This window comes from Podarcis melisellensis (assembly GCF_964234715.1).
Source record: "Podarcis melisellensis genome assembly, chromosome: 16".
Lineage (NCBI taxonomy): Eukaryota > Metazoa > Chordata > Lepidosauria > Squamata > Lacertidae > Podarcis > Podarcis melisellensis.
The window spans coordinates 23,443,872-23,511,370 of NC_138533.1; the positions used below are offsets into that span (position 1 = coordinate 23,443,872).

The window sequence follows — 67,499 nt, forward strand, 5'->3', positions numbered from 1 at the left end:
TTGGGGAATAGATCTCTAGTTCCTTTTTTTTGCCTGCTTGTGCTTCTTCTTTGATACATGCATCAAGCTGCACTGGGGGTGGCATGATGATAAACAGAGTGGAAGTCCTTGCAGGCTTCCCCTAGGCTGGCCACTGCGAGGAGAGGATGCTGAAATAGGTGTGTGGTCCAGGTGTAAAGGTAAAGGGACCCCTGACCTTTAGATCCAGCCGTGGCCGACTCTGGGGTTGCAGCGCTCATCTTGCTTTATTGGCTGAGAGAGCCGGCGTACAGCTTCTGGGTCATGTGGCCAGCATGACTAAGCCGCTTCTGGCGAACCAGAGCAGCGCACGGAAACGCCGTTTACCTTCCCACCAGAGCAGTACCTATTTATCTACTTGCACTTTGACATGCTTTCGAACTGCTAGGTTGGCAGAAGCAGAGACCGAACAACAGGAGCTCACCCCATCACGGGGATTCGAACCGCCGACCTTCTGATCGGCAAGCCCTAGGCTCTGTGGTTTAACCCATAGTGCCACCCGCATCCCTGTGGTCCAGGTGAGCAAACATCAAAGTCTCTCTCTCTCAGCTTTATACATACACACACACACACACACACACATATGTGCAGACCACCAGTTTTTGTTCTTCGTTCCAGGTGACATGCAAAATTCCTTTTGTGAAGATTGAAGGCACCATCAGAGGAACAGCAAAGCACAGTTAAATTATGGAACTCGTTTCTACAAGATGTTTGGACGGCCACCAATTTTGGCGGCTTTAAAAGAGGATTCAACAAAGTCATGGAGGAGAAGGAGGTTAATGGGAAGGATGATAGCAGTCAACAGATATTGAAAGGGTCTGTCATGTGGACAGGACCCACACATTGTTGGGAGGGCGCATTACAAACTTATAGCATGGGCCTCTTCCCACACCCATGCTGTAATCTTGTCTCAACTCATACAGCCTCATGAACTAAAAATTCTCTCTGACATTACATTTTCTATGTTGCATAGAATCTCAGTGGCAGAGCATCTACTCTGCATGCAGAAGCCCCCAGGCTCAACGCCCGGCATCTCCAGGTGGGCCTGGGAGATACCCCTGCCTGAAACCCCGGAGAGCCGCTGCCAGTCAATGTTGACAATGCTGAGCTAGATGGACCAGTGCTCTGACTCAGTACAAGATAGTCCTGTGTGTCTGTTTCATTCAGTCCCTTCTTTAGAACCATAAGGACTAGAATCTTAACATTTTAAAAAAAGGGATCATAGTCCAGATGCTGAGCATCTGCTTTGCATGTGGTAGGTGGACTAATGGTCTGACTCTGTACAAGACACATTGCTATGCTCACATTTCCTCAAGGGAAAAGCCATAAATCAGTGTATCAATCACCAGCATCTCCAGGTGGGTCTGCCAGCCAGTGTATACAATACTGGGCTCAGAATAAGCCTATGTACATTTCTGGAAATTATGCTGAAGAACGTAAGATAATTCCTGCAGTTGATGCATCTAGCATTGAACAGGGAATGCTGTCTGCTCCCTTTCCCAAACAACAGCAGAGGCAGTCGCTAGGCAGAGTTTTTAATGGCCTTGTAAAATCCAGCTCTGCAGTCTTCGCAAGCCGCTGCCTAGAACCACCAGAAAACTATTTTATGCTTGCAGAAGGGCTTATCTATATACTTGGTGATGGGGCACCCTCCTATTACCAGCACTCTTCCAAAGATCTCAGGAGACAAAAAAGAAAAGGTCTACTGCCTTTCCCCCTGGAAACCTGCCACACACTAAGGGGGGATTGCTGCATTTGCAAAAATTTGTTGCATAGCTCTTGGGATCTCGCCAGCAATTGTCTGCAGCTTCCTGTCTCAGCAGGCAGGAGAGCTTATTGCAGACAATTCAACAATGAGTTAGCCTACCTTACTTTTATGGGTGAATTGTGCATGGATATTGACACGGCAGTACGTTCGTAGGAAGCTTGGCCCATGGAGGAAGCCCCCCATATTCCAAGCAAGAAAATAAAATATGGGTTCAGCTACTTCAGGGGAGTTTGCAAACCATTAATGGGGGGGGGGAGATCTTTAGACTGAGCACACTGTTTTTCTGTAGAATTCGCTGAAATTTCAAGAGAGCCTAGGTGAGCTGAGGTAGCATAAGGTGGATCCACATTGTAAGAAGAGTTTGCTGGATCAGACCATCATCTAGTCCAGGGGTCAGCAAACCTTTTCGGCAGGGGGCCAGTTCACTGTCCCTCAGACCTTGTGGGGGGGGCGGACTATATTTTTTTGGGGGAAATGAACGGATTCCTATGCCCCATAAATAACCCAGAGATGCATTTTAAATAAAAGGACACATTCTACTCATGTAAAAACACGCTGATTCCCAGACCGTCCGCGGGCCAGATTTAGAAGGCAATTGGGCCGGATCTGGCCCCCAGGCCTTAGTTTGCCTACCCATGATCTAGTCCAGCATTCTGCTGTCACAGTGGCCAACCAGATGCCCCCATGGGGAAACCCTCAAGCAGAACTAGGGAGCAAGAGCCCTCTCCCCTCCTCTGGCTTCCAGCATCTGGTATTCAGAAGCATTGCTGCCTCCAACTGTGGGCAGCTCTCATGGCCAGTAACCATTGACAGCCCACCCCTCCATGAATTTGTTTCCTCCTCTTTTAAAGCCATCCAGGTTGGTGGCCATCACTGCTTCCTGTGGCAGAGAGTTCCATAGCCTAACCAACATTCAGCTTAATCAGATGTCCACAAGTTCTTCCAGTTCTTCCAGTTTACTATCCTGATTTTATCGTCCAGAGCTCTGATCTCTGAGTGACCAGGGGTTCCAGTTTTTTTCAGAGGACAGCCTACTTTATAAATGGATGTCTTGTCCAAGAACATCAGAAGAGCTTTTCTGGATCAGGCCAGAGGTCCACCTAGTCCAGCATCCTGTTCTTATAAGGTCCAATCCTTTCCCAATCCCAGCAGAAAAAGTGCAGTTAGAAGAAGTATCGAGGGAGTTTGGAGAACCGCTTCCTAAAGGGCAGACCCTGCCCTCCCGTTTCCTTTTTTCCTCCCACTCGCGTTTTTGTTCCGCCGAGGGATAGGCTTTTGCTGTCGCCTTTGGCGCCGCGCCTTCGTTGATTGACTGGGCGCTCTCGTTGCTGCGCTTTCATTCATTCGTTCCTTCGGCGCTTGCTGCTGGCTGCGCGTTCATTGATGCGCTTTTTCATTCATTTATTGAGCGGGCGGCCGCGTGGGCGGAGCAGCCCGGCTCCCCCAGTTACCAGCAGCAAAAGCGAGGCAGCCCCAGGGTAGGCAGCGGAGGTTTGTGTTGGCCGTCGGAAGTAAAGGTCTCCGATCAGTACAGTGTTTCCCATCGCCAATATTTTGGGGCCTCGTAGGAATTCCTCCTCTCCCGCTTAAAAGGTCCATATCGGTCTGGGGCCTGAGTGTTTTCTTTCCGGCTGGGGCCAGAGAGATTCAGGTAGGCAGGTTCTTAAATGAACGGTAGAGGCAGGTGGGGTGGAATTAAGAAGAACACAGTGGATGCTTTCAAAGTTCTGCCCATCATGGTTGTGAGGTTTGGGGGATGGGATAATAGAGTGATGCGGGTGGCGCTGTGGGTTAAACCACAGAGCCTAGGACTTGCAGATCAGAAGGTTGGTGGTTCGAATCCCCGCAACGGGGTGAGTTTCCGTTGCTCGGTCCCTGCTCCTGCCAACCTAGCAGTTTGAAAGCACGTCAAAGTGCAAGTAGATAAATAGGTACCGCTCTGGCGGGAAGGTAAACGGCGTTTCCATGCGCTGCTCTGGTTCGCCAGAAGCGGCTTAGTCATGCTGGCCACATGACCCAGAAGCTGTACGCCGGCTCCCTCGGCCAATAAAGCGAGATGAGCGCCACAACCCCAGAGTCGGCCACGACTGGACCTAATGGTCAGGGGTCCCTTTACCCTTTACCTTTTATAATAGAGTGGACAAGAGTTTCTCTTTTTAAAATATACTGTATATATATAATTTACAATGGTTTTAACATTTCGAAACTCAGCTTCCTTCCCCCTCTTTCTGCAGTTTCCTTAAATTTATTTTTGATATTTTCTACATATTACAAATTAACTTAAGCATTTATTCATCTACTTTAAATGTATACTTTTATAAAACTGCAGGTTATTACAATAATCCTGCCAAAGTTCTTATCTGTTTACAGTTTGTTTGCAGATATGCAATAAATCATTTCCATTCTTTTATTAAAAGTTTGTTATCTTGATTTCCGGGAAGTTTCGCCATTTCTGCAAAGTTTTTGTATCCATTCTTCTTTTGGTGGGACTTCTTCTTCTTTCTGTTTTTGAACAAATAACATTCTTGCCGCTGTAGTCGCATACATGAATAAATTTCTATACAGTTTGGGTAGTTCTGCCCCTATAATTCCCAAAAGGAAAGATTCTGGGTTGTTGTTTTTTACAAATGTTATTTTAAACATCCTTTTTAATTCCTAATACTGTATATCATTTCCCAGTAAACTTTAACCTTACTACAACACCACATATATGATAAAAAGAACCTTCTTTCTCAAGTTTCTCTTGAGGCCTGTCTGACTTTCCCCTCCAAAGCTGTGTGGCTGAAAGGTTGCTAAGGTGGGCAGGTATCCTTTGCACACTCTTAAGTTTTAGCTAGGAGCAGGAGCCTCCCCCTTGCTTCCCTTTGCTAAGGGAGTAGGCCCAAAAGAGCTGAGAAAATGCTCCAGTGTCATTTCAGATTAATACCTGCAACCTCCCTATTTCAGTGGGAGGAAGTTTAGCAGTTAGTGGTTTTAGTCAGCTCCAGATCTTTTAAGCATTCATCAATAAAGGTTTTATCTATTTGAAACCCAAACCAGTATCTTGTCGTCGTCTTCTTCTTCTTCTTCTTCTTCTTCTTCTTCTTCTTCTTCTTCTTCTTCTTCTTCTTCTTCTTCAATTTGTATACTACCCTTCATCCGAAGGTTGCAGAAAAGTTTACAATACTAAAAATACAAAAATACATACCACCCATGCTTTTTCTTCTAGGTACAGTGAACGCTCAGGTTGTGAACGTGATCCTTGCGGGAGGCACGTTCGCAACCCGCAGCGTTCACACCCTGCAACCCGGCGTCTGTGCAATTTGGCGCTTCTGCGCAAAACACAATTTAGCACTTCTGCGCATGCGCAATAGCCAAAACTTGGAAGTAACCCTTTCCGGTACTTCCAGGTTTTGGCGCATCCGTAACCTGAAAAAGCGCAACCTGAAGCTTCTTTAACTCGAAGGTATGACTGTATAGAAACAAATATACTCTTGTCACTAGAGGGAGCTAAATCTAAACATTGTTTCTGTATCATTCCAAAGGGCTCATTGTCCTGGCTCCGAAACAGTCTGAAGGGTTCAAAATGTGCACTTGGAAGGACACACATGGCTACGACACACAGGTCCATCTGTGAATAGCCACAGAAATTGCTCGCTTTGGCTCTTTATCTCATAATTGCTTCCATGGCGATGAAGCTGCCAATTGCATTATGTCCAGAATTGGCTTATGGAAAGCCTCCTGTGGTCCATTGCCAGCTTGCTAGCTGGGTGAGAGTTTTCACAGGTCCAAGATTCATTACAGTAGGGGCAAGACCTTTCACAAAAGATATATTCAGGGTATGTCCTAGAAGGGTGCACTGTGTGTGTTGCATTTGGGGGGTGGCTGTAAGCAGTGGTGGCTGGTGCCATTTAGGACTGGTGGACCAGAAATTGGGGGGACAGACGAGCAGTAGGTGGTAGCCAGAGCCAATGATGTGCATATAGTGAGGCGGTGCACATAATTAGACTGCGAACCTTGCTCCCACAGGCGGCCATGATCGCCACCAACTTGGATGGCTTTAAAAGAGAATTGGACAAATTCAGGAAGGAGCGGGCCATTGCTACTCTTGGGAAGACAGACGAACTAATGCCAGTGTACTGGAAGAAGCAAGGATCACCAGTGTTGAAGCGATGATTCTTCAACATCAACTTTGTTGGACTGGTCATGTTATTTGGATGCCTGATTATCGTCTTCCAAAGCAACTACTCTATTCCAAACTTAAAAATGGAAAGCGTAATGCTGGTGGTCAACAAAAGAGGTCTAAAGACTCTCTCAAGGCAAATCTTTAAAAATGTAGTATAAACACCGACAGCTGGGAAACACTGAAGTGCAAGCGCTCCAGTTGGAGAACAGCCTTTACCAAAGATGCCATGGGCTTTGAGGATGCTCAAATTCAGAATGAAAAGGGAGAAATGCGCTAAGAGGAAGGCACACTTGGCAAACCCTCACCGTGGTCAACTCCTGTCCAGAAACTTATGTCCCCACTGTGGAAGAACGTGTGGGTCCAGAATTGGCCTCAACAGTCACTTATGGACTCCCTGTTAAAACAGTAGCGATGCTGAGTTGCCCACCATCTTGAGTTTTCTATCCCAAATGGGAAATGGGAAACAGAGCAGAGCAAGAAACAGCTACACGAAGTGGACAGTCCTCTCCACTGCCAAGCCTCCTCTTCTTTAAGGGCTGGTTTATTCACAAGAATGAAGGAGCAGCTGCAGACACATTCATTCATTCATCGCATTTTTATGCTACTTAATCATTAGCAGATCTAAGCAGTTTGCATAAAGATAAACCACATAGAGAATAAAACTATAAAAATTAACCACAAAACCAGAAACCTGAACATTAACTTAAAATGCCTGATGGAATAAAGTTTGGGCACCCCTGTAAGGGAATTAAGAGGTTGTTTTTCTTATAACACTACTGCAGTGGTACCTCGGGTTAAGTACTTAATTCATTCTGGAGGTCCGTTCTTAACCTGAAACTGTTCTTAACCTGAAGCACCACTTTAGCTAATGGGGCCTCTCACTGCCGCTGCGCCACCGGAGCATGATTTCTGTTCTCATCCTGAAGCAAAGTTCTTAACCCGAGGTAATATTTCTGGGTTAGCGTATGTAACCTGAGGTACCACTGTAGTCCTCTGGAAGGACAGTGTGGGCTGGCAGCCAGGTGTAAAACCTTTATTTTTATTTTTATTATTATTATCTTAATAACCATTATTGCAGGCTCTTCGGGGCAGGGCCCTGCCCTTGCCCGTTATGCCTGCCGCCTTGTGCGGGGAAGGAAGGAAAGAGGGAGAGAAAGAACCTCTCGCTAACCAAAAGAACCCTCAGCAGGCCAAAATCCGAGAGCCCGGGCGAATGAAGCCGGCGCCTCTCTTTTTCTCTTCCCCCGCCCTCCTTCCGGTCCGTCCCTCCTCCCGCCCCGGCAGCGCTTCTGCGTGGCGTTTTCTTGGCCCCCCCCCCCCCCGCCATCCACGGCTGCTCCTCCTCCCGCCGTCACTTCCGCTGGGGCCAGAGCCAAGAGAGGGCGAAGCGGCTGCAGCCGGAGAGGAGCTCAGCGCCAGCGGCCCCGGAGGTAGGCAGGGAAGGGCCCGCCGGGGCTGCCTGCTCGACGAGCCCCGAGTGACCCCACTACCCCTGAAGGGTTAAATGCTTGCGTGCTCTAGGGGAGGGGGGGTCAGAGCCCCTTTGCCCCCACTGCTTGTGGGGAGGAGGGTCATGGGAGACCCTGACAGCTTGCTCACCTAGCTTATGGGGCAGGGAGGGCTATATGGAGCTCGCTTTGCCCGCCCTTTGGGGAGGGGAGTCTATGAAAGACCCCCCCCCCTTTGTTTGCCTGTACTTGGAGGGCAGATATCTCTACCCCACCTCGCCTGCTTATGGGGTCGTGTAGGAGACCCGGCCGGCTTGCTCAGCTATGGGGTGGGCAGGTTGTAAGAAGCTCTCTCTCTCTCTCTGCCCTCCCTTGGGGGCCCGTGACAGACTGCCTGCCTGGGGGGCAATAGGGGATATCCACTCCCCACCCATCGGCCTGTCCGCTTAGGGGGGGTGGGATGGGGCAGTAGGAGACCTGTCCGTCTGCCCTTGAGGAGGGGGGTCCGTCTGCCTGCCTCTCTTACCTATCCGTACATAATCTTCAGGCTAGAGGAGATTCCTCCCCCCCCCCCGTCTGCCTGCTTATGGGGAGAGGGGCTATTAGGAGACCTTCCTCCTTGCTTGCTGTCTACCCCTTGGAGGGGTCTGTAAGAAACACCTCCCTCCCCGCTGCCGCCGCCCTCTCAGTCTGTTCTTGGAGATTAAGGAATATAGGAGATTACTCCCCTGCTGCTGCCACCTGCCTGGTGGCCTGCCTGCTTATGGGGAGGGGGGCAATAGGAGACCCTGCCTGTCCATCTGCCCTTGAGGAGGGGACTGTAAGAGACACCCCCCCCCAAAAAAAATTGCTTGTCTCTATGCATTGGGGGCAACAGGGATAGATTTTTACTTGCCTGCCTGTATTATGTCTATGGGGAGGGGGCAGTGGGAAGCCTGGCCTGCCCCTCAATGGGGAAGGGGCTGTAAAAGAAGCTGTGCCCGTGTTTGTGCATGGAGGTGGGGAGCCGACCTCCTTATGGGAAAGGAGGAGAATAGGAGATTGGCTGCCCTGCCGAGGGGGGTCCCCACTTCCTAAGTGATGTCTGGAGAGCCCCATCACACAACTCTTTGCTCCGCCCCATGCCCTCACAGTTCGGGTCAGGTCTTAAACTCCCCCCCCCCGACACCCGTGAAAGCCTTTTAATAGTCATGGGTCGATTGTCCTACCTCTTGTTTGTGTGTATGTTTCTGTGAGCTTTACAATATTAAGATTTGGGGGGGCGGGGAGTGTACCGTATTTTTCGCTCTGTAGGACGCACCTGACCATAGGACGCACCTTGTTTTAGAGGGGGAGAACAAGAAAAAATAAATCTCCCCCTCTCTGCCCAGCGCCCCTTCAGCAAAGCGGGATGCTTCCGACTCGCTGTCATGGCTTCTTTAGCCCCACGCAACCTCTCCGGCAGGGAGAGGCTGTGCGCAGCTATAGCAATACCCCCACCTCCCGCAAAAGCCCACAGGAGCTGCGCACCCATTAAGGAATGTGCAGCTCCTGTGGGCTTTTATACGAGGAGGGAGAAGGGACTGACTGGCCGCTTCAGTCCCTTCTCCCTCCTGAGGAAAAGCCTGCAGGAGCCACGCGGAGCTTGTGTGCAGATTTTGGGGGCTTTTCCTGCCTGCCTCCCCTCTGCATTCGCTCCATAAGACACACACACATTTCCCCTTCATTTTTGGAGGGGAAAAAGTGCGTCCAGCCACTGCATCTGTTACCAATCACTGGCTTGTGCTTCTTTTTAAAAAAATACTACAAGCCAGTGATCCCTGAGCATGCACAAAGTGCATTTGATTAAGAGAAAATGGGTTTCATGATTTTGGAAGATATTACCAGTCTCCAGTCAAGGCTTGAGTCTTGTTTTCTTTTCCCTAGAAATATCTTAGTTGCTGGGAATGGTCTGGCTTGGTCAGTTGGGCAACAAATGACCAGCAAGCTAGTGTGTTTTTCTGGTCTTACAGCACAAAGGTCAATATGCTCCCTCCTCAACCTCTGACATGTTTTTGGGTGAGGGGCTCTGCTTCTTTTTAAAACATGGAAGGTTGTGTAATGTGCATTAGCGCTGTGGCAGCATTTTGTGGAGGAGGATCTAGGCCCTATAGATTTCACTGGATTACAGCTCCCATGGTCCCTGACCATTGGCCATTCTGGCCTAGTCTGATGGGAGTCCAATAGTACTTGGCAATTTACTATCCCTTTAAAGGGTTAACTGCACACATAGTGTATGTGTGTGTTTTAGGGGGGAAACACTATTGACTATTAAGTGCACACGCAGAATTGCAGGGTTGAGAAGGGACTCCAAAGGTCATCTAACCCCCTGCAATGCAGGGATCACAGCACGTAAGATACAATCCATGAACTGGAACATAAGGATGTCCTCTCTTTTTTTGGTACACTCAGCTGAGCTATGATTGGTGCCATGCAGTTGTCTATCAAGCACACCCTTGGTGATATAGGAAAACAGGAAGCTGCCTTATTGGTCAGACCTTTGGTCCAACTAGCTCAGTATTGCCAACACTGACTGGCAGTGGCTGTCCAGAGTTTTAGGTGGGGTCTTTCCCCCAGCCCTACCTGGAGATGCCAGGGGTTGAACCTGCCTGCAAAGCAGATGCTCTTCCCAGCCCTGGCCTGTTGTGATGTAACGTGTTCAGTGGTGTAAAGAATATAGAGGCAGGGAAGTTCCTGGTGCACATCTCACCTCTGTCATTTGCTAGAGATTGTAGCTCTGTGGGAGCTCTCATCAACCTGAACAAACTACAGTTCCCAGGATTCTTTCTGGGGGGAGGAAGCCAAGTAGCGTTGGAGTGCTTTAGGTCATTGTCACAGTACTTCCAAGTGGTCGCTAGATCTTCCTGCTGCTTCCATTAATTGGATGTGTGTGGATGGACACTCACTTGGTTCGGTTGCTGCAATAAGTAAGAATCACATTGAAATGAACAGGCAGTCAAGTTTTCCTGGATTTCCTCCCCGCCCAACCATTTCCCCTTAAGCCACAAGTAACTAACTTGAGAATATGTAGGTGAGCAGGCAAACAAGGTAAAGAGTTGTGGACTAAATTTACAGCGCTGTTTTCTCCCTGAGATCTGGTTTTTTCTCTCTCTCTTTTGTTTGAACCACTGTGCTTGATTTTCTGGTTATATTTCATCCCACTCCTTTTGTAGGTGTGAGGGTAATAATGCATGCCTGTTAGGCAAATTCTTAACACTCTAAATAGTCATTCCCCCAACCTGGAGCCCTCCAGATGTTTTTAGACTACAACTTCCATCATCCACAGACAGAATGTGCTTGTTGTAGATGATGGGTGTGGTAAAGGTAAAGGGACCCCTGGCCGTTAAGTCCAGAAGTGGATGACTCTTGCAGTGCTCGTCTGGCTTTATTGGCTGAGGGAGCGGGCATATAGCCTCCGGGTCATGTGGCCAGTATGACTAAGCTGCTTCTGTTGAACCAGAGCAGCACACGGAAATGCTGTTTGCCTTCCCGCTGGAGTGGTACCTATTTATCTACTTACACTTTGACGTGCTTTTGAACTGCTAGGTTGGCAGGAGCTGGGACTGAGCAACGGGAGCTCACCTTGTTGCAGGGATTCAAACTGCCGACCTTCTGATTGGCAAGCCCAAGGCTCAGTGATTTAGACCACAGTGCCACCCGCATCCCTGATGGGTGTTGTAGTCCCAAACAATTGAAGGGCCTCAGGTTGGGAGAAGATTGTTTTAAACATTGTCGAGGCACTTGCGTTGCAGTCCCTTCTGTGTCTGCTCAAAGTTACTCAAAGGGAATCATTGAGCTATATATTATGTGGCAGTTCATCTTAGTCCTGTGTTCGCAAAAAAGCAGTTCTGTGGAAGAAATCCCTCTGCTTCGTATCGCATGTTTAATGTCAATTCTTGCCTGTTTTGGGGATTGTTGGTCTCTAAGCCTGTAGTTCTAGCTAGTGGACTTTCAACTCCCTCACACAGGTAGGGGGGGTTGTTTAAGAATTTGCTGCAAAGGCAACTGACCTGTAGGGTGAACTCTGCTTATTTATGTTTTTAGGAATTGCAAGCCACTGATAACTCTCTGCCCCCCTTCATCTTTGTAACAGCCCAGTTGTGTGAGATCTGCTTAACAAATTATTTGGTTATCTCCCTCTGTTTCTGAACTTCCCTAGTCCGTGCCGTCGCTCACATAACCCAAATGGCACTTTCCTTGTTGAAGAGGGAAGTATTGGCAGGCTTGAATCCCAAGGTTTCAAAAAGCAAATTACTTTTTAAAAAAAGAAAACAGGGGATAGGAGAAGCCCCCTAAAGGGGGTAAATGCAGACTGTTATATAGACTCTCCCTTGTAAACAAACAAAAAAATCAGCCTGCAGGTGGAAAACTAGCCTGCTATGCTAGATTTCTACTTGCAAGGAATTCCTCCTCCACATAGCTGGAACTTCAAAAAAAATGTGATTCTCCACCTCCAGTTGGGGAAGTGGCATAGTCTGCGGTGGCATCTTGGGCCTCTACCACCTGATGTTTCCGCTTGCCTAGGACAGCTCTGAAGAACATCGAGGGAAAGCTTCTTTTTGGTTTCCCAACACCCTGAGTTGCTGCTTTGCAGCTGGGCTTGCGGATGACTCAAGGGAGATGCTTGCCTATTTTCAGGCTTCGAGGAAAGCTGCTTCCTCTGGAGGTTCTCCTTTCTCTGACTTCTCTGTTCCCTTCCTCATAATTACAAAACAACCTCCGCCTCGTGACTCGCTGCTCTTCCAGCACTAAACTTAGATAAAAGCGTTAAGCCAGTCCTCGCCAACATGACACCCTCCACGTGTTTTGGGGCTGAGATGGCCATCAAACCCAGCCAGCGTGGGGCCGATGAGAGTTGCAGCCCCAAACTTCTGGAGACTACAATTTTGTTAATTCTCATGTTGTTGTTTACTCGTTTAGTTGTGTCCGACTCTTCGTGACCTCATGGACCAGAGAACGCCAGGCACTCCTGTCTTCCACTGCCTCCCACAGTTTGGTCAGACTCATGTTTGTAGCTTCGAGAACACTGTCCAACCATCTCATCCTCTGTTGTCCCCTTCTCCTTGTGCCCTTCATCTTTCCCAACATCAGGGTCTTTTCCAGGGAGTCTTCTCTTCTCATGAGGTGGCCAAAGTATTGGAGCCTCAGCTTCACGATCTGTCCTTCCAGTGAGCACTCAGGGCTGATTTCCTTCAGAATGGATAGGTTTGATCTTCTTGCAGTCCATGGGACTCTCAAGAGTCTCCTCCAGCACCATAATTCAAAAGAATCAATTCTTTGGCGATCAGCCTTCTTTATGGTCCAGCTCTCACTTCCATACATCACTACTGGGAAAACCATAGCTTTAACTATATGGACCTTTGTTGGGAATGCCAACTTCCCTTTTTAGTGAAAACGGGTAGCAAAGAGAGTCTGGCATCCCCGACTTGGTGTCTTCGAGATGTTTTCGGCTGTAGCTGCCCTTTGAGCCAACCAATGTGTCATAGGCTGAAGAACTCTTAATCTCAAGGGCACCAGGTTGCAGAAGCTACCATGGACCATTTGCCCCTTGAGCCCAGAAGGCCTGAGAGGGAGATTTCCTTTCCCCCAGACCTGCTGTTGAAGAACCTGTGAATGGCACCTGCAGCCAGAAGTGGCTAATCTTGTAACTCTCCAGATTTGGTGGACTCCCATTAGCCACAGCAGCCAGCTTGACCAGGGACAGGGGGCTGTCAGAGTACAGCATCTGCAGCAGGGATAGCCAACGTTGTGCCCTCCAGGCATCATCAGTCCCAGTTGAGGTAATAGGAGTTGTAGTCCAACAACTTCTGGCTGCCCCTACAGGTCTCTTGAACCCCTGCCTTAAGTCAAGGGCTCTATCACTTTTAGAACAGAACAAGTGCAGGATGGATAAGGCCCATCTGGTCCAGCATCCTGTTCTCGCAGTAGACAACTAGATGCCTCTCTGCACAAGAGCACTCTCCTCCCCTGTGGTTTCTTGGCAACTGGTATGCAGAAGTATGCCTTTGACAATAATAATAATAATAATAATAATAATAATAATAATAATAATAATAATAATAAATTTATTTTTACCCCGCCCTCCCCGGCCAGAGCCAGGCTCAGGGCGGATAACATCAATAAAATCACAGTAAAAACATAATAGGGGGGAACCCAATTTAAAATACAGGTTAAAATGCAATTTAAAATGCAGCCTCATTTTAAAGTAGCTGATAAATCAAGACCATAAGGGGAGGGAAACATAAGGGTTAGACCGAGTCCAAACCAAAGGCCAGGCGGAACAGCTCTGTCTTGCAGACCCTGCGGAAAGATGTCAAGTCCCGCAGAGCCCTAGTCTCTTGTGACAGAGCGTTCCACCACGTTGGGGCCAGTTGAAACCAATCTAACCTCCTTGAGGCTCGGGACCTCCAAAGTGTTGTTATTTGTGGACCTTAAGGTCCTCCATGGGGCATACCAGGAGAGGCAGTCTCGTAGGTACGTGGGTCCTAGGCCGCATAGGACAGAGCATAGCCATCAGGACTAGTAGCCACTGAGAGCCTTACTTCTCCGTGAATTTAACTTTTAAACAAGCTCTTCTAAAGCCACCCAAGTTGGTGGCCATCGCTGCCTCCTGTGGCAGTGAGTTCCGCAGCTATGCATTCCCTGAATCTTCCCACATTCAGCTTCCTTGGATATCCCCGACTTCCAGTGTTATGAGAGAGGGGGGGAGAAAAACATTGCTCTGTCTACTTTCTCTGTGCCATGCATCATTTTCATTCTCCTCTGAACTCCCCCTTAACTTCCCCAAACTGAAAAGTCCCAGAGCTGGCAGCTTTTCCTCAGTGATCCCCTTGATCACTTTTATCACTTTGCTAGCCCTTTCCTGAACTTTTTCCAACTCTTACAATATCCTTTTTGCGGTGTAGCAACCAGAACTGTACTCATGGTGTTCCAAATGCAGCTGCACTGTGGATTTCTTAGAAGGGCGTTATGATATTGGCCTCCTTATGATATCCTTCAGTCCTCAAAGACACAGAAAAGGTGACTAGCAAGTGTGCTGCTGGCTTTATTCTGACACAATTGATCCATGTACCCCCACCCCACCCCACGCACACTTGTGAATCATTTATTCATCCCGGAGACTAGAAGATGTTATTTGCAGACCTGCTGTTAACAGAACGTGTTTTTAAAACTGGGAAAGCGAGAGATAAATTGTATTTATTTATAAAATAAAATGAAATACCGTATTTTTTGCTCCATAAGAAGCACCTGACCATAAGACACACCTAGTTTTTAGAGGAGGAAAACAAGAAAAAAAATATTCTGAACGAAACAGTGGATGTATGATTTTTATGGTTCATGCTGTGGCCACAGACATGTGATTTGACGGTGAGTTTGGGGTAGCCCAATTCAAAAATCCTGAGGAGCCATGTGGACACGTGCTTTGTATCCACATTTTTGTGCCATTGCGGCCCCACGAAACAGTGGATGCGTGATTTTTTTGGTGCAGGCTATAGCCATGGACATTCTATGTGATCTTAATTAAATAATTGAAACATTTATATACCACTATGTCACGTGGACTGCAAGAAGATCAAACCTATCCAGGGAAACCAGCCCTGAGTGCTCACTGGAAGGACAGATCCCGAAGCTGAGGCTCCAATACTTTGGCCACCTCATGAGAAGAGAAGACTCCCTGGAACAGACCCTGATGTTGGGAAAGATGGAGGGCACAAGGAGAAGGGGATGACACAGGACGAGATGGTTGGACAGTATTCTCGAGGCTACCAGCATGAGTTTGACCAGACTGCGGGGGGCAGTGGGAGACAGGAGTGCCTGGCGTGCTCTGGTCCATGGGGTCACGAAGAGTCGGACACAACTAAGCGACAACATGTCACACGCGCGCGCGCGCACGCACACACACACACACACACACAAACCCCCCAAAGCTGGTTTGCAACAATACCTATACACAATAAAAGCCACTTAAGAAATCTAAAAAGCAGAGATCGTCAACTAGCTGCTACAGAAAGACTTTGGCTGGGGCATGGCAGTTTCCTGGAAGGGGTTTCTCCAGTGAGGTCATTGCTCCTAAGCCTTTCCCATTGGAGTGATGTGGATTTCACCCACCCCTACGCAGGAGTGAAACTCCCTGGACAAATCCGAGCTTCCTTCTCATAGCTCCCCTTTTGGATTATCAAAAATATGCTGACTTGGTCTTCCGAGATTGCAGCAACCAGCTGCGTCCTTCTAAGTAGCAACAGTGAGGACTCGGAGTACCACTAATTAAGGAGGGCGGCTTTGGGTCAGGCTGGACATCTGTGCAGGACAGGGTTGGCTCTGCGCTGTGAAAATCTCACTCCGGAGACCTTGAACTGGCTTGATTACCACATTGTTTCCTGAAGACAGTGGAAAGGGAATAGCAGATAAACAAGTGATGTAATGTGATGCCTCCTGAATTTCAAGTCCTCCTGGAAAGTGGTTTCTGTAGCGCCATGGTGTATCCAGCGTGGGTTAGAGCAGCGGTTCTCAACCTGTGGGTCCCCAAATGTTGTTGGACTACAACTCCCATCATCCCTGAGCTCTGGCCTTGCTAGCTAGGGATGATGGGAGTTGTAGTCCAACAACATCTGGGGACCCACAGGTTGAGAACAGTGGGTTGGGTTACAGTGTCAGGTTGGACCTGAGAGACCAGGTTTGAATCCCCACTTGGCCATGGGCTGGGTGACCTTGGGCCAGTCGCTGCCTCTCAGCCTAACCTGCCTCGCAGGGTTCTTGTGAGGATTCATTGAGGAGAGGAGCAGAGCTACACGCGCACATACCACCTTGAACTCCTTGGTGGGATCTAAATGCAATCAACCCATGAGTCAGACAGGTCTTTGCCCCAAACAGCTTACAATTTGACCCTCTCTGCTGCTGGGCGAGGAGATACAGGTGAAGACAGTGTGAGTGTAGTTTTATTAAATTTGCAAATCGCTTCTCGTAGCAAAGTTCCGAAGCAATTTACAACACAATAAAACGCAATAATGAAAATACACGATGGCTATACAGTGGTACCTCGGGTTAAGAACTTAATTCGTTCTGGAGGTCCGTACTTAACCTGAAACTGTTCTTAACCTGAAGCACCACTTTAGCTAATGGGGCCTCCTGCTGCCGCCGCGCCGCCGGAGCACGATTTTTGTTCTCATCCTGAAGCAAAGTTCTTAATCTGAAGCACTGTTTCTGGGTTAGCGGAGTCTGTAACCTGAAGCATATGTAACCTTAAGCGTAGGTAACCCGAGGTACCACTGTATGCTGCCTCTGTAGTCTGGGGCAATAACACTTCTGAATATCAGTTGCTGGAAACTTCAGGAGGGGACAATGCTTTTGTGTTCAGATCCTGCTTGCAGGTCTTCCACAGGCATCTGAGTGGCCAGTGTGAGAGCAGGATGTTGGACTAGATGGGCCATTGGCCTGATCCAGCAAGGCTCTCCTTCTTTTCTTAGGTTTCAAAGTATGGTTTCCAAAAACCCGAGGCTGGCTCAGATGTCACAGCCAGCCACATTTTGGTGAAACGTGAGCAAGCCTTGAATATCACGTTGGGGTTTCTTTGACATCATATCGTAATTCCCTCCTCCCTCTTTCTGCTGGTTTTGGTCTGCACGAGCGGAATATTTTTTGCTTGCTTGCAGACCCAGGACTGGAAACCAGTTGCATGCCTCCAGTGCAGATTTGCAAGAAAATGCAAAGCATACTTTCCCCCCTGCATTCAGATGATTTTTCAAAAGCTGTAGTTTGCCTCATGAACCAGGAAAGGGGAAACGACAGTGAGGGAGCCATTTGGCTGTAGCTCGGTGGTAGAGCAGCCACCTTGCGTGCAGGTGGTCCCGGGTTCAATACCAAGGGTCTCCAGTTAGGGCTGGGAAAAGCCCTTCCCCCAAGCCATCAAGAGCTGCTGCCCATCAGTGCAGACAGTACTGTGCCAGATGGACTAAGGACTTCAGGCAGCTTCCTATGATGAGCAAAGTACCAAGCTGTAGATCGGCCTCAATGAATGTCTGAACCAGTCCTTAAGTGTCAGGAAAAGCAGCTCAACAGTGCTTAGTCCGACTCGGACAGTGGCTTCGAAGAACCAGCTGTGTACTGCGCTCCTCCTTCAGGGATCCAATTGCTTTGCTGAAGCTTCAGCCTTTTCTTCTCCTCTGGAGCTCAGAATTCTCCCAGAGGCTGGTTTTGAAGGAAGACTTCTTTCTGAACCAAAAACATCCAAGCATCACCAAAAACATCCAAGCATTGACTGTCTTTAGCAGTTCCTCTTTGAATGCAGTGTCTCTCTGTAAGTTGGTGGTGGTGTTTATATAATGCAGGAACAATCCTAAGCTTCCAGGAACAGGCCTGCAGGGACCCAGGTTTATGGAGGGCAATAGACCCATGGTGCTATTAGCTGGTCTCCATCATTCTGTAGAGAAGGGCAGATTTTGCTTGGTTGGAGGAAAGAGGTTGGTCCATCTAGCTCAGCATTGTCTACTCTCACTGGCAGTGGCTTTCCGGGGTTTCAGGTGGGGGAGATTTCCAACCCTCGAAACGCCGGGAATTGAACCTGGGACCTTCTGCATGAAGGCAGGTGCTTATACCTCTAAACCATGCTGCTTCCCCTAATTCAGGCACCCCCAAACCTGGCCCTCCATCTGTTTTGGGACTACAACTCCCATCGTCCGTAGCTAAAAGGACCAGTGGTCAGGGATGGTGGGAACTGTAGTCCCAAAACAGCTGGAGGGCCGAGTTTGGGGATGCTGGCCCTAATTGAAACCCTCTTTCAAAGGCCATGTGCTTCGTGCATGCAAGGTCCTAGGTCCAATCCTGGACATCTCCAGGTCTGGTTGGGGAAAGACTCTTGGCTGAAACCCTGGAGAGACCTGCTTCCAGCCAGTGTAGGTCGGTCGACTAATGATCTGAGTAGAAGGCACCTTCCTCTGTTCTCCTTGAAAGCCACTTAGCCTGAAACCTACCAAGAGCTGTTTTCCTTGAAAGCCACTTAGCCTGAATCCCACCAAGAGCATCCCATTATGACAGTGGATTCCTGATGTGAACTGGGTGTTTGCAGTTTGTGCATGTGTGGAACTTCTCTTTAGAACTGCCTTGTTGATCCTTTTGTTGGCACTGAATATGCTGGTTGTTTCTTCATTCCTGGCATCTCCCCAGCTGGTTTTTTTTTGGGGGGGGGGGCTTATCCAGCAAACCTGCTGGTGTCTCTCTACGCATAGTGTTTTTAAAACCTGATCTGTGGGTCTGACCACCCACCGTTGCTCTTCTGAGAATTCCCCTTCCACACCCTGCCAAAGGCTCCTTCCAGGGACTTAGCAGCCTCTGGCAAACCTTGTTAAGGCATCTCTGAAAGTCCCAGATAAGAGCCTCTTCTCCAAGTGCTGGTTTCTCTTCCCCTCTCCTTTTAAAATTTCTGAATTTGTCCTTTCTCTCCCTTTGTGTCCTCCCTTCCTCTCTGTTTATCCTTCAGGGTTCGTTGGGCGTTAAAACCTCTTCTTCTGCCGCTTGCTATATTTTTATTCTTCTTTTTTTCCTCGTTTCAGAAGCAGCAACAAACCAGGAACCAAGATGTCAGACTCCAAGTATTTCACCACCACCAAGAAAGGTAATATGGGTTGCTTTTAGAGAGAGAGAGAGAGAGAGAGAGAGAGAGAGAGAGAGAGAGAGAGAGAGAGAGAGAGGTGTGGCGAGAGCCTGATTTCTACAAATGGCAATCCAATCAAGGCTATAAAATTGTTCCAGGACTCTTTCCATGTCAGAGCGGCAGGTTAGACTCTCCCTAATCATAGGAGGAGAAGCCATTCCTTGCACAGAGAAAAACATATCAGGGAGACACGTTTGATGTGTTTTTTAATACTTTAATATATGCTGCAACCCACCCAGAGTAATATACATTTTAATATATGCTGTAAGCTGCAATAACCAAAAAGAACCAAAGACTACTACGATTTACAAAGGATAAATTAAATTCTTACAGCATAACTTCCGTTGTGACTTCCAGTCACCCCCTCGAGGGTCCCGGTCATCATTATTTTCTATGCTTGCCTCCTTCCTGAAATGCTATCTTTCAATATGCAGAAATCTCTTTCTCCCCCCCCTTCAAAGCAGGGGAAAACTCTCAACCATGCAGGGGAGCTTAAAGAAACGTTATTTTTAGTTAGTTAATTTATATTTTTGGTAATGTGTATAAAAAGGAGAGAACAGTTATAAAGACAGATGAAAATTATAATTTGAAGAACAAAACAATAAAATAGGCACGCAGAAGAAGTACAGTTGCAGATGGGTTAAAATAGCAAAGGCGAAAGAAGAAAGTGAGAATAAATGTTTCCTTCACATCAATAATATTAGTGTTACTTGGTTGTCAAGTCTAGTTTTGTTCTGTTGTGCATGTAATTAAAGGAATGGCAAAACATATAACAAGTTTCTGGAAGTTCTAATATTTTTATTTATGAATTTATTATATGAATCGCCTTTTGCATATATCTCAAGGCAACTTATAGGCTGCCCCCCCCCATTTATTTTAATAACTTGCATACCATCGAGCATCGGTATCTCTAAGCAGCTCATATAAGTTAACAGCCATGAAACCACAAGCAAAATCTAAGCACGCAGCATCAAAATACCAGAAGTAAAATGTTAAAAGTGAAGTGATGCTTATGGGCTTGTTGTAATGCCTTTAGAGACAGGGCATAGTTTCCCCATGACCCTGGCTGAAGCCCTAAACCCAGGGGCCAGAAACCTTTTTCAGCCATGGGCCGGTCCACCGTCCCTCAGACCATGTGGTGGGCTGAAATGTATTTTGAAAAAAAGGATAATTAACAAATTCCTATGCCCCACTAATAACCCAGAGATGCATTTTAAATAAAAGGACACAGTCTACTCATGTAAAAACACCAGGCAGGCCCAACAAATACCCCAGAGATGCATTTTAAATAAAAGCACACATTCTACTCATGTAAAAACACCAGGCAGGCCCCACAAATAACCCAGAGATGCATTTTAAATAAAGGGACACATTCTACTCATGTAAAAACACCAGGCAGGCCCCACAAATAACCCAGAGGTGCATTTTAAATAAAGGGACACATTCTACTCATGTAAAAACACACTGATTCCCGGACCATCCGCAGCCCAGATTGAGAAGGCGATTGGGCCGCATCCGGCCCCCAGGCCTTAGGTTGCCTGCCCCTGCCTAAACTGTGGTTAATCTTAATTGCTGCCTGTTGAAACAAGCCAACTTCACAACTGTGCAAAGCAACTCCAAATAGTTTTTAAAGGGGTACGAAAAGCAACCGAAGGTAGCTGTTCCTTTTGCGTTGTTTTTAAACCTAAAGCAGAAACCATTTTTCCACCTTGAAAAGTCGGCCAAAACAGAAAAATGCCTTCACCTTGTTTCCACAGGATGGGAGCATGTCATATGTCAACAGGGATGCTGTTCCATGAAACCGGGGCAGCTGCGCCGAAGGATGATGATTATTATTATTTTAGTTTTTCGTTGTTCTTAATCTTTTTTTTAAATTGAAGGATTATTACATCCTGCATTTTGTCTGCTGCCGCTGGGATTTGTTCGGATGAGCGGCAATTCAGAAGCCTGCAAAATAATTCATAAGCTGGTTGGAGAGCATAGGAAGCAGAATATTGATTCATTTCCCACATCGCTTTGCCAGCCCCTCTTGCCAAAGCAGACTCTGAAAACCTGAATTGTGGAGGCAGAACGCAGGAGCAAGTGGTGGCTCCGTGGTAGAACCATCTGCCCAGCATCTCCTGGCAGGGCCGGGAGAGCCTGAAACCTGGGAGAGCAGCTGCCTGTCAGTGTAGACAATTATTATTATTATTATTATTATTATTATTATTATTATTATTATTATTATTATTTATACCCCGCCCTCCCCAGCCAAGGCCGGGCTCAGGGCGGCTAACAAGCAATAATAAAAACAAGTTGAATGAATACAACTTAAAAACAAGATTAAAATATAACATTAAAATATTGAAACATTAAAATATTAAAATGCAGCCTCATCACAGGAGGAGAAAGGAAAAAGAAAAAAGAAAGAGAGGGAGGGAATCAAATTGGCTCCAAGCCAAAGGCCAGGCAGAACAACTCTGTCTTAGAGGCCCTGCAGAAAGAAATCAGATCCCGCAGGGCCCTGGTCTCGTGAGGCAGAGCATTCTACCAAGCCAGAGCCAGTGTTGAAAAGGCCCTGGCTCTGGTTGAGGCTAATCTAACTTCCTTAGGGCCTGGGACCACTAGGGTGTTGCTATTTATGGACCTTAAGGTCCTCCGTGGGGCACACCGGGAGAGGCGGTCCCGTAGGTACGAGGGTCCTAGGCCGTGAAGGGCTTTAAAGGTCAAAAGCAGCACCTTAAATCTGACCCTGTACTCCACCAGGAGCCAGTGCAGCTTGAAAAGCACTGGGTGAATATGCTCCCATGGCAGAGACCCCGTGAGGAGCCTCGCTGCAGCATTCTGCACCCGCTGGAGTTTCTGGGACAGCTTCAAGGGCAGCCCCGCGTAGAGCGAATTACAGTAGTCAAGCCTGGAGGTGACCGTCGCATGGATCACTGTGGGTGATACTGGGTTAGATGTGTCATTGGGCACCTGGGATTATCTAATTCTTTTGGTGTTCATAGTTTAAAGGTAGAGCACCTGCTTTGTCTGCGAAAGGTCCCAGATTCAACCCCCAGGGGCATCTCCAGGTGGGGCTGGGAAAGACTGGCACCTTAGAGAGCTGCTGCCGGTCCGTGTTAGCAGTACTGAGCTAGACTGGGCTTCCTGTGTAAGCTGCTGCTCTTGAGTGCTGTTGTGCTGCCTGTTGGGGTACTTTCTCTAGGTGCTGAGCAGGACCTCCTGCCACCTTGATTTAAACTTTCACGGTTTTTCCCCCCTCTACAGGGGAGATATTTGAGCTGAAGGCTGAGCTCAACAGCGACAAAAAGGAGAAGAAAAAAGAAGCTGTGAAAAAGGTGATCGCGTCCATGACGGTGGGGAAAGACGTCAGGTACGTTGCCATTCTGGAGATGCGTTGGTCCAACATCTGAGCCAATCTGGGGTCTCCAAATACGGCTTTGGGTTACAGCTCCCATCAGCCCCAGCCAGCGCAACTGGGGCTCAATGGCTGTGCTGGCCATAGCTGTCAACCTTCCCTTATTTGGTGGGAAACTCCCTTATTCCAGCGCCGTTTCCCGCTGCTATCCCGGATTGTTGATATCCCTTAAATTTCCCGGGTTTCAAAGGAAGCAGCTCCTCTCCCTCCCTGCTGGCCAGGGAGGCTCTTCAGCTGCGTTGCTCAGCTGCGTTGCTCACCAATAAGGAGTCTGAGAATGACTGGGGGGGGTGGAGCTTGCATGCCTTGTGCCGATCAAATCGGCCACGTTGTCTGGGGACTTGCCTTTGCTTCAGCGCTTCCCAGCAGTGTGGTGGTTTCCTTGCTGCTGTATCCCTTTGCTGGGTCGCTGCGCTGTGGGAACCACCACTTGAGGCTTCATTTGGCTGCTGGCTGGGCTTTCTGCCTTTGGGCCTTTGGCTTGGAACGCACCTGAGCTTGGAATCAGATGGATACATCGTCATCGATGGCCCACTCACCCTTGCTGGGGATAAGGTCTGTCTGGAGCGGGGGCACATGGGGGAAAGAGAAGGAGCGTTGAGTACATTGGTGGGCGGCGATCTCGTGGGAGGGGAGCTTTTGGATTTGTTTTGGAGGCTCCTTGCATTGACTGTTACGGGGGAAAGGAAAGGAGCTGGTTGAGTACAATGGCGGGCGGTGAGCTACTGCTGATCCCTTATTTTGGCTGAAAATCTGAAAGTTGACAGCTATGGTGCTGGCTGATGCTCTGCCCCATTGCAGGTGCTCTCCCACTGAGCCTATTGCCTTCCCCATGGATTACCTGGTAGATTATGCTTCATGGTGAAGCCCCAGCAACTGTTTCTCTTTCCCAGGCAGTCTTGACTGCCTGCAGACTGTCTTGTTTGCCAGAGTTATCTCTGGTTATCTCCCGCTTGGACCACTGCAATGCGCTCTACGTGGGGCTACCTTTGAAGGTGACCTGGAAACTACAACTAATCCAGAATGCGGCAGCTAGACTGGTGACTGGGAGTGGCCGCCAAGACCATATAACACCAGTCTTGAAAGACCTACATTGGCTCCCAGTACGATTCCGAGCACAATTCAAAATGTTGGTGCTGACCTTTAAAGTCCTAAACAGCCTCGACCCAGTATACCTGAAGGAGCGTCTCCACCCCCATCGTTCAGCCCGGACACTGAGGTCCAGCTCCGAGGGCCTTCTGGCGGTTCCCTTCCTGCGAGAAGTGAGGTTACAGGGAACCAGGCAGAGGGCCTTCTCGGTAGTGGCACCCGCCCTGTGGAACGCCCTCCCATCAGATGTCAAGGACATAAACAACTGACTTTTAGAAGACGTCTGAAGGCAGCCCAGTATCGGGAAGTTTTCAATGTTGTTTTTTATGAGCTGTAAGCCACCCATAGTGGCTTGGGAAACCCAGCCAGATGGGTGGGGTATAAATAAAAGAAGGAGGAGGAGGAGGAGGAGGAGGAGGAGGAGGAGGAGGAGGCTGGGTAGTTTTAAGCATGGCTGTGATTTTTGAGAACATAAGAAGGGTCTGCTGAATCGGGCCACTAGCCCATCTAGGCCACCCAATGGCCACCTTGATTCCCCAATCGGAAGCCTGCAAGCAGGACCCGAACACAAGAGCGCACTCCTGATTCCTGTGGGAGGAAGTTCCACATTCCCACCATACGCTGCGTGAAGAAGTCCTTTCTTTTGCCTGCCCTGAATCTTCTAACGTGAGTTCCGCCCACGAGTTCCATTGTCATGAGAGCCGGGCTGAGAGATTCTGGCTCTCGGCTCGCTGGTGCCGTTCCTAGAATGATCATTTTGGAAATGAGAGAGAGGTGGAACAAGTGGTGATTCTCACAAGGCCCTCTGCCTGGTTTCATTGACTTGGCCTTTGCCTTCTGCCATAGCTGTCACCCGTCCCTTAATTGGTGGGAAACTCCCTTATCCCAGCGCTGTGTCCCGCTACTGTCCCATATTGATGATGTCCATTAAATTTCCCGGGTTTCATAGGAAGCAGCTCCTCTCCCTCCCTCCCTGCCGGCCAGGGAGGAGGGAGGCTCCAACTGTGTTGCTTGGCTGTGTTGCTCACCCAATAAGGAGTCTAAGAACGACAAGGGGTGGAGCTTGCATGCTTTGTGCCGATCAAATTGGCCGCATTGCCTGGGGACTCGCCTTTGCTCAGCGCTTCCCAGCAGAGAGGTGACGGTGGTTTTCCTTGCTGCATCCCCTTTGCCGGGTTGCTGCGTTGTAGGAACTACCGCTTGAGGCTTCGTTTGGCTGCTGGCTGGGCTTTCTGCCTTTGGCTCGGAGGGGCTCAGAAGTTGAACATACCTGTGCTTGGAAAATCCCTTATTTTGGCTGCTGATCCCTTATTTTCGAGGCTGCTGGTCCCTTATTTTCAGATCTGTAAGTTGACAGCTATGCTTCTGCGCACCAGAGCTTCAAGCCATCAGCCTCGCTTCTAGTTAAAGATGTGTGGCGTAGGAATAATCCGGATTCCGGGCTTCTCTGTTTGGATTAAGGAGGTCGGCTGCGTCCTTGACCTTCAGGGAGCAGGACTCTTTGCACGTGCTGAGCATTTTGCAGCTTTGAAATTGGACCAGGGAGCAATTCCGTTCATTTTTATTTATTTGACAAGGCCTGTATACCACTTGGTCATGGCAAAACCTCGAAGCGATTTAGAAATAGAACACTGAAACAGTTGAAAGCAACTATTTATAGAGCCCTCCTGCGGTGCCATGGGGTCAGTGCGCCTGGCTGTTAACCAGAAGGTTGGTGGTTTGATCCCACTCAGGGATGGTTGTGGGCAGAATTCCTGCACTACAGGCGGTTGGACTAGATGACCCTCGGGGTCCCTTCCAACTCTACAATACTACATTCAAAAATGAATTAAACTCTAGGATAAGGAGGGCTGGGTGGGAAGCCCGCACCGAAATTAAAACACATGTCAACCTGCCTGGATTGGCTTGCCTGAACAGAAATGTTTTTAGCAGGCACCAGAAAGTGCACAGCAAAGGCGTCTATCTGATACCAATCGGCAGGGAGTTCCGAAGTGTCAGCATTGCTGCACTAAATACCGTATTTTTCGCTCTATAGGACACACACGACCATAGGACGCACCTTGTTTTAGAGGGGGAGAACAAGGGGGGGAATCTCCCCCTCTCTGCTCAGCGCCCCTTCAGCGAAGCGGCAGGAGAAACAGAGCCCCTTCCATTTCTCCTTCCACTTGGCTGAAGGGGCGCTGTGCAGCTCTCCCTCTCTGATGAAGCCAGGAGAGTCTTGCTCTCCCGGCTTCAGCGAAAGGAACCCGAAGCCTTTGGAGCGCAGCGCGAGGTCCCGCTGCGCTCCAAAGGCTTCAGGCGGCTATCCCTGAAGTGTGCACCGACCCCTCTCGCTCTCCAGGCTTCAGTGAAAGCAACGCGTAGCCTCCGGAGCGCGGAGGGAGTGCTCCCTCTGCGCTTTGAAGGCTTCGCATTGCTTTCGCTGAAGCCAAGGAGCCTGCATTCACTCCATAGGACACACAAACATTTCCCCTTAATTTTTGGAGGGGGAAAAGCGCGTCCTATAGAGCGAAAAATGCAGTATATCATTTTCTTACAAATGCGGAACATGTATTTTGTGGCACGTGTAACTTTGCCAGTTCTGTAGATCAGAGCAGTCTAGTGGGGCATCAATGGGGTAAGACGACCTCACAGGTAAACTTGGTCCCAAGCTTTCATATACTAATAGTCACAACCTTGAACTTGGCCCGGGAGCAGATGAGCAACCAGTGCAGCTCTCTTGAGCAGAGGAGCTGTATTCCTTCCAGCAATTGCATAAGGGAAGCCCCACTTAGAGCATATTGCAACAATCCAGCCTCGAAGGAACCAATGCACGATAACAAGGAGGGAGGGAAAACGTAGTAGTCGGGGCCAGGAGGAGAGGCCTCTGAATGGTGAAGCCAGAGCAGTGAATCTCAACACAGGTACTGATTTAAAAAATGAGGATGAAAAAATAACATTTAACTCTGCTTTCTCCAGCCTACTACCCTCCATCTGTTCTGGGCTAGAAATCCTATCGGCCTCTGTTAGCAACAGCTCTCTGGCTGGATTTCTTTGTGCAGGGAATTTTGGTTATGAACGTCAGGAGTGCAGTAGGAAGCGTTCAGCGGTGTGATTGTCCAGTGGTCATTCTCTGCAGGAATATTGTAACCAAGCAACAAGCTGTCTGGACAGACTTAAGTTAGCAAAGCAGTTGCAAAGCCTTCAGGCAGATAGTCCAAATCTGGCACGGCAACCTGGGAAAAATTAATATCTTTTTCTAGCTGGCCTGGTAGATTTAGGGATTCCTCGTCTTTCTCCGGTGGGGCGATGGGAGGAGAAATTGGTCCATCTCTTTCAGTACAGTCTATACCAGGGCTTCCCAAACATGAGTCTCCAGCTGTTGTTGGACTACAACTCCCATCATCCCTAGCTAGCATGATGGGAACTGTAGTCCAAAGACAGCTGGAGACCCAAGGGAAACCACACTGTCCTCATCAGCTTTTTAGGTGTTCCCAGCCCTTACTGGATATACCATAGAATCATAGAGTTGGAAGCGACCACAAGGACCATCAAGTCCAACCCCCTGCCAAGCAGGAAACACCATCAGAGCACTCCTGACATATGGTTGTCAAGCCTCTGCTTAAAGACCTCCAAAGAAGGAGACTCCACCACACTCCTTGGCAGCAAATTCCACTGTCGAACAGCTCTTACTGTCAGGAAGTTCTTCCTAATGTTTAGGTGGAATTTTCTTTCTTGTAGTTTGGATCCATTGCTCCGTGTCCGCTTCTCTGGAGCAGCAGAAAACAACCTTTCTCCCTCCTCTATGTGACATCCTTTTATATATTTGAACATGGCTATCATATCACCCCTTAACCTCCTCTTCTCCAGGCTAAACATGCCCACTGGGGATAGAACCTTAGGACCTTCTGCATGAAAAGCAAATGGTCTACGCCACCAAGCCCAGCACTTGACGCCCCTGGAAAGTCCAGAAGTAGGACCTGGGTGCGAAAGCAGCCCCCTCTCTACTCCCAGCAGCTGGAATTCAGAGACACGCTGCCTCCAACATGGCTTCCTGTTGTCTTCCTGCTATAGACATCTGAAGGCTGCCCTGTATTGGGAAGTTTTTTAAAAAATGTTTGACATTTTATTATGTTTTTATATGTGTTTTGGAAGCCTCCCAGAATGGCCGAGACAACAGAGCCAGATGGGCAGGGTATAAATAATGAAATCATCACCGTTATTACTATTATTTCCAAGGCTTACGTTTTTCCTGGCCCATTGACCAGCTGCTCTAAAGCAGCGCTGCCTGGCGTCAAGGGTGTGTGTGTGTGTGTGTGTCTCCCCATCTGTATCCTGGTTCCTCACGCCGCCTGCCTGTTCTCCGTTTCCAGCGCTCTCTTCCCCGACGTTGTGAACTGCATGCAGACGGACAACCTGGAGCTCAAGAAGCTGGTTTACCTGTACCTGATGAACTATGCCAAGAGCCAGCCAGATATGGCCATCATGGCTGTCAACACCTTTGTCAAGGTGAGTTGCAGGAGTAGGAGCAGCACCTGCTCTCTAAACCATGGGTAGGCAAACTAAGGCCCAGGGGCTGGATCCGGCCCAATCGCCTTCTAAATCCGGCCCGCGGACGGTCCAGGAATCAGTGTGTTTTTACATGAGTAGAATGTGTCCTTTTATTTAAAATGCATCTCTAGGTTATTTGTGGGGCATAGGAATTTGTTCTTTTCCTCCCCCAAAAAATATAGTCCGGCCCCCCACAAGGTCTGAGGGACACTGGAAAAAGTTTGCTGACTCCTGCTCTAAAGTTTTAAAAATGGAAGTGCCCATTTTCCCCAGTGGATGAGCATTTCGATCTTTCTTTGAGTGTGTGGGTGTTTCATAAGTATTATTTATTTAGTTCACGAAATTTGAAAGCTGCCTGATTGTAAAACAACAACAACCTCAAAGCGGTTTACAAAAAGAATAAGACAATGAAATGACTCAACTATTTTAAAACATTCAAAAGTGAGTTAAAATCAACGAGAAGCTAAGAAACAAACGAAAACCCCAGCTTTGAACGCAGGTCAGCATTCTGTGATGTCCATATAAATGAAAATATTTTTCAGCAGGTGCCAGAAAAAGTCCAGCGGAGTGGCCTATCTGATGTCAATAGGCAAGGAGTTCCGGGGGTGGGGTGGGGGGGTGTGCCGCAATCACACTAAAAGAAAAGTCGATTTCTTACAAATGCGTATTATGTGGGACCTGTAATCGTGCCAGTTCCGTTGATCAAAACAGCCAGCTTAGGCGAAGAGGGGGGTCATGCTATTTCTCTATGGCTATCCCATTTAAAATCTCAGCTTTAAGGCAAAGCTAAAGAGTGATCAAGACGTGGGTGGCGCTGTGGTCTATAAACCACAGAGCCTAGGGCTTGCCGATCAGAAGGTCGGCAGTTTGAATCCCTGTGACAGGGTGAGCTCCCATTGCTCAGTCCCTGCTCCTGCCCACCTAGCAGTTCGAAAGCACGTCAAAGTGCAAGTAGATAAATAGGTACCGCTCCGGCGGGAAGGCAAATGGCGTTTCTGTGCGCTGCTCTGGTTTGCCAAAAGCGGCTTAGTCATGCTGGCCACATGACCTGGAAGCTGTCTGCGGACAAACGCCGGCTCCCTCGGCCAATTAAGCAAGATGAGCGTGCAACCCCAGAGTCGTCCGCGACTGGACCTAACAGTCAGGAGTACCTTTACCTTTTTTAAAGAGTGATGATGCAGCCTGTTCTCCCAGTCGTCACCCAGGAAGACCGCAAGCAGGACCTGAGTGCGACAGGACTCTTCCCACTTGCGATTCCCAGCAACTGGGATTCAGAGGCATTGCTGCCCCCCACTGTAGAGGCAGAGCAGAGCCATCATGGCTAGCGGCCATCGATAGCCCTCTCCTCCTCTTATGAATTTGTCCAATCCTCTTTCAAAGCCACCCGGATTGGTGGCCACCGTTGGCTCCTGTGGCGGTGAGTTCCACAGTTCTATCTGCCCTGAAATTTCCCACACTTGGCTTTGAGTTCCAGTGGACATCGCTGTCTCCTGTGGAAGAGGGTTTGATAGTTTAACTACAAATTGTCCTTTCTTTTACCCGTCCTGAATGTTCCAACATTCAGCTTCATTGGACATCCAGAAGTTTCTGCTGTTACGAGAGAGGGAGAAAAACGTTTCTCTATATATGCTATGCATACTTTTATAAGCTTCTGTCACATCTCCACTCGTTCGTCTTTTTTCTGAACCAAGAAGTCCCAAACACATATGTGGTGGCCTCGTCGTAAGGTTAAAAACTTGCTGGGAAATGATATACAATGAATTGAAAAGGATGTTCAAAATAACTTCTGTAAAAAAACAACTAGAAGCTTTCCTTTTGGGAATTAGAGGGACAGAACTACCTATATTGTATAGAAATTTATTTATGTATGCTACTACAGTGGCAAGAATGCCACTTGCCCCAAGGTGGAAAGAAGCCGAAGTCCTAGAAGAATGGATACAGAAACTTATGGAATATGTAGAAATGGAGAACCTTTCCAGAAGAATAAGAAATCAAGATAACAGACTTTTAATAAAAGAATGGAAATGGTTTATCGAATATTTACAGATAAATTGCAAACAAATAAAAACATGGGCAGGATTATTGTATTAACCTGCAGTTTCATAAGAATATATATTTAAAATAGATGATTAAATGAGTAAATTAAATGAATTTGGATATGCAGAAGATACAAAAAAATAAATTTAAGGAACCTCAGAAAGAGGGGGAAGGAAGTCAAATTTGTTAAACTGATTGTATAACTAATGAAATGTATAAATAAAAACGTTTTTATGGTAGCTAAAAAGGTGAAATACCTGGGAATTTGGCTGACATCGAAAAATATAAACCTGTTTAAAGACAATTATGAGACAACGCTAGTGGGATTTAAAGAGGCTTTGTGATAGTTAAAGATGTATTGTAAAAAATAAATAGAAATGAAAGAATAATATTAATTGGCAATATTAAATATAGAAAATGTGTAAAAATAGAAAATATGGATGATTGGTGGAGGAGCTGGTGGAAGTACAAAAATTGGAAATGTGTGAACACTGTTGTGATGATGAATTTGTAAAAGGAAAAAATTAATAAAAATTAAGATTGTTATGATAAAGATAATTATGAGAATGTATGGAAAGAAATCAAGAAATATTGTATGGAATGTATGGAAAGAAATCAAGACTATTCCTCATAGGCGAGTCACTCCACACCTCGAGTGTTTGGGTTGCCCTATTCCGAACCTTTTCCCAACTCTACAATGCCTCTTCCATACCCTACAGGACTGCGAAGATCCCAACCCCCTCATCCGGGCCCTGGCGGTGCGCACGATGGGCTGTATCCGGGTTGATAAGATCACCGAGTACCTCTGTGAGCCGCTGAGGAAGTGCCTGAAGGATGAGGACCCTTACGTGCGCAAGACGGCGGCTGTTTGCGTGGCGAAGCTCCACGACATCAACGCGCAGCTGGTGGAGGACCAGGGCTTCCTGGACACCTTGAAGGACCTCATCTCAGACTCCAATCCTATGGTGATGGACCCCTTCTTGCCTGGGGGCGGGAAGGGAGGGGGGCTTGTCCAGGCTGCTACTCCCCTGCCCCAGCTGAACCAAGCTCCGCTAAAGGCTTTGGGTCCGGAGGGATTCCCAGGTAGTCGAAGGGAGGAGCTGCTACTCCCAGCCTTCACTAAGTTTGTAGTAATAATAATAAATTTTATTTATATCCTACCCTCCCCAGCCGAAGCCAGGCTCAGGGCAGCTAACAACAATAAAATAGTACAACATTCTAAAAATCATTTCATTATAAAAGTAATTCAAATCAAATTGATGGCAACCATTGGGCCAAAGTTCTGTGAAGATTGCCAAAGGAGGGAGTCAGGCTGTGCCTTGGCCAAAGGCCTGGTGGAACAGCTCTGTCTTGCAGGCCCTGCAGAAAGATGTCAAGTCCTGCAGGGCCCTAGTCTCTTGTGACAAAGCGTTCCACCAGATCGGAGCCACAGCCGAAAAAGCCCTGGCTCTAGTTGAGGCCAGCCTAACCTCTCTGTGGCCTGGGACCTCCAAGATGTTTTTGTTTGAAGACCGTAAGTTCCTCTGTGGGGCATATCAGGAGAGGCGGTCCTGTAGGTACGAGGATCCTAGGCCGTATAGGGTTTAAAGGTTAAAACCAGCACCTTAAACCTGATCCTGTACTCCACCAGGAGCCAGTGCAGCTGGTATAGCACCGGGTGAATGTGATCTCGCAGCAAAGACCCCGTAAGGAGTCTCGCCGCGGGATTCTGCACCCGCTGGAGTTTCTGGGTCAGTCTCAAGGGCAGCCCCACGTAGAGCGAATTACAAGAACCAGCTACAAAGAGTTCTTCTCCTCCGTTCCCTTACATGGTTAGCTCAAATGTGTAGGGGCCGTCGGGAATTGCTAGCGTCCGTGATGGTTACCCAAAACAAGGAAAGATAGCAGGTCAGGAATGCGTCCCCCTGATCGGCTGTCTTTCTGTCTGCAGCACCTGGCCTGGAGCCAAACTTGCATCTTTGAAATGGAAGCAGTTGAGCAGCAAAGTGTTGCCTGCTGTCTTGCACGTTTAACCAGCGTTGGAGAAACGCCCAACCCGAGCGCTGCTCCTTTTCTTCCCCCCACCCCACCCCGCTCCATGCTTCCTACATTTTTAAAAGGAACGTAATGAGAGAACTATCGGCCGCCTCTGCAAACCAAGTTCCAAATGAATTTTTAATTTAGGCCAAATGGCCTCGAATGCTCCTTTGGCCTGTGGGTTGCTGAGAGGAATAGCGGTCTTGCTAGGAAGTCTTGCTTCACGCAACAATAACATTCGGTTTAATTTTCTTTCTTTTTCGGTAGGGGTGTGTTCTTTTCCACACATCTCTGTACCCCTGGTGCCTCCAGGAGCATTTTCTGTGGAGAGGTTTTTTTTTTTTAGAGGCAAGAGCTGCCTGGTGAGGCCTACAAGACTTAGGCCACATTCACACCCTACGTTTAAAGCAGTACTGTACCACTTTAAACAGTCATGGCTTCCTGCAAAGGATTCTGGGAACTCTGGTTTGTTATAGAGCAGGCATGGCATGGTTTTTTTTTTTTTGAGACTACAATTCCCATCATCCCTGACCACTGGTCCTGTTAGCTAGGGATGATGGGAGTTGTAGTCCCAAAACAGCTGGAGGGCCAGGTTTGGCCATGCCTGTTATAGAAGAAGCCTCCTTTCCCCTCATGGAGCTACGATTCCCAGAGTTCTCTGGGAAAGAGAGATTGACTGTTGGAGCACTCTGAGAATTATACTGAGCTAGACAGACCTGCAGCTGTAGCTCAGGTGGCAGAACATTTGCTTTGTATGCAGAAGGTCGCAGTTCAGCCCTCAGTATCTCAGTGGGCTCGGCAGGACTCCACCTGAAACCCTGGAGAGCTGCTGCCAGTCAGAGTAGGCAGTACTGAGCCTAGATGGACTAACGATTTGACTCAGGATAAAGCAGCTTCCCATGTTCCTATTTTCACAGATTACTCTCTTTTGTTTTCCTCCAGGTGGTAGCTAATGCTGTAGCAGCCCTCTCAGAGATAGCGGAATCTCACCCCAGCAGCAACCTGCTGGATTTGAACCCACAGTCCATCAACAAGCTGCTGACTGCCCTGAACGAGTGTACGGAATGGGGCCAGATCTTCATCCTCGACTGCCTGGCCAACTACATGCCCAAGGATGACCGTGAGGCCCAGAGGTGAGAGCTGCGGTTTGGCTCACTTACTCGAGCCCCGTGTCGACCATGCTGCTTTGCAGGCACCGTTGTGCGAGGTGCCCTTCCTTGCCCAGAGACAGCCCAGTCTGTGTGCAATTTGTGTGTCTGTCTGTCCATCCCACGCCTCTGTTTTTGTTATCAACAGAGCCAAATTCTTTACTGTAGCACTCTGCGCTTCGGAAGACTCTGTACAGATTTTTTTTTGAGAAAGGGCATCATGTTTAGAGGAAAAGTGAGTAAGAGGAGATATGGAGAAAGTGTTTTTATCCTTCTCTAGAACTCCTGGACCATAAAGAAGGCTGATCGCCAAAGAATTAATGCTTTTGAGTTATGGTGCTGGAGGAGACTCTTGAGAGTCCCATGGACTGCAAGAAGATCAAACCTCTCCATCCTTAAGGGAATCAGCCCTGAGTGCTCACTGGGAGGACAGATCCTGAAGCTGAGGCTCCAAGACTTTGGCCACCTCATGAGAAGAGAAGACTCCCTGGAAAAGACCCTGATGTTGGGAAAGATGGAGGGCACAAGGAGAAGGGGACGACAGAGGACGAGTTGGTTGGACAGGGTTCTCGAAGCTACCAGCATGAGTTTGACCAGACTAAGGGAGGCAGTGGAAGACAGGAGTGCCTGATGTGCTCTGGTCCATGGGGTCACGAAGAGTCGGACACGACTAAACGACTAAACAACAACAAAGAACTCCTGGACATTGGAACGTTGGAAGATTCAGGGCAGATGAAAGAGAGGATTTATTTTAAACTATGGAATTCGCTGCCCCGGGAGGCAGTGATGGCTACAGACTCGAATGATGTTAAAAGAGGATGAGAGAAAGTCAGGGAGGGCAAGTCTATCAATAGCTCCTGCCCACAATGGCTATTCTTGGCTTCCCCAGTCGGAGGCTGCGTGTTTCTGAATACCAGTAACTAATGGAAGCTTTGTATTTTCCTTCCTCCTCTTTCTCTTTCTTTTTTATTGTTTTTCTTTCCCTTTTTGTATTTTATTTTTATCGTATTGTGTTTTTTATTTTTTATATTATTAATTTAAACATTTTTATTGAAAGTTCAAAAAGTACATAATTATATGTGCACTAAACATGGAGAGACATAAATAAAAGAGAGAAAAAGAGAAACAGCACCTGTGTAGAAGGGAAAATAAAGGGGGGAGGGAGGAAACCCAAAACTGTATACCGTATTTATCGCTCTATAAGACGCATCGGACCACAAGACGCACCTAGTTTTTGGAGGAGGAAAACAAGAAAAAATAATATTCTGAATCTCAGAAGCCAGAACAGCAAGAGAGAAAAAGTGAGTCTTATACAGCAAAAAATACGGTTCTTTACAAGGTTGTTATTGTACTTTACCAGATCTTAACCTGCTACAGTATTTGTAAGAAAGGATTCCAAATATCATTGAATTTATCCGTGGCAAGCCTGTGTTTATATGCAAGTTGTTCATATGTTGCGAGTTTGTATAAGTCTTCAATCGTAGAAGGGAGACACATTTTTATTTCTCCAATCCATCGGTATCAGTCTTTTTGCTGTGGTAAGGGCATGGAGAGTGTTTTTATTGTTTTTATTTGGATTAGTTTGTTTTTATTGTATTGTATGTTAAACAGTTTTTTATTTTTTTATTTTTAAATGAAAAGAAATAGCAGCTGGAAAATGCAGGTCCTGCTTGTGGTTTCCTGAGCAGGGCTAGCACAGAGCACAACTCTTCCTTTTCTGCCATTTTCCCAGATTGCCCAATGGCTGCAGTGCAGGACCACAGAAAACAGGGTTTTGTTGGTTGCACCTAGGAGGCTGGACTGGTGGGTCAGTGGCTTTGTGAAAAATCTCCTCTGGCATTTGTCTGCTGCATCTTCCTTTTCCTTCTCTTCCCCCCACTGCAGCATCTGTGAGCGAGTGACACCCCGGCTGTCCCACGCTAACTCCGCCGTGGTCCTCTCGGCTGTGAAAGTGCTGATGAAGTTCATGGAGATGCTGTCGAAGGACCTGGATTATTACGGCACTTTGCTGAAGAAGCTGGCTCCCCCACTCGTCACCCTGCTGTCTGCTGAGCCAGAGCTGCAATACGTGGCTCTCCGAAACATCAACCTCATTGTGCAGAAAAGGTGACGATGGATGCTCTGTTGGCTACAGGTGGGCAGGGTGGTTGGCAGTAGCGCTGCTTCCAGGGATACACCGAGATGCTCTCAGGCATGTAACTGGGTTTGTTGGGGGTTTTGCTAAAGAGATTTCCTTTTATAACAAATATAAAACAGAGAAGCTGTTGTAGCAACAGGTGAAAAACCAGAAGATGAGAAGCAAAACTATAAAACAGGCATGTGGGTTAAAATACCAAAGTCCATGGGAAATGAATGAAAAAAAAATTTAAAAGTACTTCCCCAAAAAACCCAGAGTCCTTTCTGTTGGGGATAATTCAGACTGAAAATCCCAGCTGTCAAAAAAGGTTATTTATGTGTGCCACTACTTGCGGCCCGTATTTTGTTAGCCCAAAAATGGAAAACGAGCAAGGTCCCAATCAAAGACGAATGGCAACTTAAGTTTACATAATGTGTGCATCTTGCAGAATTAACACATTGAATAAGAGAACAAGAAGAACATACGTTTAGAGAAGACTGGAAGACTTTTATTGAATATGCGGGAAATAACTGTGTACAGCTGAAAACGCTCGCAGCGTTAAATTCAACAGTGTAAATAACTTAAGTTGGATGTAATAATGGAATACTGAATGGTATAGTTCTGTAAAATATGCAGGGATTTATGATATGTAAAATGAACTATGGAAAGAGAAGAAGGGAAGTCATTGATATCTTAAGGATGTAAAAATGTCAAGTATAGTTTGAGATTTGCCAGGCTTGTGACGAGGGCTGACTTGAAAATGATGGTTCCAATACAAAATGTAATTAAAGGAATGCCAGATCAAATGAAAAGTGTCTGGAGGTTCTAGACCTTGTCGAAATATCAAATTATGCATAGTTTTTTCCATTATAGCTATATTTCAGAGTGAATGGTATCAAGCACCCGGTGTAAGATTTGGGGGCTGTTTTCCATTGAGTTCCAATTGTTATGTGAGCTGCCAAGATCATATATAAGACCTATGGGCATGTAAATAGGTTTGTATAGAGGTAGATCTTTCAACGGTCCAGAACTGACTCCCAACCTGCAACATGGGACCTACTTTTACAGTTTCACTTTTGATTGCCGATCAGAAGGTCGGCGGTTCAAATCCCCGTGACGGGGTGAGCTCCCGTTGCTCGGTCCCTTCTCCTGCCAACCTAGCAGTTCGAAAGCCTGTCAAAGTGCAAGCAAGTAGATAAATAGGTACCGCTCTGACGGGAAGGTAAACAGCGTTTTCGTGCGCTGCTCTGGTTCGCCAGAAGCAGCTTAGTCATGCTGGCCACATGACCCGGAAGCTGCACGCCGGCTCCCTCGGCCAGTAAAGCGAGATGAGCGCCGCAACCCCAGAGTCGGCCACAACTGGACCTAATGGACAGGGTCCTTTACCTTATAATTACTGTGCCGGTGCTAACGAGGCACACAATTCATCCTAACATAACACTTCCAAGAGCAGTGTTGCCTAATAGCTCAGTCAGTAGAGCACGAGACTCTTAATCTCAAGGTTGTGGGTTTGAGCCCCACATTGGACAAAATATTCCTGGCATTGCAGGGGGTTGGCCTAGATGACCGCCATGGTCCCTTCCAACTCTACCATTCTATGATATTACTAAATGAAACCATTTGATTTATTTATTTTTTACTTTGCAATCTATAAGTTGCACAGCTGGGTATGTTTCTTCTCCAGATCTCTTGATCACATCTTTTCCTCTTCTCCCAGACCTGAAATCCTCAAGCACGAGATGAAAGTCTTCTTTGTGAAGTACAACGATCCGATCTACGTCAAACTGGAGAAGCTGGATATCATGATCCGCCTGGCCTCGCAGGCCAACATTGCACAGGTAAATCCTTCTCTTTTCTCTCTTCCTCCCCGCCCCCCAAATTTGCTTCGGAGTCTCCACTGTCCTGCAAGGATTAGAACTGAAAGGAATTGCAATCCCGCAAGATCTGGAAGGCACCCACTGTTGGGGAAGGCTGAAGCCAGCTATTGCCTCTAAAGAACACATTCCACTCTTCTCTCCTTCCTGCCCCAATTTTTCAGCGCGTGCATTTTCTAGCTGCCACTCAGCATTCCAAAGTTACTGAGCATGCTCTGCCCTGGGCTTGCTTTTTCCTTTTTTTTTTTTGCCCCACGTCTTCTGATAAAATGGCCTTGGTCCTGTATATACCTGAAGGAGCGTCTCCACACCCATCGTTCTGCCCGGACACTAAGGTCCAGCTCCAAGGGCCTTCTGGCGGTTCCCTCCCTGCAAGAAGTGAGGTTACAGGGAACCAGGCAGAAGGCCTTCTCGGTAGTGGCGCCCGCCCTGTGGAATGCCCTCCCAGCAGATGTCAAGGCAATAAACAACTATTTTACTTTTAGAAGACACCTGAAGGCGGCCCTGTTTAGGGAAGTTTTTAATGTCTGATGCTGTATTGTTTTTGATATTTGATTGGAAGCTGCCCAGAGTGGCTGGGGAGACCTAATCAGATGGGTGGGGTATAAATAAAAAATTATTATTATTATTATTATTATTATTATTATTATTATTATTATAGGTGCTTGCTGAGTTAAAGGAGTATGCAACGGAAGTCGATGTGGACTTCGTGCGGAAAGCTGTCCGGGCGATTGGCCGGTGTGCCATTAAGGTTGAGGTGAGCCAAGGTGTGATCCAGAACATCTGGCGGGCACCAGTTTGGGGGAGGCTGGCATCTATCCGGGAGAGTGGCCTGATTCTGCAAAAGGCTTCACTTCAAACATACTTGGCTTTCCAAGCATTTAGCGGCTGCAAGTAGCAGAGCACAAATGAATTTTGCATTCTGTGTTGTGAACCTCCCCCCCTTTTTCTCTTTTTGGGGAGGGTGGGGGGTTGAAGACATTAGGGAGAGGAGCAGAGAGTGCTCCTGCACTCAAATCGTGCTTGCAGACTTCCCTTTGAGGCACCTGGTAGGCCCCTATGAAAACAGGATGCTGGAATCACTGGCCTGATCCAGCACGTTTTTCTGACACCCGATCGATCTTGGCTCTTTGGAAACGGGGGTTTGACCTTTACAGAGCCTTCCAACATTGACATTCGTTTTTCGAGGCAAGCGGTGTCCATAGTGCTGGAGATCAACACGTCTTTGCACAGGGAGCCAGGTTTTTTAAAATACAGTGGATGCTCGGGTTGTGAATGTGATCTGTGCGGGAGGCACGTTCGCAACCCGCAGTGCCGCATCTGTGCATGCACGGGTTGCGATTCGACACTCCTGTGCATGCGCGATGGCCGAAACCCAGAAGTAACCCATTCCGGTACTTCCAGGTTTCGGCGCATCCGTAACCCGAAAAAACGCAACCTGAAGTGTCTGTACCCCGAGGTATGACTGTAACAGCGTTGGAGGCATCCCTCGTAGCATGGGGGATCCTGCCTCCCCCTTCCCAATTGGTCTTCTCTAGTGTGCAGAAGGCTGCATGTGACTCTTGTTTTGTTACAGCCAGGAAATTCCTGGCTTTCCTGCTGCTGACAACCCACCCTTGCTGGGAGATAACCTAGGTGTCCTTTGACTTCCCTGTTTAAAAGCAAGCATCCGTAGTTTCTCCTGGCTAAACCCCAGTCCCTCTCCACGCAGCCCCAACCCCCTTTCTCTTTCTTCCTGCCCAGCAATCGGCAGAGCGTTGTGTAAGCACCTTGCTTGACCTCATCCAGACCAAGGTCAACTATGTGGTCCAGGAAGCCATTGTCGTCATCAAGGACATCTTCCGCAAGTACCCCAACAAGTAAGAAGCCCTCCTCCAAAAGTTGCCATCTTGATAACACATGGGAACATTTTATTATTTATCACATTTATTCGTTACTGTTTTTAAAACTGGTGGTTTGGGATAGCTCAAGTCGGTAGAGCGCGAGACTCTTAATCTCAAGGTTGCGGGTTCGAGCCCCACGTTGGGCAAAAAATTCCTGCAGTGCAGGGGGGTTGGACTAGATGACCCTTGGGTGTCCCTTCCATGATTCTGTGAGAAGGCAGTAATAATAATAATAATAATAATAATAATAATAATAATAATTTTTATTTATACCCTGCCCTCCCCAGCCAGGACCAGGCTCAGGGTGGCTAACAAGCAATAATAAAAACAAGTTGAATACAACTTAAAAACAAGTTTAAAATACAACATTAAAATATTGAAACATTAAAATATTAAAATGTAGCCTCATCGCAGGAGGAAAAAGGAAAAGAAAAAAAGGGGGGAGGGAATCAAATTGGCTCCAAGCCAAAGGCCAGGCGGAAGAACTCTGTCTTACAGGCCCTGCGGAAAGAAATCAGATCCCACAGGGCCCTGGTCTCATGAGGCAGAGCGTTCCACCAGGCCGGAGCCAGTGTTGAGAAGGTCCTGGCTCTGGTTGAGGCTAATCTAACTTCCTTAGGACCTGGGACCACTAGGGTGTTGCTATTTATGGACCTTGAGGCTCTCTGTGGGGCATACCGGGTGAGGCGGTCCCGTAGGTACGAGGGTCCTAGGCTGTGATACATGAGCAATGATAATGATACAATGAAACCTATCCAGAAATATAGAGCCTTCGATTTTTCTTTTATTTATATGTTTTGCATCAGAACTGGCTCTTGATGACACGGGATGCCCAGCGCATGCAGAGCTAGTTCTTGGCCTTTGAAAGGATCTATCCTGTTGTGCAGAGGATTCCTATCCTACTTTTCCACCAAGGGCCCTTACATAGTTCTTTCTCTCTCTCTCTCCTTATTTAATCCCCCAGAACAGCCCTGTAAGGTAGGTCAGGCTGAGCAGGGGCAGTCGGCCAAATGGTGGGATTTGAACCCTGGTCCTCTCCCAGGGTCGTAATCTGGTGCTCTCTAACCGCTGCGCTGCCCTTGGTTCTCCGCTGTCTCTTAGCTCCTCCCACCCCTCCTGTCCCCCCGACACGCAGGTACGAGAGCGTGATCGCCACCCTGTGCGAGAACCTGGACTCCCTTGACGAACCCGAGGCTCGGGCAGCCATGATCTGGATCGTGGGCGAATACGCAGAGCGCATAGACAACGCGGACGAGCTTCTGGAGAGCTTCCTCGAAGGCTTCCACGACGAAAGCACCCAGGTGAGACGGGGCAGAGTCTCCCAGGTGGGGTGGCTGAGGATTAGGCAGCAAAGGCTGCAACGATTCCCTCCAGATTTCTCCCCACGGTGCCTTGCCTCCCCCAAGCAGCCAACCCGTGAAGATCTTGCACCCCTCCAGGAACCCTAGAGGTTGTGTCTTGGGCGATGCAGCTCTCAGGTTGCACGTCAACTTCATTGGCACCTCCTGTAGATGCCCGTCAACAGTTCTGATAATCAAGATGTTTCTCTTCCCTTAATTTATAACTAGTATCTTGTAAACTTTGGCTCAACCTTGCATTTGGCACTGCCTAGCCAACCTTGGCTCAACCTTGCATTTGGCACTTTGATCACCAAAGAATTGATGCTTTTGAATTATGGTGCTGGAGGAGACTCTTGAGAGTCCCATGGACTGCAGGAAGATCAAACCTATCCATTCTGAAGGAAATCAGCCCTGAGTGCTCACTGGAAGGACAGATCCTGAAGCTGAGGCTCTGATACTTTGGCCACCACATGAGAAGAGAAGACTCCCTGGAAAAGACCCTGATGTTGGGAAAGATGGAGGGCACAAGGAGAAGGGGACGACAGAGGACGAGATGGTTGGACAGGGTTCTCGAAGCTACCAGCATGAGTTTGACCAAACTGTGGGAGGCAGTGGAAGACAGGAGTGCCTGGCATGCTCTGGTCCATGAGGTCACGAAGAGTCGGACACGATGAAATGACTAAACAACAACAACAAAGCAAAGTGCTCAGCCCAGCCCAGCTTCAGGCAGCCTCCCAGTTTAGGGGAGTTAGAACAATAAAACAATGAGATAAAACAATAAATGAAAACAACAAAACGAAGCACTAAAAGGAGTTAAGAAATAAAATGGAAGGGGATAAAAACGAATGCCTAAGGGTTGGTTATAGAGCAGAAACTTGCCTTAGAGTTGGCCTTAGAGCTCAAAACCCTGCTTCAAGCATTCGGCAGCCATCTTCCTCCTAGATGCCCCCTTTCCCTCCTACCGCCTCCCGTTCAGATTGCTTGTGCCAATTTCTTCCAGGATGGTAGCAGTAGAACGCCAGCTGTTGCATGCAGAAGATCCCAAGTTCAGTCCACCTTTTTTTCTTTCGTCCACTGCAGGTGCAGCTGCAGCTGCTGACGGCCATTGTGAAGCTTTTCCTGAAGAAGCCCACCGAGACCCAGGAGCTGGTCCAGCAGGTCCTCAGCCTGGCTACACAGGTAGGGGAAAAAGAGGTGGCCTTGCTTTGCCTTTGTAAACCTGGAGGCCCCCTTTATGTCCTTGCAGGGGTTCTGCAAGGTAGCCAGTGGTGCGGAAGCTTTGTCAGTCTGGACAACCTCCTGAGGACCACATGCCAGGGGTGGGAGGGGCCAGAAGCAAAAGTGGGCGGAGCTACAGATGCAAATTTGACCCTCTGTACACTAGAGGCTAGTTTCTACACAACGCTCCTTTCCCCCCTTCATCCAGGGATAGCAAGAGGCACGACTGGAGTTCAGGGACTCTTCCAAGCCGGGAGAAAACACTCCAAGGAAGGGGGTGGTGACCTGAGGAGAGGCTTAAGATCCAGACTTATTCATTTATTACATTTATATACCAAGGGCGGTTCACAGAGTGAAATACAGCCGTACCTCGGAAGTCAAATGGAATCCATTCCGGAAGTCTGTTCTGTTCGACTTCCAAAACCAAAACGCGGCTTCCGATTGGCTGCAGGAAGCTCCTGCAGCCAATCGGAAGCCGTGCCGGACGTTCAGCTACCAAAAACCATTCGAAAATTGGAACACTCACTTCCGGGTTTCGATCGTTCGAGAGCCGATTTGTTTGGGAGCCAAAGCGTTTGAGATCCAAGGTACGACTGTACAAGATAAAACACAAGCAAATGATTAAACAGTTTTAAACTTGCCCTGGATTTATGTTCATCGCTTTAAATGCTTTCAGGCCTTTTTTTTTTTTTTTGGCAGTCACAAGGACTAGAAACTTTGCTTTCTTTTTAAATGAGAAGTGTCAGCACTCTGACATCTGGCCTCTGCAAGGATGAGAAAGAGTGAGGCAGAGCAGCCTGCATCTATTAAGATATCCAGTGTGTTAACTGACCTCTGGGCAGGTTTGGAGAGCCCCTGGTGTGAAAACACACAAACACACACACATGCTCCTTTCCTTGTCTCCCTCCCACCCCCACCCCCCGGCGGCTCCCACCACTTAGGATTCAGATAACCCCGACTTGAGGGACCGTGGCTACATCTATTGGCGCCTGCTCTCTACCGATCCTGTGGCAGCCAAGGAGGTGGTTCTGGCAGAGAAGCCACTGATCTCTGAAGAGACGGACCTGATTGAGCCAACTCTGCTGGACGAGCTGATCTGCTACATCGGCACACTGGCCTCCGTCTACCACAAGCCCCCCACTGCCTTCGTGGAGGGGAGCAGAGGCATCGTCCATAAGAGCCTCCCTCCACGGACAGGATCGTGAGTACTCTTTGGTGGCAGTGGTGGTTGTGCAGGGAGAGGTGGTTCGGCTGTTCCTCTCTACAGTCCACTTGGTCTTTGGCTCTCTTTTTTTCATTCTATTTATAAAAATACCATATTTTTCGCTCCATAAGACGCACCTGACCCTAAGATGCACCTAGTTTTTAGAGGAGGAAAACAAGAAAAGAAATATTCTGAACGAAACAGTGGGTGCATGATTTTTGTGGTTCATGCTGTGGCCACAGACATGTGATCTGATGTTGAATTTGGGGTGACCCAATGCAAAAATCCTGAGGATCCATGTGGATCCGTGCTTTGTAACCACGTTTTTGCGCCATTGTGGCCCCATGCAACAGTGGGTGCGTGATTTGTTCGTTGCAGGCTGTAGCCATGCACATGCTATGTGGTCTGATGTTGAATTTGGGGTGACCCAATGCAAAAATCCTGAGAATCCATGTGGATCCGTGCTTTGTAACCACATTTTTGCACCATTGCAGCCCCAGGAAACATTTTTTTGGTGTAGGCTATAGCCATGGACAGGCTTACATACCGCCATGCATTTTTTTTAAAAAAAAATCTAGAGTGGTTTGCAATGATTATATGCATAACGCCATACAAGAGAAAGCATATAAAAAAAGAAACCAGCAAACTATTAGGGAAAGGAGTGTTCGGCATTCCCTGCAGAATAGGAAGGGTTTTCGGCAGGTGTTGGCACAGATGGCACCTGCTGGATTTCTAGTGGCAGAGAGTTCCACAGGGCCGGGCCAACGACACAGAAAAGGCTCAGTTTCCCGCTGTTGTCTTGCCAACTCGAGGAACGGCCAGATGATCCCACTCATCAAGCTTGGGATACAAGGGTTTGCGTGGTCCCTGAGGCACCCTGGACCTAAGTCATTCAGGACTTTACAAATGAATGCCTTGAGTAGTAGAGGAGCAGCTGGTGCAGGTGCTTTAAGAGCCATGTCTTGTGTTGCTTGCCAGATGCCCCCGTCAGCAGCAGTCTGGCCTCCGTATTCTGCACCAGCTGGAGCATCCAAACCAGGCCCAAGGGCGGCCCTGCATAGAGGATGTTGCAGTGATTAGCCTCAAGGTTACCAATACATTGACTACTGTGGTTGTAGCCAATGTAGCACAAAGCTGAAATCACTCAGCAGTCCATGTGTTCCACGGGCGAAATGTGCTGTGCCAGCAAAACGTCACTGTGCCAGATTGCCGGAAACTTCGCTGCACAGTAGATTTCACAATCTCTTTCATAGCCGGTTTCCGCTAGCCACAACTTCTGCATTGGGTTCCACCCATCTGCTGGTGCAAGGGACCCTGGGGTAGGGTGGCTGGGTAGCAGAAATAGACACACACTTTTTCTTTTTGGGGGGGGGGGGGGTTAAATAATTTTTTATTAATTTTTCACAGTTACATTTTCACAAGTGAAAACAGTAATTAACTCACATTTCTACCAAATCTAAATTTATACAAGTACCTTTTCATGAACCTTCTCTTTCAGTCCAGAGATCCAGAGAAAGACACACTCTTGAGTCAGTGGTTCCCAAACTCCCCTCCGCACCCCACCCCAGACCACTTGGAAATTGCTCATGGTCTCCATAGACTGCAGTTGCTACAGCAGGCAGAATAATCATTAAGCCATGTGCTGGACGAGATCCTGTATGGTACATAATTGGGTTTTTATTGCTGATTTTAATTTTATTCCATCGAGTTCGGATCGGGATACAATAAAATGCATTATGAGAAACGAAAGAAGCGATAAAAATGCAATTAACCATCACGCAGCATCTCGCCTGTGTATTATAATCACTATGGCAGACAGAAAATTCACTACAAAATAAAAAAATGAGCTTTCGTGTGCATGCACACTTCTTCAGATACACTGAAACAGAAGTCACCAGACCCTTCTATATAGTGAGAAGGTGGGGAGGGGTATTACTCAGAAGGGTGGTGGGAATGGGTGATTGGCAGATAGCTGTGATGAGCCTGTTGATGACTCTTAACGACTGCAATAGGTCTTACAGGAAAAAGCAAGGGGTGAGAAGGTGAAAAATGGCTTTGTCATGTATAATGAGATAAGAATCCAATGTCTTTGTTCAGATCAGGTCTCTCCATGGTTTTAATTTTGGTAATAAGTTGCAGTTCAGCAGCTTCTCTGAATTGCATGCACACGAAAGCTCATACCAAGAACTAACTTAGTTGGTCTTTAAGGTGAAGGAATCTTTTTATTTTGTTTTGACTATGGCAGACCAACACGGCTACCTATCTGTAACTAGAAAATTCACTGATTATATATGAATATTTTATGCAGGCATGCAATGAAACATGCCCCCCCCCCAATGAAGCATACAAACCACTGGTGGAACATGTGCCACAGTTTGCGTACTCCTGATCTATGTCTCTTTTTTTGGAAGGAAGGAAGGAAGCAGGCCATTTTAAAATTGTCTTCTTCGTCTCATCCTCCCCACCCTACACTATGAACACAGGAGCGAAAGTGCAGAGAGCCCTGATGTTGCTCCAGCGGGCGCCCCCCAGGCTGAGCAGCCAGCGGTCATCCCGACGCAAGGAGACCTCCTGGGAGACTTGCTGAACCTTGACTTGGGACCCCCTGTGAGCGGCCCTCCCGTTGCCACCTCGTCGGTGCAGATGGGCGCCGTTGACCTTCTCGGCGGTGGGTTGGACAGCCTGGTAAGCCCTAATCCTGCCCTCCCGAGGATTTGCAACAGAAGAGGGCGCGGTGTTTTCATTGGAGGACTTTGAATCCTCGAAAACAGCAGCGTTAAGTGTGGCCGCTGACGTTATGCTCTGTTGCTGTTGGTTCCCTGTCTGCACATGTTTCACGCTGCCTGTGTGTTTTAAGACTGTGTGTAGATATACAGCCGTGTCCAGCTTAAGTAATACTGAGTAGACCCACTGAAATTAATGGACCCAAGTTGGGCCGCGTTCATATATTTAAAGCTATGGGATGCCACTCCAAACAGCCATGGCTTCCCCGCAAAGGATTCTGGGAATTCTCCTTGAGAGTTATTACTAAGCCCTTCTATTCCCCTCCCGTAGCCACGGTTTCCAGGGCGGTTTAGTGGTCCATCTTCCTTCCCTGGAAACTGGGAATTGTAGCTCTGTGTGGGTAATGGGGGAGTCTCTCCTAACAACGCCATTAACAAACGACAGCTCCCAGAATTCTTTGGGGGAAGCCATGACTGTTTAAAGTGGCACCGAAGGGCTGAGGACATAACCTCTCCGCTCTTGCCTTTTCAGCACGATGTGTATGTTTCAGGAGCCGCCTCGTTTTTTGTTATTGTCTGTCGTTTCAAATCGTGTTTTAATTCAGTAACCTGCTCTGGGACATTAGGGTGGAGGGGAGGTAATAGATAACAGCAGCAGCAGCCTCAGCAGCAGCAACAACAACAACAGTCGTAGTTAACAGTAAGAATAAAAATAAATAATGTGCAGTGTGAATGTGGGCTTAGCTGTGTCCTTTCATTTTCCTACTCTGAATATGACTTAAAACAACTGGACACAATCCATTAATCTTTGGTCCCATTTTGCACAGAGAGGCAGCTGAGGAATCTGTCCTTTCTCACACCTTTTTTGGATCAGGGCGGCCAAAAGCTGCCCGCTAGATGTTGCCCGGGGTCCCATCACACCCCCAGGCAACATATCCCAGTGGTCAGGGATGATGGGAACTGTCGTCTTATCTGGAGGGCATCAGGTTGGCCACCGTCCACTTTAGGACATAAATGGTTAGGCATGCATGGGCAGTGGAGGATTAGCCCCTTTTTTCGCAAGGCTGGCAGAGACACGAACTCAAAGCTCCACTGGGAGTTGGCAGAAACTCTTCAGCATGAACGATTCCCAGTATAGCTGAAGGAGCGTCTCCACCCCCATCGTTCAGCCCCAGACACTGAGGTCCAGCTCCGAGGGCCTTCTGGCGGTTCCCTCACTGCGAGAAGTGAAGCTACAGGGAACCAGGCAGGGGGCCTTCTCGGTGGTGGCACCTGCCCTGTGGAACGCAATCCCCTTAGAAGTCAAGCAAATAAACAACTATCTGACTTTTAGAAGACACCTGAAGGCAGCCCTGTTTAGGAAATTTTTTAATGTTTGATATTTTATCGTGTTTTTAATACTCTGTTGGGAGCCGCCCAGAGTGGCAGGGGAAACCCAGCCAGATGGGCGGGGTATAAATAAATTATTATTATTATTATTATTATTATTATTATTATTATTATTATTAGAACGGGCAGGGCAGAGCAGAGGGGGTGCTGCGTTCTTCTTGTGGGGAGCTGTCTTGTAGCGCTGTGGCTGATAGCATCTGTGTGTTGTAGTCTTGAATGACTAACCTCTCTTTCACCCCTTCTTGTTTTGTCTCTTTCCCTCCTCCCCACCGCCCAAATCCTGGCTATTCTCTCTCTCTCTCTCTCTCTCTCTCTCTCTCTCTCTCTCTCTCTCTCTCTCTCTCTCTCTCCCTCCCTCCCTCCCTCCCTCCCTCCCTCTCTCTCTCTCTCTCTCTCTCTCTCTCTCTGTGCATGTGGCTGTCTCTTCTCTTCCAACTTGCCTGCTGCTTCTTGGAGATGGGGGACGAAGCTGAAGGGGTATGGTCCAGCCCTCTTAATAGCTTTCCCTTCAGTGAGCCACCCCCTTCCTCCCCACCCTTCCCTCCACTCTTTCCTGCTGGGAAACCAGGGCTGGGGGGGGCGGGGGGGGGAGGACGAGGTGGATGGTACTCTTAGCAGTTTTAATTGCCTTCTACCTGATCATCTCAAAGTGTGAAGTAAACTTAAAATGCAACAAACCAGATCTATCTAAATACATAAATTAGTCTGACCCAACAGGTGTGTGTGTGTTTGTGTGTGTTAAAGGCATGTTCTTGGGAGAATCCCCCCTCCCAGTCCTCCCCCGTGTGTGGGTTTATTCATCTTGTGTGTATGTGTAAATGCAGAGAAGGTCTGCAGCTCATGTCCTGCACAAGCTCCCAGATTCAAGCCCTGGTTTGACTCCAGGTAGGGCTCAGAATTTGTCCTGCCTGAAACCTCGGAGAGCCACTGCCTGTCTATATAGACAAGGCTGGAGGCAGATGGACCAATGGTCTGATGCAATATTAGGCAGATTTCTATAAAAGCTTGTGCATTTGGCTCTTCTTGTAAGTCACGAAGTGGCCCTTCCCAAAGGGGTGCCAACCGCTGCAGCTCTGTGTAATGTCTTTTGCTCCTCTGCTCCCTACTCTTAAGCCACCTCCCATAGGCACATGTCTCTGCCCACCCCACTTCCTTTGGAGTTGCCTCTGTGAACTTGTAACATCTTGGTGTCTTTGTCTCCCTGCAGATGGGAGGCCCCAGTTTCGCAGCGCCCAGCGCAGTCATGCCCTCCAACTTGGGAGCGCCCCTGGGCGGGGGCTTGGGAGACCTCTTCGACCTGGCCGGCGGTGTGGGGACATTGTCCGGGTCCTACGTAGCCCCCAAAACGGTGAGTAGCACTGGCCCCCAAGGAGTGCCGGGGGCCAAGTGGCTCCCGATACCATTGCTTGTAAGATGCCTAGCACCTCTCTGTGGGTAATGAGCTTCTTTGCTTTGGCTAGACCCAATGATAGGGCCGGCCACAACAGGGAATGAGAAGGCCTGAGCTCCCTAGGTGCTCCATGATGCATTGGACTAGAGAAGGAATGGGGAACGTCTGTGACCCTCCAGATGTTGTTGGACTCCAGCTCCCATCAGCTCCCCCAAGCAGCATGACCCGTGGTGAAGAATAATGGGAACTGTAGTCCAACAGCTTCTGGAGGCCACAGATATCCCCCATCCCTGACCTGGTCTGATGCTCTCCTGGAGCTCCTAGTGAGTATCTGGTTCTCTCATACCCTGTTGGGGCCGGCCCTACCATTTGGTCATCATCCCTGATTATTGACCATGGTGGTTGGAGCTGATGGGAATTGGAGGACTACATATTCCCCATCCCTAGACTAGTGCGGGGTATGTAACTTCTGCATTCACTAGTTCCCCAGCAGCAGCAAAATCCACAGATTATTGTTATTATTTATTGCATCAAAAACTGCTAAGCACTGTAGAGTAGACTTACAGTTGAGAGGGATGAGGTGTTATCCAATGTCAGCCATACTCCGAGCAATCAGTGGGGTTGTGTTAATAGTCCTCATGTCAAATTATAAATTGCAAGCTCCTCAATGTTAAGGACCCATCCTGTAGAAGTGTAAGCTATAAAAAGAATGGATTGGGCCCAGGCTAAGTTTGCTGAACTTGGGTATCCCATTGGAATTGGTGGGGGAAATGAAGAGTGCTTGTGCAACTTAATTTTACTCACAGTAGACCCATTGCAATCAATGGATCCCCACACCATCGTGTTCATTAGTTTCAGCGGGTCTTTTCTGTTTAAAACTGAACGCTGCCCTTAGTCTTGACATCGTTCCAGTTGAAATTCACAGGATTTCAAAGTGCAATTGACTTAGTCCGGATCGAACTCCAACATTTGGGTAGGGGGGGCAGGTTCTTGTTAGGATTTTTTTGTTTTTCATTTTATAACATACAGCCGTACCTCAGAAGCCGAACGGAATCCGTTCCGGTAATCTTTTCGACTTCCAAAACATTCAGAAACCAAGGCGCCATTTCTGATTGGCTTCAGGAAGCTCCTGCAGCCAATCGGAAGCCGTGCCAGACGTTCGGGTTCCAAAGAACATTCGCAAACCGGAACACTCACTTCTGGGTTTGTGGTGTTTGGGAGCCAAAACGTTCAAGTGCCAAGGCGTTCGGCTTCCAAGGTACAACTGTACATAAAAGAGAGGGATTATAACAACAGATGAAAACAAAAAGAAGAAAAAAAAACCTGTAAAGTCACATACGGGTTGAATAACAGAGGTAATGAAAGGAAAAAAGTGGGAATTAAAGTTGTATTTTCATAGATAAATAATATTAAGTATTCCTTGATTGGGACGCGGGTGGCGCTGTGGGTTAAACCACAGAGCCTAGGACTTGTCGATCAGAAGGTCGGTGGTTCGAATCCCCACAACGGGGTGAGCTCCCGTTGCTCTGTTCTAGCTGCTGCCAACCTAGAAGTTCGGAAGCACATCAGAGTGCAAGGAGATAAATAGGTACCACTCTGGCGGGAAGGTGAACGGCGTTTCCGTGCGCTGCTCTGGTTTGCCAGAACCAGCTTAGTCATGCTGGCCACATGACCCGGAAGCTGTACGCCGGCTCCCTCGGCCAATAAAGCGAAATGAGCGCCACAACCCCAGAGTCAGCCACAACTGGACCTAATGGTCAGGGGTCCTTTTACCTTTACCTGTTCCTTGATTGTCAAGTAGAGTTTTCCAGGCTTGTGATGGTGGTTTCATTGCAAACGATGGCCCTGCTGCATGTGCAATGAAGGAATCTACCCCCAGTGCATAAACTAATGTTGCCTTGGACCATTTCAGGTCTGGCTCCCGGCTGTGAAGGCCAAGGGTTTGGAGATTTCGGGTACCTTCAGCCGGCAAGTGGGCTCCATCTCCATGGACCTCGTGCTCTCCAACAAGGCCCTGCAAGTCATGTCTGACTTCGCCATCCAGTTCAACCGGAACAGGTAAAAGCCGCCGACTCTTCCCTTCCTGTGCTGCATTTCAGTGTGGCCTCCCCCCACCCCCACAAGGAGTCCTCCCATCCAGAGGGGGCGCCATAGCAGGGGAGCCTCTTGTGATGATACTTGTGTCACTGAATGGCTGGTTTGATGAACCAACCTCGCCCTCTAAGAAGTTGACTGAAGAGGCTTAACCAGCTAGGACAGGGTGGGGAATATTCTTTCCAGCCCGAGAGCCGCATACCCTCATATACCACCTTCCGGGGACCACATGGCAGTGGTGGGCGGGGCCAAAACTGGGCAGGGCCACAGATTGAACTGCACCCACCAATAGCATGGCCAGGGATAGCAGTCCCTGACGGAACATTTGAAAATTGCTGAAGTTCTTGGCAGACTACTTAAGGCAGCAATTCCAGCTATTTTTTGGGGACTACAACTCCCATCATCCTTAGCTACCAGGACCCAGTGGTCAGGAATGATGGGAATTGTAGTCCAAAAAAAACCCAGGTGGAGACCCAAGTTTGGGAAACGCTGACTTAAGGGGGAATTTATTTATTATTTTTGTCTTTTGTAATGCACTGTGCTAGAGGCAGTAGGATATTGAACTGGATCTGTATTGTTTCTTGCATACAGTGGTACCTCAGGTTAAGTACTTAATTCATTCCGGAGGTCCGTACTTAACCTGAAACTGTTCTGAAGCCTTAGTGATTTGAACATCATTAGGATACATGGATATATAAAAATCATCATTAGGATATATGGTTATATATGGATATATGATTATATAGAAATCATAAAGGTAAAATTCTTCCAGGTGGTCTTGCCACACCGGGGGCTCTCCCCTTCTAACTGGCTGTTCCCTTTCAGCTTCGGCCTGGCCCCCGCCGCACCCCTCCAGGTCCACGCCCCCCTTGCTCCCAACCAGAGCGTGGAGATTTCCCTTCCCCTCAACACGGTCGGCTCGGTCATGAAGATGGACCCCCTGAACAACCTCCAGGTGAGCCAAGGTGGCGTGGAGCCAGCAGCAGGTCATGTGGTGCAGAGGCCGTAGTTCAGCAGCAGAGCCCCTGCTCTGCATGCAGAAGGAAGTCCCAGGTTGTGTGCCAGCTTCAGTCCCTGGCATCTCAAGCCTGGGCTGGGAGAGAGACTTCCCTGTGTAAAACTCAGGAGAGAGCTGCTGGCAGTCAGTGCAAACAATACTGAACTGGACGGACCCATGGTCCAATTCAATATTGGGTAGCTGTTTAACTCTGGTCTAGTTTTTTTAACCACATTGACTAGAATCTTAATGTGGTCTGTAGCTTAGTGGAAGAGCATCTGCTATGCCTATAGAAAATGCCGACCCCCAATGGCATTTCCAGGTAGGACTGTGAGAGAGACCCCTGCCTGAACTCCCTGGCTGTTGGTGTAGACAATGCTGAACTGGACATCTATTTATCATTGGGTATCTATTTATCATTTCTATTCTATTCCATTCTGTTTATTTATATCCCGCCTTTTCCCGTCACAGGGATTCAAGGCAGTTTACAACTAAAATAGAAACAGCGAAAAACATTGGGGGGGGGGGAAGCAATCATTTTATAAAAAAACACAATTAAACGTCAGTAGAATAAAACTTTTAAAAAGTCATCTCTATATCCTCGTTTTAATCCCAAGGGGAAATATTGAAAAAAATAAAAATTCCTGCCTATTGCACAAAAGGCCATTCAAGGCAGTTAACAATGTTAAAAAGAAAAACTATTAAGAGTGGGAAACTTGGAACGGTCCAACATCTAAGGATCGTCGGAGACTCCAGAAGCTGTGAAACAACAACACAGCTTTTGTTTGTCACTTGATGGCCACTTTCCAGAGCTTCTATCCGTAAGAAATCAGGAACAATCTCAGGACAAAACGGGGCAAGGAAATAATGAAGACAGAGCTCCTGTGCTTCAGGACAGTTTGTTCTCCAATAATAATAATATTTATACCCTGCCCATCTGGCCGAGTTTCCCCAGCTACTCTGGGCGGCTCCCAATCAAGTGTTAAAAACAGTACAGCGTTAAATATTAAAAACTTCCCTGAACAGGGGTGCCTTCAGATGCCTTTTAAAGATAGGATAGCTGCTTATTTCCTTGACATCTGAAGGGAGGATGTTCCACAGGGCGGGTGCCACTACCGAGAAGGCCCTCTTGTCTGGTTCCCTGTAACCACACTTCTCACAATGAGGGAACCGCCAGAAGGCCCTCGGCGCTGGATCTCTGTGTCCAGGGAATCCTAATATTTGTGCAGGCAAAAACAAAAGAGGAAGAAATCTGGTAGAGAATTAATACATTTATTCTAGCATTTTTAGATCTGGCCATTTGTATCACACCTTTCCCTCCAGTGAGCCCAAGGTGGCGTGTGTGGTTCTCTTTCTCCCCGTTTTATACTCACAACAACCCTGTCAGGTAGGTTAGGCTGAGACATTGTGACTGGCCCGAGGGAAACGCTCTTGTCTGGAGCTCTGGAGAGCCATGCATCCGTCACATTGATAAATAAAAGAAACACACACCCCTCCGTTTTGCCCATCATCAACCCACACAACAATGTTGCAGGGTGATCCACATGCGACTTACTTATTGCAAGAACGTAAGAAAAGCCGGCTGGATCTTTCAGGGGCCTGTCCTAGCCCAGCATCTTCTTCTCACAGTGGCCAAGCAGATGCCTGGAATTGTAGGTGATATACTTGCAATTTGGCAAGTATTTATGTTTGTGGTTCTGTACAGTTCTATGGAAAATCAGTGGAAGCTTTTACACACGCATGTGTGCGCACGTTTACGCATGCCTTTGCAAGGCACCGGTGGCGCTGTGGGTTAAAGCCTCAGCGCCTAGGACTTGCTGATCGAAAGGTCGGCGGTTCGAATCCCTGCTGCGGGGTGCGCTCCCGCTGCTCGGTCCCAGCGCCTGCCAACCTAGCAGTTCGAAAGCACCTCCGGGTGCAAGTAGATAAATAGGGACCGCTTACCAGCGGGAAGGTAAACGGCGTTTCCGTGTGCAGCTCTGGCTCGCCAGAGCAGTGATGTCACACTGGCCATGTGACCCGGAAGTGTCTCCGGACAGCGCTGGCCCCTGGCCTCTTAAGTGAGATGGGCGCACAACCCCAGAGTCTGTCAAGACTGGCCCGTACGGGCAGGGGTACCTTTACCTTTACCTTTGCAAGGCACCAGCAGGCTTTGTCCGTAACGCTTTAGAACACATCTTAAGGGCTAGAAACTTGAGTAGTATTCTGAAACAAAGTTCTGTTCTGTGCTCCTGCAGAATTGTGGCTTGCGTTCCTAGCCCAGCTCTGGAATGTCTGTTGGTGGGTCCCAGCCGAGCCAGAGAATCTTATCTTCTTCTCCCCCCTGCTTCTCTGTTTGGTTCCAGGTGGCTGTGAAGAACAACATAGATGTGTTCTACTTCAGCACCCTCTACCCTCTGCACATCCTCTTTGTGGAAGACGGGAAAATGGGTAGGTTGGTGAGAGTCTGGGATGCAGAAGACGGGAAGACCCTGAAGCTGGAAGGATGAAAAAGACCTGGGTGCCTCCTCCATGTGTTTTAAGCACTGCAATACTACTTTATACTGGAGAGCCGATGTGGTGTAGTGGTTAAGAGCGGTAGTCTCCTAATCTGGGGAACCGGGTTCGCGTCTCCGCTCCTCCACATGCAGCTGCTGGGTGACCTTGGGCCAGTCACACTTCTCTGAAGTCTCTCAGCCCCACTCACCTCACAGAGTGTTTGTTGTGGGGGAGGAAGGGAAAGGAGAATGTTAGCCGCTTTGAGACTCCTTCGGGTAGTGATAAAGCCGGATATCAAATCCAAACTCTTCTTCTTCTTCTGCTTCTCCCTCCTCCAGAGCGACAAATGTTCCTGGCTACCTGGAAGGACATCCCCAATGAGAATGAAGCACAGTTCCAGATCAAAGACTGCCCTCTTGGTGCAGGTGAGAAGAGAGCTGTCTGATCTAGAATAGCTGCTGACCATGTGCTTATATGCCCTCCTGTTCTCTAGAGAGCTCAGGCCAGCTTCGCTGTGGTTCCTAGGCACATAATGGTCATGGCAAGCTGGAGTTTGTAAACTGGTGTGCTGTTGTACTAAGGAGCTAGGGCAGGTTGCCGCTTCCACTTGTATGGACCCAGCAGTAGAGACTCTCCAGTAGAGAGCCTTTTGACCTGTGACAGCCGGTGCCCTTTGGGACCAGTAGGGCAGAAGGCAGGGAGCCCAACAGTAAAAGGGACCACTGATTGTTAGGTCCAGTCACAGACAGCTCTGGGGTTGCTGCGCTCATCTCACTTTATTGGCCGAAGGAACCGGCGTACAGCTTCCGGGTCATGTGGCCAGCATGACTAAGCCGCTTCTGGCGAACCAGAGCAGTGCACGGAAACGCCGTTTACCTTCCCGCCGGAGTGTTACCTATTTATCTACTTGCACTTTGATGTGCTTTCGAACTGCTAGGTTGGCAGGAGCAGGGACCGAGCAACGGGAGCTCACCCCGTCACGAGGATTCGAACCACCAGCCTTCTGATCAGCAAGCCCTAGGCTCTGTGGTTGAGACCACAGCGCCATCCGCGCAGTAGGTGGCGCCAAAGCCAGTGACAGGCACAGCCAACTCATTCTTAGTTTCTCCTCTGTCCTCCTCCCTTCTGAGTTCTATAGGAACAGCTCTGAGACTTAGGAGGAGGAAGAAGCTGATTGGACACTCCCATGCCCTTGACTGGTGGTTAAGTAGGAAGGCTTGCAGGTGGGGGCTGACTGGGTTTGGTGGGGCAGGGCCGTTACATTACCCATTGCGGTGTAGCGGTTAGAGTGCCAGACGAGGACCTGGGAGGCCAGGGTTCGAATCCCCACTTGGCCATGGATCTCACTTGGGTTAGCTTGAGCCAGTCACTACCTCTTAGCCTAACCTCCCTTGCAGGGTCGTTGTGTGGATTAAAGAAGGGGAGGAGAAGAATGTTCATCACCTTGAGCTCTTTAGAGGGGGGAAAAGCAGGATGGAAGTGCACTGAATAAATTTAATTTTCCTAGGAAGCTCCTTATACTGAGTCAGACTCATTGGTCCATATCGCTCATTATTATCTACACCGACAGCCAGCAGCAGTGCAAACATAAGAACTAGGAACTTGATTCTTTCTTTTCATCCAAGAGCTGGACATCTCAGGCAAACTGAAGCTGGCGCCCATTCTGTTTTGTGTGCATGTGCAGTAGCGCCACGATTTATTTGCATGTGTGTGTGTATCTGGTCCCACAGATGCAGTTAGCAGCAAGCTTCAAGGAAGCAACATCTTCACCATTGCAAAGAGGAATGTTGAAGGCCAAGACATGCTGTACCAGTCCCTCAAGCTGACCAATGGCATCTGGGTCCTGGCAGAGCTGCGGATCCAACCTGGGAGCAATAACTTCACGGTAGGGCCCTTCTTGTGCACCTCCCTGCTCTTTGCAGAGGTTCTCTGTATAGTTCTATCATTGTTTTAGGCATAGGTGAATCGATGATAATAACAGGTGCATTTAAAATTTGCTGCGTATGGTGCAAAAATCTGCTCACCCCACAGATAGCACCTTAGATCTTCCCTTCCCACCTTATGAAACTCTGTTTTCACAGAGTGACCTTTCCGCCCCCCTTTAGAACATTGGAAAACAGCCAACAAGCCCAAAGTGATGAAAACCTTGCAGTTTTATTCTATAGCAAGATAAGCCATAGCCCAGTCCTGGTGCAAGTAGTCAGCTGGGTTGGGCACTGGCCAAGTGTCCCTCTCCATCCTGACCCGGCCACACCACCCCTTATCAAACACATGCCATCAAGGCCCACAAGTGCCTGGCTGCTGGTATCAGGCCTGTGGAATTTCAAATTTTTGCACAGTGCCTAAGAAAGCAGCCTCAAATAAAAAAATCAGGTGAGGGAGGGGGAATGGGCCAGGTTAAAAAGCCTGTGAATTTCTTAAAACTCCAACCTCATTGGGGAGTGCATTCCCTAGTCAGGGTGCTGCCACCAAGAAGTCTCTCAGGGCCCCCCCCAATTATTTGGGGTCTCTGGAGAAGGGCCTGTAGTTGAAGCCCCACCCTTTCCATACATCTGAAATGAGACATGATTACCAAAAACATATCCACCTGCTTCCCCGCCCCATCCTGCCCCATTGGATAGAACTGGTGGCGTGCTCTTGTTTTTCTTCCTGTTTTGGTTATGAAACATTCTTCCCCCCCACATTTGGGGTGACAATTTAATCTATTTGTTTGTGTGTCTTTTTGTTTTTCCATGTCCATCCGCCCTCCCCATGGGCCGCCCCTCCCTGATCTTTCAGGATTTGGAGGTTAGCAGAATATTTGTGTGCTTTTCATTTTATTTTTTTTAAAAAAAGAAATCTTCTGAATCCAGCTGCTTACTCTCCACTTCACCCCCTGCCATTTTATTCCAGCCCCTCCTCCTGCCAGCTTGTGCCTGATGTTGTTTTTGGCAGTGCTGCACCACCAAGCAAACACCATCCTAACAAATAACAGATCGTGCCAGCGATGGAAGGGGGGGGACTCAAGAAGAGCAACGACACCAGTGATTGGGGGGGGGGAATGGGTGTTAATCCAGATGTTGTGGGACTCCCATCAGCATCAGCAACCATGTCCACAGTGGTCAGGGATGATGGGAGTTGTAGTTCAGCAGATGGCTTCAGGTTTCACTGTCACTGAAATAATACCTTGCTCAAAACCAGAGTTTCTCCTTTCACCTTGGGTGGCAAGGCTAACCTGCCCTTTCAGTGGGTATTAGGGCAGTTCATACAAAACTTTTTTGAAAATGCCTGTTCCAAAGGTCTTATCTTACTACACTAGGCATTATATGGCTATATCTGAAATTTCATGCACATCAGTTAATATCTTGACCCTCCTCCACAAAAACAGCTGTTTACTTGGCTGTTTTCCTGTGTCGTGAAGGCTGAAATTTCAGTTCAGTGGAGCAGGGTCAAGATATTAACTGATATAGCTATAGAATCCCTAGTGTAGTAAGATAAGACCTTTGGAGCAGGCATTTTTTTAAAAAAAGGTTTTTTATGAACCGCCCTAATGGGTACCCCTCCCTTTCCCAGGTTATTAACACAAGCTGGACCAGTGTTGTCTCTAAAAACCCCAGAGAGACAAGCTGGTGTAGTGGTTAGAGCAGCTCCACCCACCTGGCAGCCTCCCGATGAGGCTGGACTTGCAAGTCCCATCATCCCTGACTCAGTCCCTTGCTGACATCAGCGAGTTTGATAGAGGGAGCCATTGGCTGTGTCCACAATATTCATTTAAAGCACTGCGGTACCACTTTTAACAGCAATGGCTCCCCCCCCGCCGCCGCCGCCCCCAAAAATCCTGGGAGTTGTAGTTGGTTAAGGGCACCAAGAGTTGTTAGGAGAGAGCCCTTTAGTTCTGCTCACGGAGCTACAATTTGCAGAGATGCCTGGAAAGAGGGGTTGACCACTCTGGGAATTGTAGCACTGCGAGGGGAACTGTAAAGCTCTCTCCTAACATCTCTTAATGAACTACAACTCCCAGGATCTTCGGGTGGCTGGAGCCATGACTGCTTAAAGCGGTGCTTTGATTATATGGTGCAGATGTGACATTTGTTTCAGGGGAAGGGAGAGGAGGGGAAACTTCCAATCTGGAAAAGGCCGCCTTGAGCTAAAACTGCAGCTGCCGCTCTCTTTTCCACCCACTGATAACTTGGCATAACCGTCCTCCTTTTAATCTCTGAGCATGTCGTCTTTTGTTTTTTTCCTCTCCCCCCGTCTCCTGGATTAAATATGCTCCAGTTTACTAACACTGCTGGCCTAGTAAGAAACTCTGCACTTCTGTGTTCAGAGGGAGAGAAAGAGAGGGATTCATACATAAATACATATATTTCCTTCTTCCTCCTTTTCTCCTGCAGCTATCTCTGAAGTGTCGGGCTCCTGAAGTGGCCCAGCACGTTTTCCAGGCCTACGAAACCATCCTGAAGAACTGAAGTCTCCTCCATGCGCTGCTGCTGCTGCCCTCCTGTCTCTTTTCTGCCCCTTCCCTCCCGAACCCACCTCCTCCTCCCCGCCCCCCATCCCAGAAGCGGTGGTGAGATTTCATTGGGACCAACAAACAAAACATCCCAAACCCCTCCAGGCCTGCCCCTCTCTTTGTGGAATCGAACCCCTCCCGATGCAAGCTGTGTTTTCAACGCTTCTGAAACGACGGCATTAATCGCCTAAAAATTGGGAACTGGCAAGGAGGGCAGGGGTGGGGTGAGGTGGGGGGATGTTAGAGAGCAACCGGGATCCGGTCTTCAGCTTCGGGGGAAACATAGAGGTGCTGGGAAGAAGATCTCTGCAGAGGGGATGGGAGATTTTGCTGTGTGGGTGTGTGTTGCATGTCAACTTCAGAATTCCTGTCTCCCTGTTCCCCTCGGCTGACGTTCTGCCTGTTCTCGAGAGCCCTGCAGTCAGCTTTCTCTCTTTTGCCCTTTGTACATGAGCAGAAGTTCGACGTGCAGCGTGAGATCATGCGCACCGTGCTGTGGCTATGCGAGTCAGGGAGGTGGTGTGATGATGATGCCCATGCACCTTTTTAGCGTCTCCCCACCCCCACCCCACTCTTTGCCGTCTTGCTAGTCTCTCATCTGAATAAACAATCAAATGCTCCTTGTGCTGAAAACAAAAGTGAAGTGGTTTGTGCTTTCTTTGCCCAGCCTTAAAAAAAACCCCAAAAAGATCTCTGTGCATGTTGGGGGTGGGAAAATTAATAATAATAATAATTTTTATTTATACCCCGCCCTCCCCAGCCAAGGCCGGGCTCAGGGCGGCTAACAAGCAATAATAAAAACAAGTTGAATGAATACAACTTAAAAACAAACTTAAAATACAACGTTAAAATATTAAAATGTAGCCTCATCACAGGAGGAGAAAGGGAAAAAAGAAAGAGGGGGAGGGAATCAAATTGGCTCCAAGCCAAAGGCCAAGCAGAACAACTCTGTCTTACAGGCCCTGCGGAAAGAAAGCAGATCCCGCAGGGCCTTGGTCTCATGAGGCAGAGCGTTCCACCAGGCCGGAGCCAGAGTTGAAAAGGCCCTGGCTCTGGTTGAAGCCAATCTAACTTCCTTAGGGCCCGGGACCACTAGTGTGTTGTTGCTATTTATGGACCTTGAGGCTCTCCGTGGGGCATAACGGGAGAGGCGGTCCCGTAGGCATGAGGGTCCTTGGTTAAAATGGTGGGTGATCACTTGCTTATAAAGCAAGGGAGGGGGGATCGGTGACCCTGCAGATGTTGCTGCCTGTCATTTATGCCAACAGGTTTGTAGGAACAGAGGATGCGGCCTTATACTGAGTCAAACCGTTGGTTAATCTGCAGAACTCACTCCTGCAGGAGCCACTGACTCGTGTGTGGCTTTAAAAAGAGGGCAGGGCAAATTCATGGAGGAGAAGACTGCAAATTCACGGTTACCAGCCACAATGGCTATTCTCCTGTCTCCACAGTCTGAGGCAGCAATGCTTCTGAGTACCAGATTCTGGAAATGGCAAGAGGGGAGCGATGTGTTCAAGTCCTTTTTGTGGACTTCCTATTGGGGCATCTGGTTGGCTACTGTGAGAGCGGGATATGCTGGACTAGATGGGCCACAGGCCTGATCCTGCACAGCTCTTCTTGTGTTCAGGCCAGTGCCCCATCTATTCAGCATCCAGTTCTCACAGTGGCCAACCAGATGCCCGAATGGGAAGCTTGCAAACGGAATCTGAGCCCAAGAGCATTCTCTCTTCATGTGGTTTTCAGCAGCTGGAATTCATAAGTTTTGTTGCCTCTGACAGTGGTAATAGAATGCAGCCATTAAGGTTAATAAGTTCAATAGCTGACATTTCAATTTTTCTTTAAAAGATCTGATTGCAGATTCTGGGCATCTAGGTAAATTTAGACTCTGGGTTTAATGGTCCTATGGGAGGACTCAGTTAGACAGCTGTCAGTATTGCATCAGTGGTGAAGCATACGATGCCTGAACCAGATTGGCCTGGGATTAGGCAATTTTCTATATTTGGGGTTGGAGTGGGGAGTGAGATTTCTCTCCTGCTGGTGTTGGCCTCCATGAAAAAATGGGAACAGTTGAGTCTGTCCCAAATGTTCAGCAGCTGCCTCAAAGGAGGAAAACGTCTGTTTTCCCTATGTGTTGTGTAGGCAAAGGCTTGGCTGTCTGTCGCAAGGAATGTGTGAGGATGTTGTGTGAATGTGCCCACAGGCAGCTGGTGCCAACCATCACGGCTGCCTCCTAGCAGGCAGGCGTTCACACCCACAGAATTCATAAAGAATGCTCAGCAACCTAATAAATGTGAACTCTAACTTAGGAAGAGAACGCCTGAGCTCCAGTGAATCCTATAGATGTTCATGTTGACCTTTAATTTGCTCCAAACTCTATAGGTGGCAATGGGGTCCTTCTGGGTGATGTCAGGCTCCAGCACACCATAAATATCAGCCACCGACAATCATGGATGGTGGGAATTTTAGCCCAGCAACATCTTGAAGCTGCGGCCTCTGGACTGTCTTCAAGGGTTGTCCCATGTTCAGTGCAATACAGTAGTCTAGGCAGGAGGTCAGCAGAGTGAAAGGGAAATGTTCGTAATAGGTGACATGATACAAGTTTATAAAACGCAAGCATGACATGGAGAAAGGATTCGGACTCGTGGGCATCCCATGAAGCTGAGTGTTGGAAGATTCAGGACAGGATTTCACCACACAGCAGAGAGTTAAAACTATGGAACTCACTCAGGAGATGGTGATGTCTACCAACATAGATGGCTTTAAAAGTCAAATTCGTGAAGGGGAGGACGATTGATGAATGCTAGCCACAATGGCTATTGTCTGTCTCCACGATCGGAGGCAGCCCTGTTTCTGAATACCAGTTGCTGGAAATTGCAGGAGGAGAGAAGGTTCTTGTGTTCAAGTCCTGATTGTGGGTTTGGCTGTTTGGCTACTGTGAGACCAGGATTTCGGTCTAGATGGGCCGTTGCCCTGATTAAGCAGGCTCTTATATTCTCATTCCTGCTCTGGGTGCCCACCACGTTCTAGACATTCAGGCTGGGGAGATGATAGGAACCTGAAAGACCTGGAGCATACCAGGTTCGTGGAGGCTGGCCTAAAACAAGGGAGAGGAACTCATGACCCACCCCAAACTACAACTCCCATCATCCCTGATTATTGGCTGTGGGGCCTGATTGGAGTCCTATTCCAGCAGACTACACATTTATCAAACTGCTCTACTGCTCAAGTACAACGATCAGCTGGTTCGATATATATAACTTTTGCATCACTTTCCAGAGTGCTTATTTGCAGGCTTGGTGAAGAAAACTTAAAATCTGGCCTTTTCTGTTGGCTCCTTCCGCAAGGGCATCTCTCCCTTGCCTCTCTTTGCATAGTGCTAAAAGGCCATTGCTGTTTATCCTCCTCTCGCACCGCCACTCCTCCTGGCTCCTGGGTATTGTCCCCATCCTATTAAAGGTCTCAAAAGCCTCCTGCCTCTCAGCCTGGCATCAAAGCTCTCAATGTGCTGGGATGCTTGTCCACTGGCCCCAATTTTATTTTTTGCTGAGTGAGCTGCACAGATTTGTGGGCAAGAGCTCTCTCTGTGTGCTGTTCTTTCGCAGCAGTTTGGCCAAGGAGAACCAGGCACTGTGGCAGAGCCTTGGGAGTCCACCAGAGGTCCAGTTGCAAGCCTGAGGATGTAAACAAAGCCCTGCTGAACTGTGCTTCCTGAATCTAGGATTCTGCTTCCAGCCGCATCCAGTAGGGAAGGACTGATCTGCTAGTTTGGGGGCACTCTCTTGTTTTTCCACATTTCCACCTCGACTTGCAAACTTTTCTTTTCTAAAAAAAAATGGCACAAAAAAGAACACAGTGACTCACCCATGGCTGGGTCAGTATTTGAACCCAGGGTCTCTACCCCCACCCACCACTGGTATGTGGCCCCCAGCAGGTCCCCCAGAAAGGAATGCAGCCCCTGGAGCAGAAAAAGAAAATGTTCCTCAGCTCTGATAGTAGGCTTGGGTTTTTGTTTTCCTTTTTGCCAAACCTGACGTCTCACTCTCCCCGTTCCTCAAACCTTGTTCCTAAAATACTCTTTACCCATGCCTCTGTTTTATACTGCCAGGCCGCCTCCACTCCGAACAGTCACATGGTCTGCTTATTCCTCTCCGCAAGTTTTGCCCATCTGCTCCTTAAATGTGCTAATTCCTTCCAGCTACACGTTCAGCTTTTCCATCTGAAACAGCTGCTCTCTTGGCGCAAGAGGTGTGTCTCGTGCCTCCACAAACCCCAAAGGAGCCCTGTCCGTTTCCTGCTCCTCTAGGAAGCTCCTTGCAGCCTCAACCCAGTTTGTCTGGCCTTTATAAACCGGGATGAAAGCTGAAAGTGCCGTATTGTTTACACATGCCATTTCTACACTTCTTTGGATATAAACCTTATCTCTATGCGGTGTGTGGAAAGCGAACGACGTGTGGGGCTTCCCTTGTGCTTGATCCAGAAGCTGCAGCTACTGCAAAATGCTGCGACATGATTGCTGGTGGGAGTTTGGCCTTGTCAGCAACCAACACCCGTGAAACCAAAGGGTGTGACGGAGGCAGGAAAGCTACCTTTGCTGCCTTCACAGCCATGCAGTGATGGTATACTCTTAACACAGTGCTTCCTGCACTTATTCAGGCTAAAAAATATATTATTGTAGGTTTGGGAGATCCATCTGGATCAGGCATAGGCAAACTCTGCCTTCCAGATGTTTTTGGACTACAACTCCCATCATCCCTAGCTAACAGGACCAGTGGTCAGGGATGATGGGAACTGTAGTCCCAAAACATCTGGGGGGCCAAGTTTGCCTATGCCTGTTCTTGATGATCCCATAAGTCAGGGGTCAGCAAACTTTTTCAGCAGGGGGCCTGTCCACTGCCCCTCAGACCTTGTGGTGGGCCAGACTATATTTTGGGGGGGAAATGAATGAATTATTATGCCCCACCAATAACCCAGAGATACATTTTAAATAAAAGCACACATTCTACTCATGTAAAGCACCAGGCTGGCCCCACAAATAACCCAGAGGTGCATTTTAAATAAAAGGGCACATTCTACTTATGTAAAAACACGCTGATTCCCGGACCATCTGCGGGCCGGATTTAGAAGGTGATTGGGCTGGATCTGGCCCCCGGGCCTTAGTTTGCCTACCCATGCCATAAGTCCCTTCTAACTGCTGAGGTCCTGTGCCCAGTGAGGTTAAAATAGGACAAGAAGAGGTTGCTTCCGGGTCATGTGGCCAGCATGACTAAGTCGCTTCTGACGAACCAGAGCAGCGCAGGAAAACGTCGTTCACCTTCCCGCCAGAGCGGTACCTATTTATCTACTTGCACTGGTTTGCTTTCGAACTGCTAGGCTGGCAGGAGCTGGGACAGAGCAACGGGAGCTCACCCCATCGCAGGGATTCAAACCGCTGACCTTCTGATCGGCAAGCCCAAGAGGCTCAGTGGTTTAGACCACAGTGCCATACGTGTCCCAATAAGTGACTACCAATAAGTGATGGTGAGCTCCAGGCTAATGGGTTTGTCTTTTCTTCACACCCCCTTGCCTAGCTGCTCGGTAGAAGAACAGCCACTGTTGTGGGGAAGCTGGAATCAGGCTGTGGCTAAGCGAGAAGCAAGATCTGCTGGGATGTTAATGATGTGAGCCGCTCCATCCTGTGCTCAGGTTGCATACATGTGTATATATCTTAAAGGCACCACAATCTTTGCTGAGCCTCGTTCCAAGGAAACAGAACCCTAGGCCTGAGATGCCAAGAATTTCTTGACTGCTCTGTGATTGGGGTGGCATGTAGCATGCATAATAATAATAATAATAATAATAATAATAATAATAATAATAATAATAATTTATTTATATCCCGCCCTCCCCAGCTGAAGCCGAGCTCAGGGAGGCTAACAACAATAAAATAATACAATATTCTAAAATCATTTCATTATAAAATTAATGCAAATCAAATTAATGGCAACCATTGGGTTAGAGTTCTGTGAAGATTGCCAAAGGAGGGAGTCAGGCTGTGCCCTGGCCAAAGGCCTGGTGGAACAGCTCTGTCTTGCAGGCCCTGTGGACAGATGTCAAGTCCCGCAGGGCCCTAGTCTCTCGTTCCACCAGATCGGAGCCACAGCCAAAAAAAGCCCTGGCTCTGGTTGAGGCCAGCCTAACCTCTCTGTGGCCTGGGACCTCCAAGATGTTTTAGTTTGAAGACTGTAAGTTCCTCTGTGGGACATACCAGGAGAGACAGTCCCGTAGGTACGAGGGTCCTAGGCTGTTTAGGACTTTAAAGGTTAAAACCAGCACCTTAAACCTGATCCTGTACCCCATCCGGGAGCCAGTGCAGCTGGTATAGCACTGGGTGACTGTGATCTCACAGCGAGGACCCCATAAGGAGTCTTGCCATGGCATTCTGCACCCGCAGGAGTTTCTGGGTCAGTCTCAAGGGCAGCCCCACGTAGAGCGAGTTACAATAATCCAGTCTGGAGGTGACCGTTGTGTGGATCACAGTGGCTAGGTCAGGGCGAGAGAGGTAAGGAGCCAACTGCTTAGCTTGGCGGAGATGAAAAAATGAGTGGAGTGGGGATTTAAAGCTATTGTACCCGGCCGGAGATGATGGGAGTTGTAGTCCAGAACACTTGGAGGGCACCAGCTTGGGGAAGTCTGACCATGCGATGATCTTTCTCACGTGACATTCCCCCCACGGAGGATGTTTTTGACTGGCATCCCATGAGGGTCTGCTAAACCCCTCTTTGTCTGCCCTCTTAATCGCATTCCCACATCAATTTGCCACAGTGCAGACAATGATGAGAGCCCGTCCTCTGGCGAGAGCAGGCTACGCTTTTTGCCGCAATCAGAAATTCCTCCTCCTGATGAGCTTTTGTGCCAAGTGGAAGCTGACAGCCTCCTTGCAGCGAGCAGCCCCCTCTCTGCTCCTTTCAGCTCAGGACAATCAAGTGATTTCAACATTCTGGAAGGAACAGCATTCTCCAGAAACTTAGGCGGACGGGCTTTCTTCCCCTCGCACAAGCCAATGGATGGAGTTCGCTGAACAAAAGGGGCCTGACTTAAGGCTTGCAATCATGGAAACACCAGACAGAGACTGGCCATCAGCCTTAAACGTTGTCTTGTGTTCTACATTCTAGGCAGGAAGACGTACAGACCATGAGCAACTTCATCTTGTTGCAGAAACAAGGTGATTCAAGGTTGTTTCAGCTGCACAGGCACCTGGGGGTGTTCTTGGGTCATTCAGAGGTCACTGTGTTTCTCTGTAGAACTTGGAGTTCTGCCTGTCCAAGACAATCAAGATCCTTCCCTCCCTCTCCCCCCTCCCTCTCACACACACAAGAGGGGAGAAATGAGAATTGCTTATATACCCAGTAAATCACTGTGGCTCGCAGGAGAGCTCGTCTTGCAAATTCCAGTGTAACCCGGAGCAGGGATTTCAGACTGACAGCCCTGTGCTATGGAACAGCATGCCTGTTGAGATATAACAGGTGTCCCCTCTCCGCACTTTCTGGGAACAACTGAAGACATTTCTGCAAGCATTCCCAGCTGGGTGAATGTCTCCATGGGTATCTGTTTTGAATTTTCTTAATTATTTACCTGACGTCATTTTCTGCAGCTTTTAAGTGTCCTTTAGCTGTTTTATTGAGGTTTCTGCATCACCTCGACGCATATGTGTGGAGGGCAATAAATATATTAAACACACACATTGCTATGTGTCTGCATGAAGACCAGGAGATTAAGATCATGGGCAAAAAAAGAGCTTTAAGCTGAGTTTGAGAATTGGCTATGCCCTGACTGCAAGGACTATCCAGGGTCTACAGCAGAGGATATATTGTATCCCACTTGGGGTTGCTAAGCTGGATGAGTTTGTTCCCTAAAAAGTGACATGGGTGGAACTTGAATCTGCAACTTTTGAACACCTTTGCCTTGCCTTCTCTAAGCCCAGTATCCAGTTCCAATTTATAGAGGCTCTCAATGGCTACTAGCCACAACAGTTAAGTTATACCTCCACCGACAGAGGCAGTGTGTCTCTGAATGCCCTTTGCTAGGAGGAATCAAAAGCAGAAGGAGGGCTGTTGAGTTCATGTCCCGCATTTGGTTGGCCGCTGTGAGAACAGGATGCTGTACCAGATGTCTGAACCTGATCCAACAGCCAGATTTTTCTTATGTTCTTCTGAGTAACAGTAAAGGAGCACTGTTGCCTTCATGCCCCACCTGTAAGTTTCCTGGAGCCGTCGGAAGGGCCACTGTGGGATACAGGGTACAGGATACTGATCCAGCAGAGCTGCTGTAATGTTCTCTTCCATGCACCCTCACCTGGAAAACAGGGGTCAGTGAGAGTCTCTAAACCCCCTACCCTGCAGGAACTGGAGTAGAACAGTCTCTCATTCATCCAGTTCACTTCAGTATTGTCTGCACTGACTGGCAGCAGCTCTCCAGGGTTTCAGGCATGGGACCTTCCCAGCCCCACCAGGAGATGTGCCAGATCAAACCTGGGACCTTCTGTATGTTCTACCAATGAGCTACTGCCCTTCTCCCACTTGCATGTTGGAAAGATTCAGGGCAGGTAAATGGGAGGACTTCCTCCCACCGTGCCTAATTAAACTATGGAACTCCCTCCCACAGTAGGCAGGGATGGCCACCAACTTGGACAGCTTTGAAAGAGGATCAGACAGATTCATGGAGGAGAGGGCTTTTGATGGCTACTTTGGCCACCTCATGAGACAAGAAGACTCCCTGGAAAAGACCCTGATGTTGGGGAAGATGGAAGGCACAAGGAGAAGGGGACGACAGAGGACGAGATGGTTGGACAGTGTTCTCGAAACTACAAACAGGAGTCTGACCAAACTGCGGGAGGCAGTGGAAGACAGGAGTGCCTGGCGTGCTCTGGTCCATGGGGTCACGAAGGGTCGGACACAACTAAACGACTAAACAACAACAACAACAAGCTATGATAGTTATGATCTGCCTCCACAGTAATGCTTCTGAATACCAGTTGCTGG

At 48.3% G+C, this 67,499-nt stretch overlaps 1 protein-coding gene across 2 annotated transcripts; it reads left to right on the plus strand.

The window, feature by feature from the left end:
- Positions 1 to 7,289: 7,289 nt before the first annotated feature.
- AP1B1 (adaptor related protein complex 1 subunit beta 1) lies at positions 7,290 to 58,569 on the plus strand. 2 transcript variants are annotated; one of them, XM_081892282.1, is made up of 22 exons: positions 7,290 to 7,381; positions 18,964 to 19,025; positions 22,314 to 22,419; positions 27,906 to 28,041; positions 30,840 to 31,085; positions 33,079 to 33,269; positions 35,169 to 35,390; positions 37,118 to 37,238; positions 37,936 to 38,031; positions 39,018 to 39,133; positions 40,293 to 40,458; positions 41,578 to 41,676; positions 42,657 to 42,916; positions 45,403 to 45,604; positions 47,488 to 47,508; positions 48,239 to 48,379; positions 50,334 to 50,479; positions 51,341 to 51,470; positions 53,858 to 53,942; positions 54,329 to 54,415; positions 55,721 to 55,875; positions 58,364 to 58,569. In XM_081892282.1, exons 2-22 carry the CDS (start codon positions 18,989 to 18,991, stop codon positions 58,436 to 58,438), a joined length of 2,838 nt encoding a protein of 945 aa, XP_081748408.1. In that variant the 5' UTR covers positions 7,290 to 7,381; positions 18,964 to 18,988; the 3' UTR covers positions 58,439 to 58,569. The 2 variants fall into 2 exon arrangements, with proteins under 2 accessions (XP_081748408.1, XP_081748409.1); XM_081892283.1 differs by lacking the exon at positions 47,488 to 47,508.
- Positions 58,570 to 67,499: the final 8,930 nt, after the last annotated feature.

Excerpts from the sequence above, each read along its gene's own strand:
- AP1B1 (XM_081892282.1), top strand. The coding sequence starts at position 18,989 with ATGTCAGACTCCAAGTATTTCACCACCACCAAGAAAG. Across the intron at positions 19,026-22,313 it reads TTTCACCACCACCAAGAAAG|GGGAGATATTTGAGCTGAAG; the intron begins GTAATATGGGTT and ends CCCCCTCTACAG. Across the intron at positions 54,416-55,720 it reads AGACTGCCCTCTTGGTGCAG|ATGCAGTTAGCAGCAAGCTT; the intron begins GTGAGAAGAGAG and ends CTGGTCCCACAG.